Source organism: Triticum urartu, chromosome 2, assembly GCF_003073215.2.
Source record: "Triticum urartu cultivar G1812 chromosome 2, Tu2.1, whole genome shotgun sequence".
NCBI lineage: Eukaryota > Viridiplantae > Streptophyta > Magnoliopsida > Poales > Poaceae > Triticum > Triticum urartu.
Genome location: NC_053023.1, coordinates 536,745,700 through 536,817,788, shown reverse-complemented (window position 1 = coordinate 536,817,788; position 72,089 = coordinate 536,745,700). Strand labels below are relative to the sequence as shown.

At 45.6% G+C, this 72,089-nt stretch overlaps 3 protein-coding genes across 4 annotated transcripts; 1 reads left to right on the top strand and 2 right to left on the bottom strand.

The window, feature by feature from the left end:
* Positions 1-28,954: 28,954 nt before the first annotated feature.
* LOC125538577 (60S ribosomal protein L34) lies at positions 28,955-30,799 on the bottom strand. The gene is made up of 4 exons (XM_048701843.1): positions 30,605-30,799; positions 30,407-30,486; positions 29,380-29,489; positions 28,955-29,309 (listed from the first exon to the last, which is right to left on the bottom strand). Exons 1-4 carry the CDS (start codon positions 30,681-30,683, stop codon positions 29,219-29,221), a joined length of 360 nt encoding a protein of 119 aa, XP_048557800.1. The 5' UTR covers positions 30,684-30,799; the 3' UTR covers positions 28,955-29,218.
* Positions 30,800-40,013: 9,214 nt separating this feature from the next.
* On the bottom strand, positions 40,014-50,958 carry LOC125538576 (protease Do-like 8, chloroplastic). The gene is made up of 13 exons (XM_048701842.1): positions 50,722-50,958; positions 50,376-50,497; positions 50,145-50,227; positions 49,951-50,049; positions 49,690-49,756; positions 49,457-49,532; positions 49,270-49,336; positions 48,270-48,487; positions 47,652-47,719; positions 41,235-41,314; positions 40,665-40,751; positions 40,467-40,574; positions 40,014-40,353 (listed from the first exon to the last, which is right to left on the bottom strand). The coding sequence occupies exons 1-13, from the start codon at positions 50,853-50,855 to the stop codon at positions 40,225-40,227; spliced, it is 1,338 nt and encodes a 445-aa protein (XP_048557799.1). The 5' UTR covers positions 50,856-50,958; the 3' UTR covers positions 40,014-40,224.
* Positions 50,959-56,757: 5,799 nt separating this feature from the next.
* Positions 56,758-61,855, top strand: LOC125538575 (ATP-dependent RNA helicase SUV3L, mitochondrial). 2 transcript variants are annotated; one of them, XR_007296445.1, is made up of 3 exons: positions 56,758-59,019; positions 59,193-59,303; positions 61,153-61,855. XR_007296445.1 is itself a non-coding variant. In XM_048701841.1 (2 exons), the coding sequence occupies exons 1-2, from the start codon at positions 56,888-56,890 to the stop codon at positions 61,202-61,204; spliced, it is 2,184 nt and encodes a 727-aa protein (XP_048557798.1). In that variant the 5' UTR covers positions 56,759-56,887; the 3' UTR covers positions 61,205-61,855. The 2 variants fall into 2 exon arrangements, 1 of the variants encoding a protein (XP_048557798.1); XM_048701841.1 differs by lacking the exon at positions 59,193-59,303 and having other exon boundaries at positions 56,759-59,019.
* The last annotated feature ends 10,234 nt before the right edge of the window (positions 61,856-72,089 follow it).

Here is a 72,089-nt window from a genome sequence, read left to right as displayed (position 1 = left end):
GTTTGGTGCTTATCTTTGCCAAATGGATGGACAAGAATGCCTAAGAACTCCCTCTAGCTATCTATATGTTTCTCATCTCAAACTCTATTCATGCTACATCACAAAGTTTGATCAAGTCGAATTCGGACCCTCAGGGTGAGGAGCACTCAGAGCCAGCGATCCGTCAAGGGCTTAAACTTCCAAAACCTCTTAATGGCTTTTGGTCTGACCGATTCATTCCCTTCGGTCCCACCGAAATTGTTGAGTTGATCTAGGTTTTCACCTCGGTGCAACCAATTAGAACTGTTTGCTCTCACTGAGTTGCAGTAACCACTTGCGATTCTGCATCTTGGTGCCACTGAGTCGTTCCACTCGGTCACACCGATAGTGACTGGGTATATATATGCCGTGGGTTGAAATTTCGAAAATTCTTCAAACACCCAATCGCGCCTACCCAGCTCTGCCCCCCTCCTGGTCTTCGGATCGTCTTCGTCGTCGCCAGCGTCCTCCTGTCACTGGTCTCCGCCGCCGTCAACGGGAATCTCCACCGCCGTAGTCGCCGTAGCGAGTTCGTCGCCAAGTTAGGGTACAGACTCAATCTCTTTGTGCTTTCCTTAACTCTGATTCTTGCACAAAGATCAATGCCAAGTTTCTTGCCATGATTGAGACAAATCTATCCACCGAAATTTTCCTTTAGAATAGATTTGATGCAAAAACTTAGGGTTAGGTTTCCGCCGAACTCATCTCGGACCGGCCGATCTGAAGATTTCGGTCTCACCGATTTGGCTCAGGCCATTCCACATGTACTACTCGGTCTGACCGAAGTGTACGAATGACGAAACGGTGTGACCGAGTTCTCTTTTTCTGTGGAACCCTAGCATCTCGGAGTCATAGAACTGCATTTCGGTCTGACCGAAACTGTATGTTTAGACTCTAAAGTTGCTTCGGTGTCACCGAGTTTGTCATATCGGTAGCTCCGAAATGCTTTCTGCAGGAAACTAAAGTTGAGTTTTTGTCTCAATATTTTTGCAAAATAGTTGTACTTTGTGATGCTCATCCACTCTACCTATACCTATATATTCACAGGGTCTGTTTCAGAGATGTCAGACGGCAGTAAGAACAGGTCAGAGGAGCAGCTGAATCTTAGTGAGGGCACTAGTCCCTCCAACATCAGCTATGATGAAGGTAGCAGAAGCACCCCAAGCAATTTGCCTAAGGCTACAGCTAGGACAAGAAAGAAGAAAACCTCAGAATCTGAAGATGAGGACTTTGTTGTTGATGAGGAAGTAACCTCAAAGAAGAAGGTGCTCAAGAAGGAGCAAGATGCAGCTGCTGCCATCAAGCCTGGTATGCATAAGAAAGCTCCTGCCAAGAGGAAGCCAATGTCAAAAGCCAAAGCCTCCACTCTAGAAACCATGGAACCAAGAGAGGAAGAGGTTGCTGGAGGAAAGAAGGGGAAGGAAAGAGTCAAGAAGACTATGGCCAAAGTCATTGGCAGATCATCTATGATGAGAGAGTCGGATGAAGATGAGGAGGAGGAAGAGCCAGCTGCACCACCTCCAAAGTCTCAGAAGCTCATAGGGGATGCTATCAAGTCTGGGGCTGCTCCATCTAAGCCCAAGACAGCCCCCAAGCCTCCATCTCAAGCATCAAAACCATTTGCACCCAAGAGATCCACTAGGAACATTTCTACTTCTGAGAAGAACAAGGCCCCAGTGCCTGAAGTTCAAGAGGATGAGGAGCAGCAAGTGCTCAGAAAATTGAAGCCCAAGATACCTGACAATAATGATGATCATCCAGTTGCTGAAAATATGAAGCTAAGAAAGGATGCAGGTCTGAGATTGTAGAGAAAAACTGATCCATATGCTATAAGGAGAAGAGCTGTTGTTGATTATCGCTTTCGCACCAAAGAACAGCAAGATTTCTATGAGGCGGTCTTGTTGGACAAGAAGCCAATTGTCTGTGACATGAAATGGGTTGACTGGAAGTACATTGATGACAATGAGAATTACTTCCCATGAGTACATGAAAGCTTCAGAATGAACGGTGTTAACACTTTTGTTGGTCAAAATTTGACAAAATGGAACAATGAAATGATTATGCAGTTCTATTCAACTGCTCATTTCTATCCAGATGGCAAAATAGTCTGGATGATAGAAGGCACAAGGTATCAATCGTCAATTGTTGAATGGGCCAAGTTGATCAATGCCCCCCAGGAAGCTGAAGATGACATAGATGTGTATGTCAAGCCCAGAAAGGATCAACTCTATGGCTCACATGTATAAGCTAATTCCTGATGATGCATTGAAAACTCACAAGTTTGGATCCATCTATTATCTGTTGTCAGGTCTAACCACGATGAACACTATATTGAGTCACACTCTGTTGCCCAAGTCAGGAGATCATAGAATGATTTGTGGTCACTCAATCAACTTGCTTCATATGTTTGATGTGCCAAAGAAGTTCAAAGTGATGAGATTAATAGTTGAATATGAAGAGAACAACAGCTGACCATAAAAGATCATGTGGATATGCCCCTCACATTCAGATGCTAATCAACTCTAAGATGGGGACAGTGACATATCTTCTTGATAAAGAGCATCTTCCCCTGAGGCCAGAATTTGAGGACAACGAGGTTGTCATGGATGCATCACATCCTACATCAGTAGAAGCCCAGGAGAAGAGACAAAAAGCAAAGGCAGCAAAGACTTCAACAATACCAGATGCTTCAGTTGTCAATCTCTAGACCAAGAAAGATCAACTTAGTTATCTTCTTGAGGCAACCGCGAGAATTGAGAAAGGACTAGCCACCCTAACTCGGAATCAAGAGAGTCTTGAGAGGATCTTTGAGACTAAACTTCATGATCTAGATGTGAAGGTCAGCGAGATTCAGACCACTGTTGAGAAGCTACATGAAGGGATTGAAGACAAGAATGATAGATCTACCACTGACACTTTTCAGCGTGTGCCAAGGGCACCGAGGTCTTCAGCAGTGCCAGTAGTCAGTGACACGAGGACTACCATCTCAGCACCTACATCAACTGCCCCAGTCATTCCTCCAGTTGCAACTCGTCCAGCTCCTTAAACATCTTCAGAAGCGTTTGCAAATGATGTCCTCTCCATGCCATCTACGCACCGGAGATCGTTCCTATGGTGTTGTATAGCACTATGCATTTTCGAGCTTTTTGGTAACTTGTTGCCAAAGGGGGAGAAAATGTATAGATCATTAGGCTTCGAGAGAGAGATAGTGTTTTGCCTTTTGTTTGCCTCTCTTGCTACTTTGATCATTTGCTTTGATCGTGTGTGCTTGTTTGATTCCTATGCTACTATATTTGTGCTTGTTTGTGAGATACTTTTGTGGTCATGTGGTTGATCATATTATACTTTAATGTGTGCTTGAATGATGATATCTTAATACTTATGTATGATCAATCATGTTTCCCTTGGTGATGAGTGCATGTTCTTTATATCTTATCATTTTGAGCGCTCCACCAAGATGTATGTGACATGGAAGAGTGACTCATGATCCTAATCGATTGTGCATTTGCATTCAAAAGCAAATTTTAAATAATGCACAAATTTAGGGGAGCTCTTGCTTATCACATACTTCTCAAAGTGGCGATGTATTTCAATTACCAAAAGGGGGGAGACTGAAAGTGCAACTAAGCCTTGGTTGGTTTTGGTAATTCATAACAACATATAGCTCATTGAACTAATATCCTTTCAAGTTAAATATTTCAGAAAGTTCAATGATTGGCATAGCATGGACTAGAGATGTGGACCCCTCAAAATGCTAAGGACAAACATTGGCAAAAGCTCAAGACTCTTCATTTTCATTTTAGTGATCCAAGATCACATTGAGTCCATAGGAAAAGCCGATGCTATTAAAAGGGGATGAGGTGTTGCTTAATGGCCTACTTGCTCAAAGTGCTTAGTGACATGCTCCAAAGCCCTCAACCACTTCCTCATTTACAAATATGTCCAAAACCTAAAGTCAAACTCAGCCCCACCAATTTGATCTATCCGGCGCCACCGAGTTCTTTTGACATAGCCACTGCCAGAAACCCTAGTCAATTCGGTCTCATCGATCGGGATCTTGCTCTCACCGAGATGGCAGTGCAAACTCTCTGTTTCCCTTCGTAATGTTCCGGTCGTACCAAAATGAGCGATCGGTCCCACCGAGTTCGCAATGTAAACCCTCAGTTTCCCTTCGTAATGCTTTGGTCTTACTGAAATGAGCGATCGGTCCCACCGAGTTTGCCTGACCAACTCTCTGTTAACTCATTGCTGAAATCGGTCTCACCGAGTTCCTGCAATCGGTCACACCAAGATGAGGTTTTTCCCTAACCCTAGCACATCAGTCCCACCGAGTTGATCATGTCGGTCCCATCGAGATTCCTAACGATCACATTTTGAACTGAACCGGTCTCACCGAGTTCTCCTATTCGGTCTGACCGAGTTGGGTCAAATGTGTGTAACAGTTGGATTTTGTGTGGAGGCTATATATACCCCTCCACCCCCTTCTCTATTCAAGAGAGAGCCATCAGAACGTGCCTAGACTTCCACTACTCATTTTTTGAGAGAGAACCACCTACTCATGTGTTGAGACCAAGACATTCCAATCCAGCCACAAGAATCTTGATCTCTAGCCTTCCCCAAGTTGCTTTCCACTCAAATCATCTTTCCACCATATCCAAATCTGTGAGAGAGAGTTGAGTGTTGGGGAGACTATCATTTGAAGCACAAGAGCAAGGAGTTCATCATCTACACACCATCTATTACCTTCTGGAGAGTGGTGTCTCCTAGATTGGTTAGGTGTCACTTGGGAGCCTCCAACAAGATTGTGGAGTTGAACCAAGGAGTTTGTAAGGGCAAGGAGATGGCCTACTTCATGAAGATCTACCCGAGTGAGGAAAGTCCTTTGTGGGCTATGTCCATGGTGGGTGTCGATGTCAAAACCGGCCGATCTCAGGTAGGGGGTCCCGAACTGTGCATATGAAGATCGAAGGAAATAGGAGACAAGGGTGACACGATGTTTACCTAGGTTCGGGCCCTCTTAATGGAGGTAAAACCCTATGTCCTGCTTGATTGTATTTGTTGAGTATAGGGGTTTCAAGAGTTGATCTACCTCAAGATCGTAATGGCTAAACCCTAGATGTCTAGCCTATATGATTTGTGATAGCCTCTACGAACTAAACCCTTCGGTTTATATAGACACCGGAGGGGCCTAGGGTTGTACAGAGTCGATTTACAAAGAAAGGAAACTACACATCCGGATGCCAAGCTTGCCATCCACGCAAAGGAGAGTCCCATCTGGACACAGGGGAAGGCCTTCTATCTTGTATCTTCACGACCCATCATTCTAGTCCATGCTACACAGCCCGGACACCCGAGGACCCCATAATCCAGGACTCCCTCAGTAGCCCCAGAACTTGCCTTCAATGCCGACGTAGTCTTTGGCGCATGTCTTCGGCTTTGCAAGGCAGGTTCTTCATTATAATCCGGATTGTCGATAATCCGGCGACAACCTCAACGTCTTTTACAATTCCCCCTGATGGCACTTCAATTTTCACGCGCAGGATGAATATGAACGGTCCATGTATTTTTTCAAATAAACCCTTCACCACGCTCGGGCGGCGCCTATATAAAGGGATATGGATCTCCCAAGGCCATCTCGCACTGCGCAGAAGGAAAAAACGGCCAAGTCTAGCCACAAAACAAAAGCCCTCATCATGGCCAGCGCCCCAGGCTCCTCTTCGCGCCCCCACGACCCTCAAGAGGGCGATTGGCAGAGTTGCTCCGTGCCTCATCTTCAACTAAGTTGGCTCCAAACACAGGGCTACCTCCCTCTCGCAGATCTAGTTCCTGTTCGAGCGGGATTATATTCAATCGGCAACGACGCGATAGTTGAGAATTTCCCCAATCCCAATAAGGAGGAGAGGGTGTGCTTCGTCCCTTTTCTGTTACGGGGCCTGGGATTTCCAATCCATCCCTTCCTCCGGGGGCTATCAAAATTTTACGGCATCCAACTGCATAACCTCACCCCAGGTTCGATTCTCCACATCTCAGGCTTTGTTGCCCTCTGTGAGTTATTCCTAGTCATCGAGCCCCATTTTGGATTATGGAGGAAATTCTTCGGCCTCGTTCCCCGCCATAAGGGGGGTTCCATATTTGAAGTGGGTGGTGCCGAAGTATGGCATATTGCTGGATCCGGATACCCTATAGGAACTCCTAAAGAAGCATACCAGTCAGGCGCAGTCTCCCTGAATTTTCCAGGGCTCCCCTAAAGAAGCGCCTCAACTGGCGTCCCCGAAGTCCCAAAGAAGAGTACAATGTGGAGATACAGAGGTTGGTCAGCAAGGTCAGGCTGTTGGCCCACTCTGGACTCTCAATAGTTGAAGTCATGGCGATCGCAATAAAGAGGTGTGTGCAGCCTCTTCAATCCAGAGTAACTCCTTTATGGTGTTACAACGGAGAAGACGACGCGTCCCATTACAGACGGCAAGGCCCGGATACCCTAGCCAAATTGGCCTCCATTTTGGTCGATCTATACAAGGGCGAAAAAGAAGATTTTCTCTGGTTAAACTGTCGGGAGGCCTATTCCATGTACACCCCTATTGAATGGGTAAGATCTCGATTCAGTTGTGCTTATTTTATTGCATGACAGACACTAATCGAATGTACTTTTTTTTGCCACCAACTAGTCATGGAGGAGGATGATCGAGGACGTCCACTGTCCTGCTCCTCAGCCGGAGGATCAGACTCGCGATAAAGATGTTGGTTTTTGCGAGGATCCAGATATATATATATATAGAGAGAGAGAGAGAGAGAATTTGACGATGGGGTATTCTATCAGGTGATCCTTGACGGTTCGTAGGTGGCCATCATCGCCGACTACCCTCGCCTTTACCCATTCTGCATTGTGAGTATCCAGAGGCTTCTTAAGAAGAGGTCCCCATCTGTACCCTTATCCATTGTACTAATCTGGATCTTTAACAGGATCGACACTCCAGGGACCGTGCCTCCTCGAGGTGCCCCCCACACAAGGCCGTTGTTCAAAACGGAAAGGGACCGGGAGTACCATGGAGACTTCATAGTCTTCCAAGAGGTATGTGTACTTAATGCATGCCTAGGCATGAGTCTGGATTATTAAGAGTCTCCCCCTTTTTTATTTTTAGGAGGAGTACACGGCAAACGGTGGGAAAATCCCAATTAGCCAAATGCCCACTAATCCGGTGTCGAACTCGCTGGATTGGACGCAAGCAAATGTCGCACCTGTTCTGCCTCCTAAAGAGGATTCAGATGACGTGTCGGTCACGAATTCTGAAGTGGAGAGCGTGATGAATCACCGTCACTTGAAGGAAGCTATGCGTGCTCCGGCCTTGTCCGAACAAGAATTCACCGCACTGAGTTCGACGGATGCTTATATCCGAGCCGCTCAAGATGGCCTTGCCAGAGCTATACATCTGTTCTTAATGAAAATACACGTAAAGTTTGACACAATTTTGCATGGTCGTATGCCAGTAGCCCCAGAGACTTGAAGCAGTTGGCCCAACTGATCTAAGGGTCGTTATATCATCAGGTACTCACGGAGAAAATAACAGATTCTCCAAGGAGCTTGAAGAATATCGGACCAAGCTAACTGTTGTCGCCGCCGAACTAGAAAATTTGAAGAATTCTAAGAAGGCACCTGATGGTAAGCACAACAGTGTCCGGAAAATACGATTATGCGCCAATAATGATTTTTAAATATGCATTGTTTTGTTTTCAGCGGCAAGATCGATAGAGCAGTTGGAGGTGAGGCTAAGGGCTGCTCGGGCGGACAAACAACATGTTGAAGGGCAAGAAGCCGTTGTTCGACGTGTATTAACATGGACCATTAATGAGAAGAACAAATTACAGGATGCAAACATCAAGCAAGCCAAAGAGCTAAAGGACGTAAGAGCCCAACTATTGGATGCCTTGAAGGAGAACAGAAAACTGAAAGGCGGCATATTCAGTATGTCCTTTATCCTGACTTTCATACGGTCCCCTGATGGAAAATTTTACTAAATTGTTCCTATAGGTTAGCTAACCGGGCGGCCCGAGGGAGAAGCGTCTGGATTTCAAGGCGACCTACTGCAAGAGCTATGCCAAGTGCACGAGCAAGCTCAGAAAGCCATGAGGAACATGGCTAAGGCTTTGTGGCCATCTGATTCTTCTCCAGAAATTATGGAGGAGCTCATGAATTTATTCAAGGGAGCTCTATGCTCAAAATAATAATAAGCTTCTATTGAGAGAAGCCCCCAGTTGTGGTGGGGTGTGTACATTTACGAATGTATACCCCGCAAGTGTGTGGCTTGCCAAAACACATGTTAGAAATCGTATAAAACGAGAAAAAGGAAAAAATGAAAGGAGAAAAATGAACGAACAAAGGTATATGTCCGGACTTAGGCGTAGAATCTTCGGAGCCGAGAAGTGTTCCATGGGTTCGGCTCTAAGCGATTATCCGATGCATTGTGAAGGCGATAGGCTCCTCCAATGAGAACCTCATCTATAATGAAGGGACCCTCCCATTTGGGTTTGAGCTTGTCCTTTTTCTTCTCTAGTAGGCGTAGAACGAGCTCACCAACATTATAAATCTTTGTCTGCGCTTCTCTGCTTTGATATCTCCGAGCCTGTTGTTGATAAAATGCGGAACGTGCCTTCGCAACATCGCGCTCCTCCTCCAGGCCGTCTAGATCGTCATGTCGATCGAGCTCGGCTTCTCTCTCTTCATACATGCGCACTCGAGGTGAGTCATGAATAATGTTTCAAGGCACGATAACTGATGTCTACTACACAACCTTCTTCTTGTAGACGTTGTTGGGCCTCCAAGTGCAGAGGTTTGTAGGATAGTAGCAAATTTCCCTCAAGTGGATGACCTAAGGTTTATCAATCCGTAGGAGGCGTAGGATGAAGATGGTCTCTCTCAAACAACCCTGCAACCAAATAACAAAGAGTCTCTTGTGTCCCCAACACACCCAATACAATGGTAAATTGTATAGGTGCACTAGTTCGGCGAAGAGATGGTGATACAAGTGCAATATGGATAGTAGATAATGGTTTTTGTAATCTGAAAATATAAAAACAGCAAGGTAACTAATGATAAGTGAGCGTAAACGGTATTGCAATGCTAGGAAACAAGGCCTAGGGTTCATACTTTCACTAGTGCAAGTTCTCTCAACAATAATAACATAACTGGATCACATAACTATCCCTCAACATGCAACAAAGAGTCACTCCAAAGTCACTAATAGCGGAGAACAAACGAAGAGATTATGGTAGGGTACGAAACCACCTCAAAGTTATTCTTTCCAATCAATCCGCTGGGTTATTCCTATAAGTGTCACAAACAGCCCTAGAGTTCGTACTAGAATAACACCTTAAGACACAAATCAACCAAAACCCTAATGTCACCTAGATACTCCAATGTCACCTCAAGTATCTGTGGGTATGACTATACGATATGCATCACACAGTTTCAGATTCATCTATTCAACCAACACATAGAACCTCAAAGAGTTCCCCAAAGATTCTACCGGAGAGTCAAGACAAAAACATGTGCCAACCCCTATGCATAGATTCCCAAGGTCACGGAACCCACAAGTTGATCACCAAAACATACATCAAGTACATCAATAGAATACCCCATTGTCACCACGGGTATCCCACGCAAGACATACATCAACTGTTCTCAAATCCTTAAAGACTCAATCCGATAAGATAACTTTAAAGGGAAAAACTCAATCCACTACATGAGAGTAGAGGGGAGAAACATCATAAGATCCAACTATAATAGCAAAGCTCGCGATACATCAAGATCGTATCACCTCAAGAACACGAGAGAGAGATCAAACACATAGCTACTGGTACATACCCTCAGCCCCGAGGGAGAACTACTCCCTCCTCGTCATGGAGAGCGCCGGATGATGAAGATGGCCGCCGGAGAGGGATTCCCCCTCCGGCAGGGTGCCAGAACGGGTCTAGATTGGCTTTCGGTGGCTATGGAGGCTTCTGGCGGCGGAACTCCTGATCTATTGTCGTCTCCGATAGTTTTAGGGTATATGGATATATATATAGGCGGAAGAAATACATCAGGGGAGCCACGAGGGGCCCACGAGGGTGGAGGGCGTGCCCAGGGGGGTGGGTGCGCCCCCTGCCTCGTGCTATCCTCGTTGATCCCTTGATGTGCACTCCAAGTCTCCTATATTGCTTTCTTTCCAAAAATAACTTTTCCGAAGGTTTCATTCTGTTTGGACTCCGTTTGATATTCCTTTTCTGCGAAACACTGAAACAAGGGGAAAACAGAAACTGGCACTGGGCTCTAGGTTAATAGGTTAGTCCCAAAAATCATATAAAATAGCATATAAATGCATATAAAACATCCCATGTTGATAATATAATAGCATGGAACAATCAAAAATTATAGATACGTTGGAGACATATCAGCATCCCTAAGCTTAATTCCTGCTCGTCCTCGAGTAGGTAAATGATAAAAACAGAATTTTTGATGTGGAATGCTACCTAACATATTTATCCATGTAATCTTCTTTATTGTGGCAGGAATATTCAGATCCATAAGATTCAATACAAAAGTTTAATATTGACATAAAAACAATAATACTTCAAGCATACTAACTAAGCAATCATGTCTTCTCAAAATAACATGGCCAAAGAAAGTTCATCCCTACAAAATCATATAGTTTGGTCATGCTCCATTTTCGTCACACAAGAATGCTCTCATCATGCACAACCCCGATGACAAGCCAAGAAATTGTTTCATACTTTAGTAATCTCAAACTTTTTTCAACTTTCACGCAATACATGAGCGTGAGCCATGGATATAGCACTATGGGTGGAATAGAATATAATGAGGGGGTTATGTGGAGAAGACAAAAAGGAGAAAGTCTCACATCGACGCGGCTAATCAATGGGCTACGGAGATGCCCATCAATTGATGTCAATGCAAGGAGTAGGGATTGCCATGCAACGGATGCACTAGAGCTATAAATGTATGAAAACTCAACAAAAGAAACTAAGTGGGTGTGCATCCAACTTGCTTGCTCACGAAGACCTAGGGCACTTGAGGAGGCCCATTGTTGGAATATACAAGCCAAGTTCTATAATGAAAAATTCACACTAGTATATGGAAGTGACAAAACAAGAGACTCTCTATCATAAAGATCATGGTGCTACTTTGAAGCACAAGTGTGGTAAAAAAGGATAGTAGCATTGTCCCTTTTATTTTTTATTTTTTTTATTTGGCCCCCTTTTTTGGCCTTTTTTTATTTGGCCTTTATTTTTCTTTTATTTTTTTGGCCTTTTTTGGACAATGCTCTATTAATGATGATCATCACACTTCTATTTATTTACAACTCAAAGATTACAACTCGATACTAGAACAAAGTATGACTCTATATGAATGCCTCCGGCGGTGTACCGGGATAGCAATGAATCAAGAGTGACATGTATGAAAAATTATGAATGGTGGCTTTGCCACAAATACGATGTCAACTACATGATCATGCAAAGCAATATGACAATGATGATGCGTGTCATAATAAACGGAACGGTGGAAAGTTGCAAGGCAATATATCTCGGAATGGCTATGGAAATGCCATAATAGGTAGGTATGGTGGCTGTTTTGAGGAAGATATAAGGAGGTTTATGTGTGAAAGAGCATATAATATCACGGGGTTTGGATGCACCGGCGAAGTTTGCACCAACTCTCAATGTGAGAAAGGGCAATGCACGGTACCGAAGAGGCTAGCAATGATGGAAGGGTAAGAGTGCGTATAATCCATGGACTCAACATTAGTCATAAAGAAATCACATACTTATTGCAAAAATCTACAAGTCATCAAAAACCAAGTATTACGCGCATGCTCCTAGGGGGATAGATTGGTAGGAAAGACCATCGCTCGTCCCCGACCGCCACTCATAAGGAAGACAATCAAATAACACCTCATGTTTCAAATTTGTTACACAATGTTTACCATATGTGCATGCTATGGGACTTGCAAACTTCAACACAAGTATTCCTCAAATTCACAACTACTCGACTAGCACAACTTTGATATAACTATCTCCATATCTCAAAACAATCATCAAGTATCAAACTTCTCTTAGTATTCAATGCACTTATATGAAAGTTTTTATTATATCCCTCTTGGATGCCCATCATATTAGGACTAAATTCATAACCAAAACACATTACCATGCTGATTAGAACTCTCAAAATAATATAAGTGATGCATGAGAGTTCATCTATTTCTATAAAATAAAACCACCACCGTGCTCTAAAAGGATATAAGTGAAGCACTTGAGCAACAACAAACTACTCCGAAGGATATAAGTGAAGATCAATGAGTAGTCGAGTAATTATGCAACTATGTGAAGACTCTCTAACATTTAAGAATTTCAGATCTTCGTATTTTATTCAAACAGCAAGCAAAACTAAATAAAATAAAATGACGCTCCAAGCAAAACACATATCATGTGGTAAATAAAAATATAGCTCCAAGTAAAGTTACCGATGAACGAAGACGAAAGAGGGGATGCCTTCCGGAGCATCCCCAAGCTTAGGATCTTGGCTGTCCTTGAATATTACCTTGGGGTGCCCTGGGAATCCCCAAGCTTAGGCTCTTGCCACTCCTTATTCCATAGTCCATCGAATCTTTACCCGAAATTTGAAAACTTCACAACACAAAACTTAACAGAAAACTCGTAAGCTCCGTTAGTATAAGAAAATAAATCACCACTTAGGTACTGTTTTGAACTCATTCTAAATTAATATTGGTGTAATATCTACTGTATTCCAACTTATATATGGTTCATACCCTCCGATACTACTCATAGATTCATCAAAATAAGCAAACAACACATAGAAAACAGAATCTGTCAAAAACAGAACAGTCTGTAGTAATCTGGATCAAACGTATACTTATGGAACTCATAAAATTCTCAAATAAATTGGTGGACCTGAGAAATTTATATATTAATCAACTGCAAAAAGAATTAACTAAATAGCACTCTCCAATAAAAAATGGCAGCAAATCTCGTGAGCGCTAAAGTTTCTGTTTTTTTACAGCATGATCGCAAAGACTTCACCCAAGTCTTCCCAAAGGTTCTACTTGGCACAAACACTAATTAAAACATAAAACCACATCTAAACAGAGGCTAGATGAATTATTTATTACTAAACAGGAGCAAAAATTAAAGAACAAGAATAGGATTGGGTTGCCTCCCAACAAGCGCTATCGTTTAACGCCCCTAGCTGGGCATGATGATTTCAATGATGCTCACATAAAGGATAAGAATTGAAACATAAAGAGAGCATCATGAAGAATATGACTATCACATTTAAGTCTAACCCACTTCCTATGCATAGGGATTTTGTGAGCAAACAACTTATGGAAATAAGAATCAACTTGCATAGGAAGGTAAAACAAGCATAACTTCAAAACTTTAAGCACATAGAGAGGAAACTTGATATTATTGCAATTCCTACAAGCATATATTCCTCCCTCATAATAATTTTCAGTAGCATCATGAATGAATTCAACAATATAACCAGCACCTAAAGCATTCTTTTCATGATCTACAAGCATAGAATTTTTATTACTCTCCACATAAGCAAAATTCTTCTCATTCGGAATAGTGGGAGTATCATAAGAGACTCGAATACTATAAATTGTTTACACATTAAGAGAGTGATGTTCAGAAAAGGGGTAATCATAATCATGACAAGTTTTATAAAGATAATCACTACTTTTATAGCATAAGTATCATCACAATAATCATCATAGGTAGGAGGCATGCTGTCATCATTATAAATTTGCATATCAAAACTTGGGAGACTAAAAATATCATTTTCATTAAATGTAGCATCCCCAAGCTTGGGACAAACATTAATTGCAGCAAATATATTCTCAAAAACATCATCTTCATCAAACATAGCATCCCCAAGCTTGGGCCTTTTCATATCATAAGCATAATCACTCTCATCATTAATAGTATGGATAGCACCAATAGTATAGCAATTATCATATTCTTCCAAGCAAGTGCCAAAAAGATTTTCAAGATCATAAGAAGTATCATTATCTTCCACAATTATATTTTCATGAGGCACAATAGTAATAGGATCAGCATTATTTGGGGGAGATATCTTTTTACCTCTCTTCCTTTTTCTTTTCTTATTCTTCACCACATCATGTGTGGGTTCAATCCTCTTTTTGGAGCTCCTTATTAATGAGATTAGTTGAATAGGAGGCTCCTCCTCGTTACCTGATTCAACATAAGAAATAATAGGAGGGTATTGGGAAGTCTCTTCCCTTTCATTAGTATTCTCTTCATCTTCTATTTGTTTTCTTTTCTTTATGTAGTTGGCAATATAAGGATTTTCAATACAATTCACCGCACAATACATATAAATTTCCTCTAGATCAAAGCCAAGAAGTTTATCACAGGCAAATACTGGAAGATAGTTAGTTATACGTTTCATTTCTTCGTAACCCATAAGCAAACTAAGTTCATTATGATGTGCAAGAGAAATCAAGTCATCACAATTTTTGGAAACGATTAGATCATGAAACAATTTGCATCGGATGGTTAAATGACCACGTTCATTGCAAAGCTCACAAGTATGGCCAAGAAAATTTAAATTTTCAGCACAAACATCTAGCCTTTCTTGCAACAATTTAGTTTCTAAGTACGTATGCCTCTTGCAAAATCTATCTTCCCTAATTGGTGTGTACTTGCAAACCCAATGCACTCCACAAAAATTGACATGTTTATAGGAGACATTTTCATCATAACTAATGCAATAATCATTAGTACTATGGATATTCAAGGAATTCATACTAACAACATTGCAATCATGCTCATCATTCAAAGATTTAGTGCCAAACATTTTAATGCATTCTTCTTCTAACACTTTGGCGCAATTTTCCTTTCCATCATACTCACGAAATATATTAAAAAGATGAAGCGTATGAGGCAAACTTAATTCCATATTTTTTGTAATTTTCTTTTATAAACTAAACTAGTGATAAAATAAGAAACTAGAAGACTCGATTGCAAGATCTAAAGATATACTTTCAAGCACTCACCTCCCTGGCAACGGCGCCAGAAAAGAGTTTGATGTCTACTACACAACCTTCTTCTTGTAGACGTTGTTGGGCCTCCACGTGCAGAGGTTTGTAGGACAGTAGAAAATTTCCCTCAAGTGGATGACCTAAGGTTTATCAATCCGTAGGAGGCGTAGGATGAAGATGGTCTCTCTCAAACAACCCTGCAACCAAATAACAAAGAGTCTCTTGTGTCCCCAACACACCCAATGCAATGGTAAATTGTATAGGTGCACTAGTTCGGCAAAGAGATGGTGATACAAGTGCAATATGGATAGTAGATAATGGTTTTTGTAATCTGAAAATATAAAAACAGCAAGGTAACTAATGATAAAAGTGAGTGTAAACGGTATTGCAATGCTAGGAAACAAGGCCTAGGGTTCATACTTTCACTAGTGCAAGTTCTCTCAACAATAATAACATAATTGGATCACATAACTATCCCTCGACATGCAACAAAGAGTCACTCTAAAGTCACTAATAGCGAAGAACAAACGAAGAGATTATGGTAGGGTACGAAACCACCTCAAAGTTATTCTTTCCAATCAATCTGCTGGGTTATTCCTATAAGTGTCACAAACATCCCTAGAGTTCGTACTAGAATAACACCTTAAGACACAAATCAACCAAAACCCTAATGTCACCTAGATACTCCAATTTCACCTCAAGTATCCGTGGGTATGATTATATGATATGCATCACACAATCTCAGATTTATCTATTTAACCAACACATAGAACCTCAAAGAGTGCACCAAAGATTCTACCGGAGAGTCAAGACGAAAACGTGTGCCAACCCCTATGCATAGATTCCCAAGGTCACGGAACCCGCAAGTTGATCACCAAAACATACATCAAGTACATCAATAGAATACCCCATTGTCACCATGGGTATCCCACGCAAGACATACATCAAGTGTTCTCAAATCCTTAAAGACTCAATCCGATAAGATAACTTCAAAGGGAAAGACTCAATCCATTACAAGAGAGTAGAGGGGGAGAAACATCATAAGATCCAACTATAATAGCAAAGCTTGCGATACATCAAGATCGTATCACCTCAAGAACACGAGAGAGAGATCAAACACATAGCTACTGGTACATACCCTCAGCCCCGAGGGAGAACTACTCCCTCCTCGTCATGGAGAGCGCCGGGATGATGAAGATGGCCACCGGAGAGGCATTCCCCCTCCGGCAGGGTGCCGGAACGGGTCTAGATTGGCTTTCGGTGGCTACGGAGGCTTCTGGCGGTGGAACTCCCGATCTATTGTCATCTCCGTTAGTTTTAGGGTATATGGATATATATAGGCGGAAGAAATACATCAAGGGAGCCACGAGGGGCCCACGAGGGTGGAGGGCGCGCCCAGGGGGTGGGCGCGCCCCCTGCCTCGTGCTCTCCTCGTTGATCCCCTGACGTGCACTCCAAGTCTCCTGTATTGCTTTCTTTCCAAAAATAACTTTTCTGAAGGTTTCATTCCATTTGGACTCCGTTTGATATTCCTTTTCTGCGAAACACTGAAACAAGGGAAAAACAGAAACTAGCACTGGGCTCTAGGTTAATAGGTTAGTCCCAAAAATCATATAAAATAGCATATAAATGCATATAAAACATCCAAGGTTGATAATATAATAGCATGGAACAATCAAAAATTATAGATACGTTGGAGACGTATCAACAACCTCTATGACGTACACCATAAAGAAGGGTGTGTATCCAGTCGTGTGATTGGGCATGGTCCGCAGCCCCAGAGTACGGAATCGAGTTCCTCAACCCAGTGCTTATCTGATTCCCGTAGGGAGCGCACTAGTCTGGGTTTGATGCCGCTCATTATCAGGCCATTAGCCCGTTTGACCTGACCGTTTGTTTGAGGGTGATAAACGAAGGCGTAGTCGAGCTTAATGCCCAGATTAGCACACCAAGTTTCCACCTCGTCGGCTGTAAAGTTAGAACCATTGTCAATAATGATGTTGTGCGGGATGCCATAACGGTGTACAACACCGGATATAAAATCAATCATCGGTCCGGCTTCGGCCGTTTTTACTGGTTTGGCCTCTATCCACTTGGTGAATTTATCCACCATAACCAGCAGATACTTTTTCTTATGGCTTCCCCCTTTAAGGGGTCCGACCATGTCTAGCCCCCAGACCGCGAAATGACAGGTAATGGGGATTGTTCTGACAGCAATGGGCGGCAAATGGCTTTGATTGGCAAAAGGCTGGCATCCGAGACAGCGCTGTACATGTTGGAAATATGCCCTAGAGGCAATAATAAAATGGTTATTATTATATTTCTTTGTTCATGATAATTGTCTATTGTTCATGCTATAATTGTGTTATCCGGAAATCGTAATACATGTGTGAACACATAGACCACAACACGTCCCTAGTGAGCCTCTAGTTGACTAGCTCGTTGATCAAAAGATAGTCATGGTTTCCTGACTATGGACATTGGATGTCATTGATAACGGGATCACATCATTAGGAGAATGATGTGATGGACAAGACCCAATCCTAAGCTTAGCTCAAAGATCGTGTAGTTCGTTTGCTGTAGCTTTTCTGAGTGTCAAGTATCATTTCCTTAGACCATGAGATTGTGCAACTCCCGGATATCGTAGGAGTGCCTTGGGTGTGCCAAACATCACAACATAACTGGGTGACTATAAAGGTACATTACAGGTATCTCCGAAAGTGTTTGTTGGGTTGGCACGAATCGAGACTGGGATTTGTCACTCCGTATGACGGAGAGGTATCTCTGGGCCCACTCGGTAATGCATCATCACAATGAGCTCAAAGTGATCAAGTGGTTGATCACGGGATCATGCATTACGGTATGAGTAAAGTGACTTGCCGGTAACGAGACTGAACGAGGTATTGGGATACCGACGATCGAGTCTCGGGCAAGTAACGTACCGATTGACAAAGGGAATTGTATACGTAATTGATTAAGTCCTCGACATCATGGTTCATCCGATGAGATCATCGAGGAGCATGTGGGAGCCAACATGGGTATCCAGATCCCGTTGTTGGTTATTGATCGGAGAGCCGTCTCGGTCATGTCTACGTGTCTCCCGAACCCGTAGGGTCTACACACTTAAGGTTCGGTGACACTAGGGTTGTAGAGATATGAGTATGTAGTAACCAGAAAGTTGTTCGGAGTCCCGGATGAGATCTCGGACGTCATGAGGAGTTCTGTAATGGTCCGGATGTGAAGAATTATATATAGGAAGTGCAGTTTCGGCCATCGGGAGAGTTTCGGGGGTCACCGGTATTATACCGGGACCACCGGAAGGGTCCCGGGGGTCCACCGGGTGGGGCCACCCATCCCGGAGGGCCCCATGGGCTGAAGTGGGGAGGGGAACCAGCCCATAGTGGGCTGGTGTGCCCCCCCTTGGGCCCCCCATGCGCCTAGGGTTGGGAACCCTAGGGGAGGGGGCGCCTCCACTTGCCTTGGGGGGTACTCCACCCCCTTGGCCGCCGCCCCCCTAGGAGATCCCATCTCCTATGGCCGGCGCACCCCCCTAGGGGGGCCTATATAAAGGGGGGAGGGAGGGCAGCACACACCTCAAGTCTTGGCGCCTCCCTCTCCACTGCTACACCTCTCCCTCTCGCAGAAGCTCGGCGAAGCCCTGCTGCGATCACTGCTGCATCCACCACCACGCCGTCGTGCTGCTGGATCTTCATCAACCTCTCCTTCCCCCTTGCTGGATCAAGAAGGAGGAGACGTCATCCGCTCCGTACGTGTGTTGAACGCGGAGGTGTCGTCCTTTCGGCACTTGGTCATCGGTGATTTGGATCACGGCGAGTACGACTCCATCATCCCCGTTCTCTTGAACGCTTCCGCTCGCGATCTACAAGGGTATGTAGATGCACTCTCCTCTCGTTGCTAGTTGACTCCATAGATTGATCTTGGTGAAACGTAGGAAAAAATTTTGTTTTCTGCAACGTTCCCCAACAGTGGCATCATGAGCTAGGTCTATGCGTAGTTACTATGCACGAGTAGAACACAAAGTAGTTGTGGGCATCGATATTGTCAATTTGCTTGCCGTTACTAGTCTTATCTTGATTCGGCGGCATCGTGGGATGAAGCGGCCCGGACCAACCTTACACGTACGCTTACGTGAGACCGGTTCCACCGACTGACATGCACTAGTTGCATAAGGTGGCTGGCGGGTGTCTGTCTCTCCCACTTTAGTCGGATTGGATTCGATGAACAGGGTCCTTGTGAAGGGTAAATAGAAATTGGCAATTCACGTTGTGGTTTTGGCGTAGGTAAGAAAACGTTCTTGCTAGAACCCTATTGCAGCCACGTAAAACTTGCAACAAAAATTAGAGGACGTCTAACTTGTTTTTTGCAGCAAGTGTCATGTGATGTGATATGGCCAAAGTTGTGATGAATGATGAATGATATATATGTGATGTATGAGATCATGTTCTTGTAATAGGAATCACGACTTGCATGTCGATTAGTATGACAACCGGCAGGAGCCATAGGAGTTGTCTTTATTTTTTGTATGACATGCGTGTCATTGAGAAACGCCATGTAAATTACTTTACTTTATTGCTAAACGTGTTAGCCATAGTAGTAGAAGTAATAGTTGGCGAGCAACTTCATGGAGACATGATGATGGAGATCATGATGATGGAGATCATGATGATGGAGATCATGGTGTCATGTCGGTGACAAGATGATCATGGAGCCCCAAGATGGAGATCAAAGGAGCTATATGATATTGGCCATATCATGTCATTATTATTTGATTGCATGTGATGTTTATCATGTTTTTGCATCTTGTTTACTTAGAACGATGGTAGTAAATAAGATGATCCCTCATAATAATTTCAAGAAAGTGTTCCCCCTAACTGTGCGCTGTTGCGACAGTTCATTGTTTCGAAGCACCACGTGATGATCGGGTGTGATAGATTCCAACGTTCACATACAACGGGTGTAAGACAGATTTACACATGCAAACACTTAGGTTGACTGGACGAGCTTAGCATGTACAGACATGGCCTCGGAACACAGAAGACCGAAAGGTCGAGCGTGAGTTATAGAAGATACGATCAACATGAAGATGTTCACCGATGTTGACTAGTCCGTCTCACGTGATGATCGAACACGGCCTAGTTGACTCGGATCATGTTATACTTAGATGACTGGAGGGATGTCTATCTAAGTGGGAGTTCATTGAATAATTTGATTAGATGAACTTAATTATCATGAACTTAGTCTAAAATCTTTACAATATGTCTTGTAGATCAAATGGCCAACGTTGTCCTCAACTTCAACGCGTTCCTAGAGAAAACCAAGCTAAAAGACGATGGCAGCAACTATACGGACTGGGTCCGGAACCTGCGGATCATCCTCATAGCTGCCAAGAAAGATTATGTCCTACGAGCACCGCTAGGTGAAGCACCTGCTTTCCCTGCAGAACAAGACTTTATGAACGCTTGGCAGACACGTGCTGATGATTACTCCCTCGTTCAGTGCGGCATGCTTTACAGCTTAGAACTGGGGCTCCAAAAGCGTTTTGAGCGACACGGAGCATATGAGATGTTCGAAGAGCTAAAAATGGTTTTCCAAGATCATGCCCGGGTCGAGAGATATGAAGTCTCCGACAAGTTCTTCAGCTGTAAGATGGAGGATAATAGTTCTGTCAGTGAGCACATACTCAAAATGTCTGGGTTGCATAACCGCTTGACTCAGCTGGGAGTTAATCTCCCGGATGACGCGGTCATTGACAGAATCCTTCAGTCACTTCCACCGAGCTACAAGAGCTTTGTGATGAACTTCAATATGCAGGGGATGGAAAAGACCATTCCTGAAGTATTTGCAATGCTGAAATCGGCAGAGGTAGAAGTCAAAAAGGAACATCAAGTGTTGATGGTGAATAAAACCACTAAGTTCAAGAAAGGCAAGGGTAAGAAGAACTTCAAGAAGGACGGCAAGGGAGTTGCGGCGCCCGGTAAGCAAGCTGCCGGGAAGAAGCCAAAGAATGGACCCAAGCCCGAGACTGAGTGTTTTTATTGCAAGGGAAGTGGTCGCTGGAAGCAGAACTGCCCCAAATACTTAGCGGACAAGAAGGCCGGCATCACGAAAGGTATATGTGATATACATGTAATTGATGTGTACCTTACCAGTACTCGTAGTAGCTCCTGGGTATTTGATACCGGTGCGCTTGCTCACATTTGTAACTCAAAGCAGGAGCTGCGGAATAAGCGGAGACTGGCGAAGGACGAGGTGACGATGCGCGTCGGGAATGGTTCCAAGGTCGATGTGATCGCCGTCGGCACGCTACCTCTACATTTACCTACGGGATTAGTTTTAAACCTCAATAATTGTTATTTAGTGCCAGCTTTGAGCATGAACATTGTATCAGGATCTCGTTTAATTCGAGATGGCTACTCATTTATATCCGAGAATAATGGTTGTTCTATTTATATGAGAGATATGTTTTATGGTCATGCTCCGATGGTGAATGGTTTATTCTTAATGAATCTCGAGCGTAATGTTACACATATTCATAGTGCGAATACCAAAAGATGTAAAGTTGATAATGATAGTCCCACATACTTGTGGCACTGCCGCCATGGTCACATAGGTGTCAAACGCATGAAGAAGCTCCATGCATATGGACTTTTGGAGTCTCTTGATTACGAATCATTTGACACGTGCGAACCATGCCTCATGGGTAAAATGACCAAGACTCCGTTCTCAGGAACAATGGACCGAGCAACCAACTTATTGGAAATCATACATACTGATGTGTGCGGTCCAATGAGTGTTGAGGCTCGCGGTGGCTATCGTTATGTTCTCACCCTCACTGATGACTTGAGTAGATATGGGTATGTCTACTTAATGAAACACAAGTCTGAGACCTTTGAAAAGTTCAAGGAATTTCAGAGTGAGGTTGAGAATCAACGTGACAGGAAAATCAAGTTCTTGCGATCAGATCGTGGGGGAGAATACTTGAGTCATGAATTTGGAACACACTTAAGAAAATGTGGAATAGTTTCACAACTCACGCCGCCTGGAACACCTCAGCGTAATGGTGTGTCCGAACGTCGTAATCGTACTCTATTAGATATGGTGCGATCTATGATGTCTCTTACCGATTTACCGCTATCATTTTGGGGCTATGCTTTAGAGACTGCCGCATTCACTTTAAATATGGCTCCGTCAAAATCCGTTGAGACAACACCGTATGAATTATGGTTTGGGAAGAAACCTAAGCTGTCGTTTCTAAAAGTTTGGGGATGCGATGCTTATGTCAAGAAACTTCAACCTGAAAAGCTCGAACCCAAGTCGGAAAAATGCGTCTTCATAGGATACCCTAAAGAAACTATTGGGTATACCTTCTACCTCAGATCCGAAGGCAAGATCTTTGTTGCCAAGAATGGATCCTTTCTAGAGAAAGAGTTTCTCTCGAAGGAAGTAAGTGGGAGGAAAGTAGAACTCGATGAAGTATTACCTCTTGAACCGGAAAGTGGCGCAACACAGGAAAATGTTCCTGAGGTGCCTGCACCGACTAGAGAGGAAGTTAATGATGATGATCATGAAACTTCAGATCAAGTTGCTACTGAACTTCGTAGGTCCACAAGGACACATTCCGCACCAGAGTGGTACGGCAACCCTGTCTTGGAAATCATGTTGTTAGACAATGGTGAACCTTCGAACTATGAAGAAGCGATGGCGTTCCCGGATTCCAACAAATGGCTGGAAGCCATGAAATCCAAGATAGGATCCATGTATGAAAACGAAGTATGGACTTTGACTGACTTGCCCGTTGATCGGCGAGCCATAGAAAATAAATGGATCTTTAAGAAGAAGACAGACGCGGATGGTAATGTGACCATCTATAAAGCTCGGCTTGTCGCTAAGTGTTATCGACAAGTTCAAGGGGTTGACTACGATGAGACTTTCTCACCTGTAGCGAAGCTGAAGTCCGTCCGAATCATGTTAGCAATTGCCGCATTCTATGATTATGAGATATGGCAAATGGACGTCAAAACGGCATTCCTTAATGGTTTCCTTAAGGAAGAATTGTATATGATGCAGCCGGAAGGTTTTGTCGATCCTAAGAATGCTAACAAGGTGTGCAAGCTCCAACGCTCGATTTATGGGCTGGTGCAAGCATCTCGGAGTTGGAACATTCACTTTGATGAGATGATCAAAGCGTTTGGGTTTATGCAGACTTATGGAGAAGCCTGCGTTTACAGGAAAGTGAGTGGGAGCTCTGTAGCATTTCTCATATTATATGTAGATGACATACTTTTGATGGGAAATGATATAGAACTTTTGGACAGCATTAAGGCCTACTTGAATAAGAGTTTTTCAATGAAGGACCTTGGAGAAGCTGCTTATATATTAGGCATCAAGATCTATAGAGATAGATCAAGACGCCTCATTGGTCTTTCACAGAGCACGTACCTTGACAAGATGTTGGAGAAGTTCAAAATGGATCAGTCAAAGAAGGGGTTCTTGCCTGTATTGCAAGGTACGAGATTGAGCACGGCTCAAAGCCCGACCACGGCAGAAGATAGAGAAAAGATGAGTGTCGTCCCCTATGCCTCAGCCATAGGGTCTATCATGTATGCTATGATGTGTACCAGACCTGATGTAAACCTTGCCATAAGTTTGGTAGGAAGGTACCAAAGTAATCCCGGCATGGAACACTGGACAGCGGCCAAGAATATCCTGAAGTACCTAAAAAGGACTAAGGACATGTTTCTCGTTTATGGAGGTGACGAAGAGCTTGTCGTAAAGGGTTACGTCGATGCTAGCTTCGACACAGATCTGGATGACTCTAAGTCACAAACCGGATACGTGTATATTTTGAATGGTGGGGCAGTAAGCTAGTGCAGTTGCAAGCAAAGCGTTGTGGTGGGATCTACATGTGAAGCGGAGTACATGGCAGCCTCGGAGGCAGCACACGAAGCAGTCTGGGTGAAGGAATTCATTACCGACCTAGGAGTCATACCCAATGCGTCGGGGCCGATGACTCTCTTCTGTGACAACACTGGAGCTATTGCCCTTGCCAAGGAGCCCAGGTTTCACAGGAAGACCAGGCATATCAAGCATCGCTTCAACTCCATTCGTGTAAGTGTTCAAGATGGAGACATAGAAATTTGTAAAGTACATACGGACCTGAATGTAGCAGATCCGTTGACTAAACCTCTCCCTAGAGCAAAACATGATCAACACCAGAATTCCATGGGTGTTCGATTCATCACAATGTAACTAGAATATTGAATCTAGTGCAAGTGGGAGACTCTTGGAAATATGCCCTAGAGGCAATAATAAAATGGTTATTATTATATTTCTTTGTTCATGATAATTGTCTATTGTTCATGCTATAATTGTGTTATCCGGAAATCGTAATACATGTGTGAACACATAGACCACAACACGTCCCTAGTGAGCCTCTAGTTGACTAGCTCGTTGATCAAAAGATAGTCATGGTTTCCTGACTATGGACATTGGATGTCATTGATAACGGATCACATCATTAGGAGAATGATGTGATGGACAAGACCCAATCCTAAGCTTAGCTCAAAGATTGTGTAGTTCGTTTGCTGTAGCTTTTCTGAGTGTCAAGTATCATTTCCTTAGACCATGAGATTGTGCAACTCCCGGATACCGTAGGAGTGCCTTGGGTGTGCCAAACGTCACAACGTAACTGGGTGACTATAAAGGTACATTACAGGTATCTCCGAAAGTGTCTGTTGGGTTGGCACGAATCGAGACTGGGATTTGTCACTCCGTATGACGGAGAGGTATCTCTGGGCCCACTCGGTAATGCATCATCACAATGAGCTCAAAGTGATCAAGTGGTTGATCACGGGATCATGCATTACGGTACGAGTAAAGTGACTTGCCGGTAACGAGACTGAACGAGGTATTGGGATACCGACGATCGAGTCTCGGGCAAGTAACGTACCGATTGACAAAGGGAATTGTATACGGGATTGATTAAGTCCTCGACATCGTGGTTCATCCGATGAGATCATCGAGGAGCATGTGGGAGCCAACATGGGTATCCAGATCCCGCTGTTGGTTATTGACCGGAGAGCCGTCTCGGTCATGTCTACGTGTCTCCCGAACCCGTAGGGTCTACACACTTAAGGTTCGGTGACGCTAGGGTTGTAGAGATATGAGTATGCAGTAACCCGAAAGTTGTTCGGAGTCCCGGATGAGATCCCGGACGTCACGAGGAGTTCCGGAATGGTCCGGAGGTGAAGAATTATATATAGGAAGTGCAGTTTCGGCCATCGGGAGAGTTTCGGGGGTCACCGGTATTGTACCGGGACCACCGGAAGGGTTCCGGGGGTCCACTGGGTGGGGCCACCCATCCCGGAGGGCCCCATGGGCTGAAGTGGGGAGGGGAACCAGCCCATAGTGGGCTGGTGCGCCCCCCCCCCCTTGGGCCCCCCATGCGCCTAGGGTTGGGAACCCTAGGGGAGGGGGCGCCTCCACTTGCCTTGGGGGGTACTCCACCCCCTTGGCCGCCGCCCCCCTAGGAGATCCCATCTCCTAGGGCCGGCGCACCCCCCTAGGGGGGCCTATATAAAGGGGGGAGGGAGGGCAGCACACACCTCAAGTCTTGGCGCCTCCCTCTCCCCTGCTACACCTCTCCCTCTCGCAGAAGCTCGGCGAAGCCCTGCTGCGATCACTGCTGCATCCACCACTACGCCGTCGTGCTGCTGGATCTTCATCAACCTCTCCTTCCCCCTTGCTGGATCAAGAAGGAGGAGACGTCATCCGCTCCGTACGTGTGTTGAACGCGGAGGTGCTGTCCTTTCGGCACTTGGTCATCGGTGATTTGGATCACGGCGAGTACGACTCCATCATCCCCGTTCTCTTGAACGCTTCCGCTCGCGATCTACAAGGGTATGTAGATGCACTCTCCTCGTTGCTAGTTGACTCCATAGATTGATCTTGGTGAAACATAGGAAAAAATTTTGTTTTCTGCAACGTTCCCCAACAGTACAAGGGCTTGTGCGTCCGCTCGGGCTGTGGGCCAGAAGAAGCCTGTACGAAAGGCTTTACTTACTAGGGCTCGGGCTGCGGCGTGATGACCACCGAGGCGAGCATGTATTTTGGCCAAGAGCTACGCCCCTCCTCTTCGGAGATACATCTTTGAAGGACTCCGGTGGTGCTTTTCTTGTAGAGCTCTCCCTCGTGGACTTTATAAGCCTTAGAGCGTCGGACTATGCGATGGACCTCGTTCTGATCGTTAGAGAGCTCCTGCCTATTAAGGTAGGCCAAGAAGGGTCCGGCCTATTAAGGAAGGTGTAGGCTCGGTGCTCGAGCCCCCGATGGTATCCGAATCATGTTCGGCGTCCGGGGGTATGATCAGCGCCGGACTATTATTTCCGCTCTCGTCCTGCCATACCATGGATGGTTTGAAAAGCTTCTCCAAAAAGGTGTTAGGCAGGACGGGGTCACGTTTAGCTCCCAGACGAGCAAGGATGTCCACTTCCTGATGACTATCTTGAGCCACATGATGAAACTCGAGCCCCTCAAATCGAGCGGATATTCTAAGTATGGCATTGCGGTAAGCTACCATCTTTGGATCCTTTGCGTCGAATTCTCCATTTATTTGGGATATCGCGAGGTTCGAATTCCCACGAAGTTCGAGGCGTTGTATGCCCACAGAAACGGCCATCCGGAGTCCATGCAGGAGCGCTTCATATTCGACTGCATTATTAGAATCCGTATACATGAGTTGTAATACATAACGGACTGTGTCCCCTGCATGGGATATTAGGATGACACCAGCCCCCGGTCCGGCTAACATTTTGGAGCCGTCGAAGTACATCACCCAGTTGGAGTATGTGTTATACTCTTTAGGGAGTTCGGCTTCTGTCCATTCGGCGACGAAGTCAGCCAACACCTGAGATTTAATAGCTCGGCGTGGCTTGTATGTTATTTCGAATGCTAAGAGCTTTATAGCCCATTTGGCAATATGGTCGGTGGCATCTCAGTTGTTTGTGATATTATTGAGTGGTACTTCAGAGGCCACCGTGATCGACCACTCTTGAATATGAATATGATGTTAGTTTACATGTTAGTTTACATGTTAAATATTTCAAATGCTATTTAGGGTGAAACCTTAATCAATAGCGCACGATCCATCTTCTTTCGTACCGACACTGACCCGGATTGCAATGAACACCTCATCAAAGCAAAATTGGAGAAGAGAGAAATCGTCGATAACTGTGCATGTACGCATCGGCAAAATTTTGCATAAAAACAGATTTCTCATCTTATGCCAAGAGAAAGAGACACCTCAACAAGACATATTGTAGGTCTTAGTCATGGTATTGGGTTAGGGCTGTGCGATATTTTCTCCTCCAGTTGCAACGCACGGGCTCATTTGCTAGTAAGGCTAATACATGCCACCGACTATCAAAAATTGGCATGTTCTAAATACTAGAGCTATGGAGAAAGTTCACCCACAACTGTCCTTACCCTTGCCTTTGTCGTCTTCGTCGCACAAGTAGCGACCAAAGACGTCGAGTCAGATCTACTCACTGTCGGAGTTGTCTAATCCATCGTCGGCCTCCTCCTCTTTGGAGCAGTCTGGCGAGGGCACATACCGCCAAAGTTTGCTCCTTTTTCTGAGGGCACGCACCATCCAGACTTGCTGCTTGACGAGGATGCGGGCCTGGAGGGGCATCCTCGGTTCTGTCCGACGCGGCATGCGACTCTACCTCCGTTGTTTGCCGCACCCTCTCCCTCACTTGGCGGGCATACAAGTCCTAGGCGCATCCATGAGCGGGCCATCTACTAGCATTGGCCTTCTACTCAGAGATCGACGTCATGGGGACGAGGCTCCACGACAGGGGTTGCGTCGCCATCCTGGAGCCGCCCGGTTGGGCATGGCGATCCGCCACGGTCCCGTGCCTCGAGCTACCGGCGTGGGCGGATTCCCGCTGTAGCAACTCGGTCCGCGGTGCTCGGGCGAATTCCTCTTGAGAGCGGCGGAGAGCCAGGCGGATGGCCAGCTCCTGTGGGGACGAGGTCCCAGTCGATGAACTCGGAGTTGTCGGAATCATATCCGATGCTCGCCATGTCGAGGCCAGAGATCGCCGCAGAGGAGTTGGGGGAGGACAGACCGGTGCGGACTTGAAGTGAAGTGGAGTGGCAAGTGGCTAGGGTTACGTCTGGATGCGGATAGCATGGAGGATATTTGTTGGGTCAGGGTGGACCAACATGAGCCGGATCTGACATGGCAAACACGTCTAGGCCTCTCCCACAATCGTCTCAGATATGGGCTGGGTATAAATGGTGTCGGCCAACCCGTATGAGAGGTATGGCTAGGGATATGGGCTGGGTATAAATGGTGTCGGCCAACCCGTATATATAAGACCCGCATGAGAGGTATGGCTGGGTGACGAGTCACTGACCAGGCCGTCGGTGCAGGGCAATATAAAAGATCCGGCTGTAGCTCTAACCTGTGCACTTCCGAGTGGCCAGAGGACTTGGAAGCACTTGAGGTCTATATAGATGTCACGTGTGCTACGACCATGTTGCATGATACCAACTGTATCTCTCAAGCAGTTTCATCAATTGCTATTGCCATCGTACGATCACAGCACGCGAAGGAGAAAACGTGCCGTGAGCACACCCGGGACCTGCAAGAGACTTTCGCCGACACCCTAAATAGTTGCGTAGCTCAGCTCTGTTTCATGACAAATATAGGGGTAACTCGATGGACCAGCCACACAAACAAACAATCGTGTGTTGCCGTGCAAGCAGATGAAATCAGTTGTAGGTTTTGAATACCAAATTAGCTACAACGCTGCATCAAGAATCTTCAAATATTGCCAGAAAATACTGCAGCTTGCAGTAGAAATCCACGAACAATACTGCAAAGGGTATCCAAAACTGTAATATAACCAAGTACTCAGGTCAAACCGTCAAACACAAAGTAATAGCATACGGGTAATGAGATCCAGATCCACCCTCGGAACAAGAAAATGGACGGAAATCTCTAGCTTAATTCAGTAACCACAGGCTTAGCATACGGCGCAGGCTTGACTGAACACTCATCACCATCTGTCCTCCAAAAAAAAGCCTCGGCCATTTCACTTTGATGGCTGCTTCTCCTTGGTCTTCTGGATCTTCAAAACCTTCTTCACAATCTTTTGCTCTTCGACAAGGAAAGCACGGATGATCCTGTAACAAACATGTTAGATAACAGACGATAGAGAACGCTAACCCAGCAGTTACTACAAGATGCACTAACCTCTCCCTAACAGCCTGACCAGATAGAACACCACCATAAGGACGGTTCACTGTTCTCCTGTTCCTGGATAATCTGGATCTTTTGTACTCAGTAGGCCTTAGATGAGGTATCTACAACAAGTCAAACAAATATTGTTACAACTTACAATGTCAAACCACTGATATTATACAACATGAAGCAAACTTAACCATCCGTCAATAGATTGAACAAATATTTTCTAATGATCCTATATCCATGTAAATTAAATAAACTTAAAAGGGAGACTAAATAAACATACAATGGAAATTTCATCCACAAAACAGTAGTTTTATTTAAACTCCCAACCAGCAAGTCTACTTGTTCTTTTACTCGTTTTATTTTAAACTCACTTAGTCCACTAGTAAATCATGGACAGTAATAAACCATAATATCAAAGGCCCTTAAACATGAAAATCAACCAACTAGCCTTAGTCATACAATCTACAGTTTTTAGGCATTACAGCCCAGATTGTTTATGCTCGCCTGCAATGGTGATAAATTGCAACTATGTCCAATGTTGCAATTAAGTTCTTCATTTATAATAGCAATCTTCCCAGCAAAATTTTCAACGTCCCCGCTCACCCTACAAAGCACAGATGGTTGCAATAGCACCACTGTTGTATGTAACCAGTTTTGCATTCGAACTAACCTATTAATAATTAATGCAGTAAAATTACTGAACTCCAGTAGCAAACGCTGCAACAACAAATACATAGAACATGTACAGCTAATGAAGCCTAAATAGATCATTACCAGAAATGATGTTAAACATCACCAATGTGTATACACGCAACATCAAAAAGACACTACAGTTAACAAAATAAAACTGCTAACATCACGCCAGAAGCATACCATCAAACAGCTATGGCATATATAAAAGACCACGGAGGTCAGAAATGAAAATTGGGCAACTCATATATCGCCAAAAGTGCTGCAAACGAAGATGAAACTACAATAGGGCAACTCGATCCACCCCAATGGTTCGGGAAGGGGTCACACAGTCGCTTACCCCCTGGATCTTCTTGCCTGTGACCGGACATTTGGGTCCGCTCGCCCTCTTCTTGGTGTACTGGTACACAAGCCTCCCTCCTGCACCAATCACACAGCACGCATCATCGCACACGAGTTCACCGCAAGTACTGCCCAAGAACTCGAATCGCAGCCTGGGAATCTGCCAGAAAGCACCCGTGGAGAACGCAGATCTCACCTGGGGTTTTGACGACCCTGGTCTGGTTGGACTTGGTGGCGTAGCTGTGCCGCTTCCGGTACGTCAGGCGCTGCACCATGGCGTCGACCTCGCTGTCGCTCGCTTCTCTCTGCGGGGGGCTGGGGCGGCGGCGGCGGTGGCTAAAACCCTGGACGAGCAAAAAATTGTGGGATGGTTCGGGGAGCGCATAAAAGGGAGGGTGCGGGATACCTGACCTACATCGGACGGCTTCCGAGGCCTCGATGTAACGGGAACGGTTAGGATGGCTTGTAGAGATGGAACTGACTTTTCTCCTTGACGATCGTCCTTTTTTTCTCAACCCCATTTTCTACGGGGATCCTAGCTTTTGTTCGTTAGAAAAGCAACATTAATAAAATATCCATTGATAGGCTTGTATATGATGTTATTCCTTCTTTTATTTAATCAATAAACCTATCCATGATGGTCTTTCCTCAAAAAAAAAAAATCCATTGATAGGCTTGTATATGAAGTGGATCCACAGTTAACCCTATTTGAAGAAAGGTATAAAAAATATTTTATCCGGCAAAGGTCAAAAATTTATACGGTGTACACTACATGAAACACTACCATGTCGTGTCACACTCACAAACAAACATATGAGAATCTAGTCCACTTATCCTACTTGTTTGACTGGAAGATATGAAGCACATGTTACTCCTCTATGATAAAGCAAAGGAGGTTTGAAAAAGGTTGAGGATGAATGATATTATTGATAAAGGCTGTGTGGTTGATCGTGCGGGAGAGCCGGTATTGGAATACTTACTTCTTCTATCAGACCAGGAATTGCGGATCATGGGTCATCAAAATGTGCATGAAATGATTGGTATGTCAGCTTGGTATCTATGATGGGAAAGATGAAAATTGATGCACACAAAGACAACTCAAAATGTGTAACGGATCTCTATGGGGATACTAGCTCTTACGACAAACTTTTTTACTCCCTCATCTCCAAAGGCCTCTGTAAACATGGGGGTGGTCTTACCTTCCGGTGGGCTTTGTGAAACTTAATGTTGATGCTTTTTTTGACCATGACCTACTCACGGGCATGATGAGGGCAGTGCTTAGAGTTGACAAAGACAAATTTATTGTTGGGGTAATGGAAAGATAGACTACTGCATGGACGTCTTGATGGCTGAAACCTTGGCACTCGAATTCGGTTTATCCCTGGTATAAAGGTAGGGATTTAAACACCTTATTATTAACTGGGACAATCTGGACGTGATTGATACCATGAAGGATGGAGGAAGGTCGGCGGGTGCGAGGGCGGCTATTTTCGGTGTTTGTTTTCACTATGCTTGTGATTTTATATTAGTAGGTTCGAACAATGTAAGAGAGAAGCAAATAAAGTTGCTCATGAGCTCACTAAATTAGCTAGATTTTTGTGACTTCTGGTTGGTTTGAGGAACCATTAAATGAAAGCGTAACAATCCTCATAAATGATGTATGGGTTATTTCTGATGAACAAAACTTTGGGTTTATTTTTAAAGAAAGTGGATCCACAATGTTAGAAGACCTTTTTTGGACCCACACGATCATAGAAGACTTTGTTGCACAGTGATGTACCACCATAGTTGATACACCTTGTAACGCCCTCGATGCGGCTATAGCTTCCACGTGTCGAGGCACGACTTAGAGGCATAACCGCATTGAAAGCAATGTCGTAAGTTAGGCAATCTTCATAACATCCCATGTAATATAGATAATAAAAGGGGAGATACATAGTTGGCTTACACTCGCCACGTCAATCAAAGTACATGAATAGCATTACAACATTCAAACACTCATGGCCCGACTACGGCGCCAAAATAAAAGATAAACCCAACATGCGACACGGTCCCGATCACCCCAACTGGGCACCACTACTGATTATCAGGGAAAGACACGTAGTATCGGCGTGAGTCCTCGTCGAACTCCCACTTGATCTCAAGCGCGTCATCTGGAGCGGAATCATAAGGCCCTTCATCTGGTTTGGAAGTAATCTGTGAGCCACAGGGACTCAGCAATCTCACACCCTCGCGATCAAGACTATTCAAGCTTATAGGTAAGGCAAGGTAAAGTATGTGGAGCTGCAGCAAGCGACTAGCATATATGGTGGCTATCCTATTCGCAAAAGAGAGCGAGAAGAGGAGGCAAAGCGCGAGCGAGTAACTAGAGGGCATACTGCGGCAAGCATTACTCCAACACCGTGTTCACTTCCCGGACTCCGCTGAGAAGAGACCATCACGGCAACTCACACAGTTGATTCATTTAAAATAAGTTAAGGTTCAAGTTATCTACAACCGGACATTAACAAATTCCCATCTGCCCATAACCACGGGCACGGCTTTTGAAAGTTCAAATCCCTGCAAGGGAGTCCCAACTTAGCCCATGACAAGCTCTCACGGTCAATGAAGGAATAGACCTCCTCCCGAGACATTCCGATCAGACTCGGTATCCCGGTTCTTCAAGACACTTCGACAGGTTAAAACAAAACCAGCAACACCGCCTGAATGTGCCGACAAATCCCGATAGGAGCTGCACATATCTCGTTCTCAGGGCACACTCAGATGAGCCAGACGTCGGGTAGGCCAGCCCAGAGTTTCCCCTGGTAGCCCCGGACATCGCTCGGTTGGACCAACACTCAGAGGAGCACTGGCCCGGGGGGGCTAAAATAAGATGACCCTCAGGCTCCGGAAACCCAAGGGAAAAAGAGGCTAGGTGGCAATTGGTAAAACCAAAGTTGGGCATTGCTGAAAAAGCTTTAATCAAGGTGAACTATCAAGGGGTTCCCATTATAACCCAACCGCATAAGGAACGCAAAATCCGGGAACATAACACCGATATGACGGAAACTAGGGCGGCAAGAGTGGAACAAAACACTAGGCGAGAGGCCGAGCCTTCCACCCTTTACCAAGTATATAGATGCATAAAGATAACATGGCAATATAATGATATCCCAACAAGTAAATAATGTTCCAACAAGGAACGGTCTCCAATCTTCACCTGCAACTAGCAACGCTATAAGAGGGGCTGAGCAAAGCGGTAACATAGCCAATCAACGGTTTGCTAGGACATGGTGGGTTAGAGGTTTGACATGGCAATTTGGGAGGTATGATAAGCAAGTGGTAGGCATCGTAGCATAGGCATATCAAAAGAGAGAGCATCTAGCATAGCAAAGATAGTAGTGATTTCGAGGGTATGATCATCTTGCCTGCAAAGTTGTCAGAGTTGACTGGATCCTCAATAGCAAACTCAAAGGGCTCCTCGTTAGCGAACTTGTCTCCCGGCTCTACCCAAACAAGACAAACAAGCAACAAGGACACAATCAACCACGTGCAAAGCTCAAACAGTATGATGCAAACATGGTATGCTATGCGGGATGCGACATGTGATGCATATGCAAGATTTGACAAGGAATGAACGAACCTGGCCTCAACATGTAAATCCAAGTGTGCCACTGGAAAGGTGAGATGAAATCGCTTGAAAACGATATAAAGAACACCGGAATCGGAGTTACCGTTTGGAAATGGCAAGCAATTCAAATATGACACCGGTCTGCGATTTACAGCAAGTAGCCATCTAAATGCAACAAGGTGAACATGCTACAGCACTCAATCATGGCAACAAAATACATGACAGGGATCCATTCATGATGCTTAACAAAAGACTAGCACTGAGCTACGGCCAATTCATCCATTAACAGGTTCAAACAAGCATGGCAAAAATGCATTTAGCAAACAGATTTCAGACTTAGTGAAATTAACACTTGTCTAGAATTTCAGATCAGATAGCACTCTTTGGAGTATGAAAACTATATGCTACGGGATCTGAACATGGCAAAGTAAAGCATGGCATGGAGCTACTCAAAGAGCTTAACAAAAGTCCCTTAGTGACCTTGAGCCAAAAGGGATCAGAAAATACAATTCCAAGCATGTGAACATGGCAAAAAAACATAATCAGTTCTCAGACTTAGTGAAAACTGGAGCATGCTGAAACAGATATCAAGTAGGCATGTTTACGAGCTCGATGCACTCACTATAGAGCATGTCATGACAATCTAAGCATACACCCATCAAGAATACACAAAAAACAAGCTAGACATGGCAAGAACAATAACATAGCATGCACGGATCAACTACAACATCCTCGGCAAAATTGCTAAGAAGTAGAGAATCTGCCCAGATTCACGAAATGGCAAAAGTAGAGCTCGATTGACTCAAGTTAGGGTGCTCCATAATTGCAAACAAAGACATGGATGGATAAAGCACTATAAGATTAACAAAACATCCTTAATGATCATCCTCAAAAGAGGCACAAATCACTAGAAAACAACATGAACATATGGCATAATGAGATAAACAGTCCAAGGACTTAGTGGAAATGCTAAGTACCTGAAATCAGCATTAACGAATGCACCACTTTGCAAGCTTGTGCTAGTCACCACACACATCACAAAAATACATGGGTTGCACCTCTGGATAGATGGCAAAACATATAACAAAACACATGTAGAGCTCAGGGGCATATCATGCACACATTAAACATGGCAAAAATGACAAATATCTAATTGGGGCAGCAGATCTGGCAATTATCTCAAATAGCATTCTTCTAACAGCATTTAGTGCATCAAGATGAACTCAAATGAAAATGATGCAATGAGATGACATGATGTGCTCTCTGAGACGAACATTTTGATATGCTATATGCCCAAAACGGAGCTATGGATGCAAAGTTACGATGCGATGAACATAGCCAAAATATTAGGGTTTCGGGCAAAAAGTCAACCCGAGACGAATCTCAGATCTAGATCCGGCCGGCACGCTTTACGAGGATCGCCAGAAATCACGCCGGATACGGAGGAGGCCGGCCGGTGAGGGAGGTTGAGGAGGAGGCGCGGGCCGGGGTGGCCGCGGGCGTCGCCGGCGGGAGCGGCGCCGGAGCGAGGCGCCGGTGTCGAAGGCGGACGCGGTGGCGCGGCGGCGCCGGCCGGCGAGAGCGGGCTCGGCCGCGGGGAAGAAGGCACGGGGCGCGCGGGAAGCCACGGGCCCGGCGCGGCGAAGGAGAGGGCCCGCCTTGGGCCGCGGCGGGCCGCGGCGGGCGCGGGACGGGGATGTGGGCGCGCCCGGCCACGTGGCGGCGGCTTGTTGGTCGGCGGCGGTGGGGGACGTGTCCGGCCCGATTCGGACACGTCCGGCGGCGAGGGGAGCTGATTTTAGGGTTTCGGGGGAGAAGGAGATCCGGATTTCGGAGGGGGTCTTTATATAGAGGTAGAGGGAGCTAGGAGTGTCCCAATGAGGTGCGGTTTTCGGCCACGCGATCGTGATCGAACGCTCTAGATGATGGAGAGGGTTTAGGTGGGTTTTGGGCCAAATTGGAGGGGTGTTGGGCTGCAACACACACGAGGCCTTTTCGGTCCCTCGGTTAACCGTTGGGGCATCAAACGAAGTCCGAATGATACGAAACTTGACAGGCGGTCTACCGGTAGTAAACCAAGGCCGCTTGGCAAGTCTCGGTCCAATCCGGAAATGTTTAATCCCCACACATGAAAGAAAGGTAGAATTGACCACCGGAGGAGAACGGAGCGCCGGAATGCAAAACGGACAACGGGGAAAATGCTCGAATGCATGAAACGAACACGTATGCAAATGCAATGCACATGATGATATGATATGAGATGCATGACAACGACAACACACACGAAGACAAAAACCCGAACCCGAGAAAATAAAATAACTTAAGGCCGGAAACGGCAAGAGTTGGAGTACATATTGGGTAAATCATATGCGGGATGTTACACACCTACACGGTGACATGAAATTGTCTTGAATATGTAAGAGAACAGGTATACTTAACCTTTAAAAAAACAAGTATACTCTACTATTTGCACTATTTCACACGTTACTATATATATCACATTGGTAAAGAACACACAATAACTACATGTTCCTATAAACTCTAAGCTCCCAGAAAATGGAAGCTTCCGGTGCATCCAGGCTCACTCGGTGCTCGTGGCCCCGCGGGATGCGTTGTTGCTAGGTGGCCCCTTCATTGGCCATTTATTTTTTCCTCATTTTGTATGTGGGTTTCGTCACCCTCGCATGAACTCAAATACTATACCGCGTATTCCGGACATCTCTCCTTCTACTTTTGAGCGCCTCCATGCTAGGGTTTGAGACCTCCATCCCAACTTTGGCCCGCACCACAACTTCCCTCCATAACCACTCATCATTGCCTCTTGTTCCCCCATCCAAATATGTGACCCACCAGAATTTTGCTCGTACATTACATATGCGCTAACTGGGGAGGGGATGATGCCTAGTGGCTCTTCTCGGTCTATTGCGTGAACATTTTTTTAAGACGATTAGGGTGTTGCTAACTATGCTAGTTCTTTCAAAGGTAGCAAGAAGTTCCTTTTAAAAAATGGCAGCAAGAAGTTATGCTCAGTTTGTTAGGTTCTTGTGGTGGAATCATCCCACTGATCAGTGTCTACGGGCAAGGTTAATGTATGTGTGTATTTGCGGGGGGGGGGGGGGGGTTATGAATCAAAAAGATTTTTTTTGTGCAAAATCGATCTTCAGGCTCTATGTCTCAGTGTCTTCGGTGGATGTTTGTGTAAGTGTGCTATTGGTGTTGAGTGAATCTGGTATATATCTCTGTTTTTAGGGAGAACGTTAGGACGTGTACATTTTCATATTGCATGCCTTCATAGTCGTTCAATCCCATCACTGCTAGCATATTTGGAGTGTCCAACCTTTTGCAACACAAAACGCTCACACAAGACATGTTTTCTTGTAATCGTGCAACATTTTCCTATGCGCCTAATAAACATCATGAAAGAAAGTCACGGCACCAAAACAGGCGCATGTGACAGTAAAAAATATGTATGCAGCAAATGGGAATTTGTTGCAACAAAAGAGTTGAAAAAGGATTCACAACATATGTTATATCCTCTGCAATCAACGTTCCAACACAAAAAGAATATTATACACACTGATGCAAAAAAATATCTTTGCAATTTTAACACAATCCTTTGCGATCGATACCCAAAATCATTCTAACACGTCACTGGTGTGCATGTGTCAAGACCATATATATAAGTTTGTGACATGTTAAAACAATGAACAACTTCTGTAATTTCAAAAATCCAACTCGCTAATCTTCAACCATGGTGGGATATCAACATCTTCGTGTTTGACTTGTTGATGAAGAATTTGCCTTGTTGGAGGTGTTCCTCCCTAAATTTGGCGAGGTTTGTTGAAAGCGAAGTGGCTACCCGAACGAGCGGTGTGGTAATAACTGTAAGGGCGTGTACAATGATTGATAAGATAGTTTTATTTTAAATTTTTGCATGTAATTTAGAGATGACAAGAAAATATGTATACAATGGGTCATCTCTTAGCCTTATCTTCAATAACTAGACATTCCTAAAAACGTGGTGACACATATTATGCTAAGAGATCATCTCTTGTCTTATCTTAAATAAGAGAAGACAAACCTTTTTTTAAGAGTTCCCTCTCCTTCACCTCATCGTTTATCCTATGTGACACTTCTAAGATAGCATCATTATACATGCCCTAAATACTAGTAGCAGGCAGCGCCGCCAAGCGTGCTCGTCTTCGGCCCATCGGCTAAGCTGTTGATTGTCAGTGACGAGCAGGCAGCCAAGAACTACGGATGCAACCCTCGACGGCACACGCCCCTGTTCGCGTGGCACCAGCGGTGAACCGGGCTAGGTGCCACCCTCGTGTGCGCGCCCCTTGAAGTGAAGTGATCTGGTCGCCGACCACTCACCATGAGGCATTTCGTCGTGCAAATCTCAGCTCGGGAACTGAACGAATCTTAAAAAGTACGTACTGTAAAACTGAGTTACGTACGTATCCGGAAGGACAATGCTCGATTCAGATTCAAGTCATAAGTAGTAGGTACACATGCGCCCATCCTTTCATCGGCATCTATGTACATGTATTTCTATGACAAAACCGGTTGAACCCCGGAAGGAATGGAACGACTCAAACCTCAAGAGAGGGGAAAGAAAAAGCGCCAAAAGAAGAAGAAGAAGAAAACGAGAGGCAAAGGGAAACAGAGAGAGTTGGCTGGCCCTTCTAGTCTGGCCCTCATTTGGTCCGCCCAATCCTCAGCATTTGTTGTGTATGGGATCGGAGCCTCTCCGGACTCGCCGCTTGCTCATCCGGTCCGCGTCGAACACCGTCGGAGGCGGAGAAGGGCCGGCCGCCGCGACGGGCTTCCCGGAGGCATCGAAGCTGGCGACGGGGGCGCCATTGCCGCCAGCCTCGACGAGTCTCCGCGGTTGCTCGGCACCGCGGCTGCTCGTTGAGGCGAGAAGGACCCCCGGGCTCCTGGCCGCGAGGACCCCCGGCCGACCGGTGGCGGCCGAGAGGGCGACGAGGACAAGGATCGCCAGTGCAAGGCTGGGGACTCTCATCATGGTGTCCTAGCTAGTGTGTGAGTTGTGACACCCAGGGTGGCTTAGCTTCGCCTGGCTGGCGGCGCACAAGTTTTATGGGGGGTAGTGGAGGAAGCTTGGAGCCTTGGACCATGTTATTGCGTGTCTTTGTTGTTGTAGATATAGGAGAGCATCCCCGTAGGGTCACATCTGAAACAGCGACGGGTGACGGGTAAGATCTCGGTCCAAAGGCATAAACTAAAGCTCAAAGAGAGGGAGATACGATGTGCACTGGACACACACACACACCCAACAAGGCAACATATGGCTTTACACATCTAAACCCCGTATACAGCCTGCTAAAATCTAGTGGGGGCGAATCGGGTACCGAGGTATCTTCCTTAATGCAGGGTTTTCCGCAGTAATCCACATCACAGAAAAGAGAAAGGCAAGCGAGCGTGACCGTGACCACGAAAGAAAGAAAAAGCAGAGGTTTTGTGTTCAGGGCGCTGCTAAATTTGGTCCTGCCAGGTGGAAAACAAAAATGCTCTCTACTGAGTAGTACTACTAGCCTTGGAGCATGGGAGCTGTAGAGTGGAGGCCATCTTCTCGTCTTTTGTTGTTTTTCCTTTGGATCGCAGATCATAGGGCCCGTGCTTTCGCCTTTGTGTACTTTGGAAGCTTCTCTGTGAAGCAAGGAGGAGGAGGAGGAGCACGGCTCCCCATGTGTGCCAGAAACCAGAGAGGCATCCCCTGCTTTGGCTTGCTGTGCGGCTAGCCGAAGCTCCCGTTGGCCGCCGCTTTATGTTCCCTCCACTCTTCTTTGGCCGCGCTGCTGCCGCCTTGGATTGAGTGGGGCCAGTCCAAAACACAAAGCCCCCGTTCAAAGATCCAAAGCGTCACGCTGTTGCCGCTGGTAGCGACATTTCATTGCCCTTTCGCTTTCTCTTTCCCAAATCCCCCGGTTTAACTTAAAGCGCGCCCCCAAAGAGCGCCATTTCCGTGTGAAATGGTAACATTCCTCATTCATCCACCACGCATGCGCTTGCCCGTTCCGTGGGTTTTTGTTCGGTTACAGACTAGCACATGGCACCATCTTGGTACTAATAACACACAAGGTTTCAAGGAAAACTTCCGACTGATCAAAATCCACGAGGAGGCCATCAGGTTACATTGCACAACTGGGAACGGGAACAAACTCCAGGGGCACAGTACATCAAACGCTTGCGTCTTCCAGCGACAGGGCTATCGGAATTGTCTCAGTGCCTCTTCTGATCGTCAGGGTCACCGTGTCTCCGACCCCGTAGTCGTCTAGAACCCTCAGGAGGTCAGATTTGCCCTTAATCTGCTCCAGAAACGATCATGCGAGTGAGAGGGGGCGAAAGGGTAATAAGCCTGTCTAAATCATATAAACTCTTTAAACATCTAATGAATGCAACTTGATCAGCAAGCACTCACCGGTTTGCCATCCACTGCAACAATGACGTCACCCAGGATAATATTGCCGGCAAAACCCCTGCCTGTAGGAACTAGACCTGCTTTTTCCACGGCGCTGCCCGGGGGAACCTGCAGTGAAGCACAAGTTATGGTGTCAGGGGTTATTTCTGTTTCGGTTTGGCCAACGGAGCAGAGATAGGTAGCAACAGTTCGGCTTACCTTCAGTATAAGAGCACCATCACGGACGTTAAGCTGATACGCAATCGGATCTGGTGCGAATTCCACATTCAGCCCAGCACGTCGAACCTTGAATAAATGGTAAGCATAACTTAGACCAAGATAAAGTACAGAAACTCTTTAAAAAAAGTACAGAAACAAAATACGAGTGTCAGCAACGAACAAATAACCAAATGATCAAATAAGTTTTTTTTTCAATTCATTGCATGAGAATCATTTCTCTGAAAAATGTTTTTCTACTATTTGTAGGACCAAAAAGGCTAAACATTTTCCTCCTAGTACAACAACTTTGTATAAAATATCTGGGATTGTTTAATGCATTTATTCACAATCATGCCTGGACAACTGAAACATAGACAAGTATAGGCGAGCATGGGAACAAGGGAAAAGATTACTGATAAATAACTCTCAACTTCAGGGTGATGTTTGTTGCATGAATGTTATACTTCTCTAAACATATCATCACCATAAGACGACGGATGATTCTAAGGGAATGGTTTTCGAAAAGATATTAAGTTCATGATGTGGCTTTAAGATGTCAAAGCAGCATACCTTTCCAGACTGAATCAACTGAGGAACTATTTTGAGTATAGTTGATGATTGGATAGCAAAACCAACACCGGCGGACGTTCCTGCAACATTAAAGAAACAATGGCATCTCAGACTAAATTAGAAGACCGGTAGAAATGGATAAATGGATGTAGTTCAATCTGAGATATGCACTGCCAAAGTCAACAAAATGAAGTCAATTCATTGGCGGATATTGGGCTTGAGAATAAGTACCCAACAGTAGATATATCAGTTGATTACTACTCGAACAGTTGCTAATAAAAACACCTGGCCTCTAGGATGATGTAACCAACAGTAGATATATCAGTCGATTACTAGCGAAAATACATTCCAATTAGAAGAACAACTTTTTATGGGGTACACTTTCTCTTTGTGGTATTCCACCTCTTGCTTGCTTCTGGTCCAAAGATGAAATCCTTAGTAATAATTGGTTGTATTTGCCCTTTTTGGGAATAATAGCCTCCTCTACTGAAGGAGAGGACAGCTACTAATAAAAACACCTAGCCTCCAGCATATAGCAAGTTGGATGAATGTGTTATGACCGGCCAGGTCTATGGCCGCCGGGGGCCCACTGGGCAGGCTTAAGGCCCAAGTTATCTTAGTTTATTTTCAGATTATGATTATATATACAAGTTGTAAGACTATTTTGAGGATTAAGCAATAAGACTATTCTATTGTCCGGCTCCCAGAGGAGCCGGAACCCTAAACCCTAGCCTCTCCCTCTCCTGCGCCGCCGCCACCCAGCCGCAAGGACGGCGCCTCGCCGCCGGCCGCCGCGTTCTAGCCCACGCCCCGCTCCCTCCTTTCCCTACCACCTACGACCTAGAGGAGCCCGAACCCTAGCTCCTAACACCTTGGTATCAGACAGCTCTGGTTTGACCATGTCATCCTCACCACCATCGCCGTCGCTGCCCGTGACCACCGCCGCCGCGTCAGCGGCCCTCGCCACGGGATCGCTGGTCCTCCCGTCCGCGTCGCTGGACCTCATCCCCGGCGCGTCACCCGGCCAGCCGCCGGCTCCCATCACCACTACGCCGCCGTCGCCATCAACTCTACCGGCCCACTACACCCCGGAGGCCATGGCGGGGGTCCTCAACGACTTGGTCGTCGCGGTCCAGGGCATCCGGCTCTTCCTGGCCAGCCCATACGGACCGCCACAGCCGCCCCCGCCGCCTGCGCCCTCCGGGCCGCCGACGCTCCCGTGGTACTCGGTGCCGGCCGCACTCGCTGGCGGCTACCCGGCACTACAACAGCCGGCCGCTCCAGCGCCGGCCTGGCCACACTGGCCCGCGCCAGCACCCGCGGCATCGGCCGCGTCAGCCCCAACCCCGTGGCCGGTCTGGTCTGCCCCGGCCCCCTCCGCGCCGGCTGCGCCGGCCCCCACGCCGTCTCCACCGCCTACCGCCAGCCTGAGTCAGGGCCCTTCCGGGGGGCTTCCGATCCAGCAGGTGCGGTTTCCACCGTCGCCCTCTCCGATTCCGGCTTGGCTCACCGGAACGTCGCCACCGCCGGTCTACACGGAGGCCGGCGAACCGCCGGTGCCCACGCTACAGTTCGGCGCGCCGTCCTCGGCCCTTCGCATCGACGAACCGGTGGGCACTGGCGCATCGCCCCCGACACCACCTCGCTTTGCCCAGATCGACTTTGCCACGTATGATGGCTCGGAGGACCCTCTTAACTGGTTAAACCAGTGTGATCAGTTCTTCCGGGGGCAGCGCACACCCGCGTCCGAGCGCACTTGGCTCGCGTCATACCACCTCCGGGGTGCCGCCCAGACATGGTACTACGCCCTCGAGCAGGACGAGGGCGGCATGCCCCCCTGGGATCGTTTCCGCGAGCTGTGTCTCCTTCGCTTCGGTCCACCACGGCGCGGCAGCCGCTTGTCCGAGCTGGGCCGCCTACCCTTCACCTCCACGGTCCAGGATTTCGCCAACCGCTTCCAGGCTCTGGCGTGTCACGCACCGGGGGTGACAGCACTACAGCGGGCTGAGCTCTTCGTCGGCGGCCTTCCCGACCACATCCGCGTGGACGTCGAGATGAAGGGACCCCGGGACCTGCAGACGGCCATGTACTACGATCGGGCGTTCGAGCAGCGCGCCCAGGCCTTAACATGGCCCGCACCACCTCGGGGGAGCCGAGTGCCTCCACGACCACCGCCGGCCGCACCAGCTTCTGCAGCCGCCTCACCGACGGCCACTCCGGCCGCAACGCGGCCCTTCCGGCGCCTCTCGCAGGCCGAACAGCTCGAGCGCCGCCGCCTGGGGCTGTGCTTTAACTGTGATGCGCCCTATGCCCCGGGCCATGTCTGCCCGCGCCTCTTCTACTTGGAGACAGTCGACGAGACCGAGGACGCTGCCACCGACGATGGACTCGACGACCCAGCCGCCGCCGAGGTCGCGCAGGCACCCGCGCCCGCGCCGGCTACGGCCCTTGTCGTCTCCCTCCACGCGTTGGCCGGCATCCGCAATGAGCGGACTATGCTTATTCCGGTCACGATCCACAGCGAGACTCTGGTGGCTCTCTTAGACACGGGCTCTACACATAACTTCCTTCCGGAGGCTACTATGCGGCGCCTTGCCCTACAGCCGACGGGGAGGGGAGGGGGGAGCAGCTGCGGGTCACCGTCGCTAATGGCGACCGCCTCCGATGCCATGGGCTCGCTCGGGACGTTCCCATTACTATTGGCGACGAGCACTTCACCATCACATGTGCCGGCATCGACTTGGGCTGCTTCGACTTCATCCTCGACGTCGACTTTTTGCGGACTCTCGGTCCCATCCTTTGGGACTTCGACGTCCTGACGATGACTTTCTAGCGCCTCGGCCGCCGCATCCGGTGGGAGGGCATTGGCAGCACCCCGGCGTCGCCCCCACTCCAGCTAGCCGCGGCCACCACGGAGGCCGAGCATCCGCTGCTGGATCACCTCCTGCAGCAGCACGGTGATCTTTTTGCGGAACCCCAGGGCCTTCCGCCGGCCCGGGTCTACGACCACCGTATTCATCTCCTGTCGGGCTCGGCTCCGGTGGCAGTACGGCCCTACCGGTACCCTCAGTTGCAGAAGGATGAGTTGGAGCGGCAGTGCGCCATCATGCTTGCCGCGGGCATTATCCGTATCTCTACATCACCCTTTACGGCGCCGGTCCTCCTCGTACGTAAGTCGGACGGCACTTGGCGCTTCTGCATCGACTACCGCGCCCTTAATGCTCTCACACTTAAGGATAAGTTTCCTATTCCGGTGGTCGATGAACTCCTGGATGAGCTACATGGTGCGCGCTTCTTCACCAAACTGGACCTCCGGTCGGGGTATCATCAGGTGCGCATGCATCCCGACGACATCGCCAAGACGGCGTTCCGGACCCATCACGGCCACTTCGAGTTCTTGGTGATGCCCTTTGGCCTCGCCAACGCCCCGGCAACATTTCAGGCCTTGATGAACGATGTCCTCCGGCCCTACTTACGTCGGTTTGTGCTCGTTTTCTTTGATGACATTCTTATCTACAGCGCCTCTTGGGCAGAGCACCTCCAGCATGTGGCCATCGTCTTCAACGAGCTTCGGGCGCATCATCTTCATCTTAAGCGCTCGAAGTGCTCGTTCGGGACACCTTCGGTCGCTTACCTCGGCCACGTCATCTCGGCCGAGGGTGTGGCCATGGACGCCGACAAGGTGGCGGCCGTCGCCGCCTGGCCCATTCCGCAGTCTCCGCGGGCTCTTCGCGGCTTCCTTGGTCTTGCCGGGTACTACCGGAAGTTCATCCGGGAGTTTGGCCTTATCGCGGCCCCGCTCACGCGTCTCCTCCGCCGCGACGCCTTCTCTTGGGATACGGAGGCCACTTCAGACGTTCGAGGCCCTCAAGGGGGCCCTCACGACGGGGACCCGTACTGCAGATGCCGGATTTCGACCTCCCCTTCACTTCGACTGCGACGCTTCCGGTGCGGGGTTTGGTGCGGTCCTCCAGGGCGATGGACCCCTCGCTTTCTTCAGCCGCCCCTTTGCCTGCACGCCATCTTAAAGTTGGCGGCGTATGAGCGTGAGCTCATTGGGTTGGTGCAGGCAGTACGCCATTGGCGGCCCTATCTTTGGGGCCGTTCCTTCCGGATCCGCACGGACCACTACAGCCTCAAGTTCATGCTGGATCAGAGGCTCTCGACGGTTCCCCAGCACCAGTGGATCAGTAAACTCTTTGGCTTTGATTTCACCGTCGAGTACCGGCCGGGTCGCCTCAACACCGTCGCCGACCCTGTCTCGGCGTGACGCCGATGTGGACGATGGTGCGGCGGAAGGGGCTGCCTTCTGCATCATCACCGGGCCCTCTTTCGCCCTCTACACCGACATTCGTCGGGCGAACGCTGCCGCGGCCGATGCCCTCCTCCTGCAGCAGCAGCTGGCGGCGGGCGAGCTAGAGGAGCCGTGGCGTCTAGCCGACGGCCTGCTTCTCCACGGGCGCCGCGTCTTCGTTCCGGCCCACGACGCGCCACGCCACCACGCTGATCGTGCCTTGGTCCGCGACTGGGTACGGTCTTGTGTGACGTGCCAGCGCAACAAAACGGAGACACTGCGGCCAGCTGGTAGGCTTCAGCCCTTGGAGGTCCCATCTCAGGTTTGGGCGGACATCTCCATGGACTTCATCGAGGGCCTTCCCAAGGTGGGCGGCAAATCCGTCATTCTCACGGTGGTCGACCGCTTCTCCAAGTATGCTCATTTCATCGCCCTTGGCCATCCATATTCAGCGGCATCTGTCGCACGGGCCTTCTTCGATGGCATTGTCCGTCTCCATGGGTTCCCTTCTTCGATCGTCAGTGATCGAGATCCTGTGTTCACGGGTCATGTATGGCGCGACCTCTTCCAACTGGAAGGCGTGAAGCTCCGCCTGAGTACCGCCTTCCACCCTCAGACAGACGGCCAGTCTGAGATCGTTAACAAGGTGATTGCCATGTATTTGCGTTGTGTTACAGGTGATCGCCCTCGCGCATGGGTGGACTGGCTCTCGTGGGCGGAGTACTGCTACAACACCTCTTACCACTCCGCCCTCCGTGCTACGCCCTTTGAGGTGGTGTATGGCCGGCCGCCCCGCCGATTCTGCCGGTTGATCCAGCCTCGGCGTGGGACCGAGGCAGCCGGGGCTCTTTTGAGGAGCCGTGATGAGATGCTCGTGGAGGTCCAGCAACAACTCCTCCAGGCCCAGCAGTTGGCCAAACGATACTATGATGGCCACCATCGCGAGGCGGAGTTCGCGGTGGGTGATTGGGTCTGGTTGCGTCTACTTCATCGCTCTAACGCAGTCATTGGACCCCCGCGAGGAAGAAGCTCGGTCCTCGCTATGCCGGTCCCTTTGCTATCCTGGAACGCATTGGCAAAGTGGAGTACCGTCTTCAGCTTCCGGCAGGTGCCCGGATCCATGATGTCTTCCATGTCGGGCTGCTCAAGCCTTTCGCGGCGATCCACCCGCGGCACCACCGGCGCTTCCGCCGACTCGCGGACGGGCGTCTCCTTCCTGCACCGGAGAAGGCGCTGAAGGCTCAGCTGCGCGAGGGCTCCTGGTACGTGTTGATTCGGTGGGCTGGACTACCAGAGGAGGACGCTACTTGGGAGCAACGCGAGGAGTTCCGCCAGCACTACCCCGACTTTCAGCTTGAGGACGAGCTGTTTGCGCAGGCGGGGAGAGATGTTATGACCGGCCAGGTCTATGGCCGCGGGGGCCCCACCGGGCAGGCTTAAGGCCCAAGTTATCTTAGTTTATTTTCAGATTATGATTATATATACAAGTTGTAAGACTATTTTGAGGATTAAGCAATAAGACTATTCTATTGCCCGGCTCCCAGAGGAGCCGGAACCCTAAACCCTAGCCTCTCCCTCTCCTGCGCCGCCGCCACCCAGCCGCAAGGACGGCGCCTCGCCGCCGGCCGCCGCGTTCTAGCCCACGCCCCGCTCCCTCCTTTCCCTACCACCTACGACCTAGAGGAGCCCGAACCCTAGCTCCTAACAGAATGCTATGTGAAAACAAAATAAAAATGAATTCTAGTCATGATATTGCCCACTGATCACCTCATCACAAACAAAAGTCATCCAAAACATGCCATCACCGGTAACAGTCAGTACAATGAGCAGAGTAACTTATAAAATGACACTGAATACAGCAAGTAGGTGAGATAAACACCAGTTAAGAACTTAAGATCATGATAGTTGACAGTGATTGTGATTTTACTAATTTTAGATTTAGATATACTCTTTTAAATGGTAACAGGCATAGTGACCGAGATATAGCTCAGCTATAGAAAGCAGAAAAATCTGCAAACGTCTCAAACAAAATCAAATTACAACTAGTTTATGGATTGATAGACCCAATCGTGATCTCACAATGCACTTTTGAATAGTAGATATCAAAATGGAAGTAACCTAACCTGTCTGTGTAAAAATTGCTGTGTTGATACCAATCATGTGCCCTTTCGAATCTAGCAAAGGACCACCACTGCATCGAGATTCATCAGGCTATATGGTTAGTAAAATCCTTTGTAAAACATTCTGGATGATATGTGCTAAGTTCCAGACTATTATGCTATATGATCAGTATGCCAACTACCATAGCAGGAATTTAACTCCAAGTTTATGTGTCCCGTCTTATGAACTCTGATACTGATCACTTACAAAAGAACAACATTTAATACTAGTTTTGTCTGTGTACCAATATAGACCTTTCATGTTTTGCAATTTTTTGTTTAGTAATGTGGTATTGAATAAGAATATAAACACCATAATTGTCAAGTTAGGTGAAACCAGTAACACGTATGCCTAGGAATGTCTAACTGTAAGTGACAGATGATGAAATATAAAGATTTGCCAATCCTCAAAGCAGTATCACTAGCAGTAGTTTCTACTTTCTACACAAGTTCTGAAATCAGAAATGTCCAGGCCTCCCCTGAAATTTTCAGTTCAAAAAAGTTCTGGAATTTGAAATGCAAAATTTGCTATGAATTGCTCCTGATTATACGAAATTTGGTGATTATACCATCTCCACAGACCTGTTCCCAGGGTTAATAGCTGCATCTGTTTGAATCCCACCTCCAATTGTCACTCCAGCTTGACTAAATATATCTCGATTTAAACCACTGATAACACCAACAGTCAGAGTATGGTCAAAACCAAAAGGATTTCCAATTGCTAAGCATTGCTGACCAACTTTTAGAGCTGAGGACTGCCCCACAATAATTGGCTTCAAGATATCTGAAGGGGCGTCCACCTATCACATATGTACATGCCAATATATGAGATTCACAAAGAGAAAATGCTCAGTGGGATGTTTTATGAAGCGAACTATAGAAACAATTTAAGCAACATACATAACTATGATTAACTAAAGATGAACTCGTATCAATAAACTGGCACTGGACATGCTCCAGAACTGGTTTGTGACTGCCTTCTTTTGTACTAACAAGATTAAACATTCTAGCCCTTGCAATGCATGTCCATGAACCAGATGGGGATAGGGTGAGCACAATGTTAGCAGGTTAACATAATCATCTTGGCGCTCTAAAATACCATGGTGACATTCCCAATATAGATGAAACGACAAGACATACAGAACGGCGTGTAATCTCAATCTCCAATATGACTCCGCAATCCTTTGGTCTCATAAGTCAACTCTCATTTTTATATCCATTTCACTGGAATCACGTCATGTCACTCATAACTAAAGAAACAAGATAAACTAGTTGCATGCTATCTATTTAGCATCCAACGGGCAACAGGAAATCGAGGAACAGAAAACAAAACTAATTGACAAGGAGTCATGGTGAAAGTATAAATCATTAAGTGATTTAAGTCTCTACTGACCAACCCCAGTCACTCCCATTTTGAAGTTTGTTCGCTCTCTTTTTTAGCTTTATGTGGCATGAGTATAAATAAATTTCATTAAATAGTTAATTTCAGAATACGGAGGGAGTAGTTCTCTATATAAGAGCATCAGCATTTTTAGTTAAACCATACCCTTGTTCAGAACAGTTAGTCAGAAGAAACTTTTACCTTAAGGACAGCAAGATCTTTAGCGCGGTCTGCACCAATCAATATTCCTTCGAAATTTTTCTGTATCCTTTCAAGCAGATATAGGAGAGTATTTACTGTTAATTGGCACGCATATACAAGGAATAGTAATGCCCCAACAAATTTCATGGAAAATTATACTACCAAGTGCAGTTATATAAGAACTTACCCTTCGGCAGCAAGAATGTTGACACGTGCGACAACTTCACCAAGCTTTGGATTTTTCGAAAGAGCATTGCCAACCACTATAATCATACCAACATCGTGAACACATGCATATATCAAAAGTAAATTCAGTGTACTGTGTACAAGGGAAAAGAGTTGCACTGTAAAGTAGGCATGAGAGGAGTAGGTTGTGTTGTTCATATATGGTAGACATATATAACCATGTGATTGACATACCATGATAATTTGTAACAATATGACCAGACTCATCCCAAACAACTCCAGAACCATTTCCTTCTGGGATCTACAATGAATGTTAAAAACTTTCTTTCAAACAAGAGCTTCTCACATCTTTTGAAATTTTGTGTCATCTAGAAAGTACATAAGCAAAAGATATCCAAGAATAAATCAGCAATTATTAGCCTTCTAGTGTTTCTAGGAGCATACCCAGACACCCTTGGTCTAAACTTACAATATTCAAGCATGCGTGCAGTTTACCTCAACAACCCCTGTTACATTGAGCTGGGGGCGCAGTGTCGCATCAAAAATGTTGACCACTGAGTAAGTATTTGTTTCAAAAAGCTCTGCGATCCGTTTCTGTTGCACAGGCAGCAAAATTCAAAGAAATGTAAATATGTTGTGAGAACAAGTAAATAGGGTAAGGTTGATTCAACAGAGTACTGAGTAGCGACCTCGGTTGGAAACAATGGACCAGATGGAAATATCTTTGGAGTAACATCCTCAATTTTGACGGTTGGATCGCCCAAAGCAAGTGCTGTGATAATAATAAGAACATACCAAGTTATAGAAAGTTCACAGACACAATAAACCGACACTGTTACAGGAGTAAAATAATCCGGTACATGAAAAGACATGGGATTAATTTCTATTAACACCTAATTACCATGTCACCTAGTCCGAACCTGATAAGTACCTTGAAGAATGTAAGCAAAGGCAAAAGGCCGAAAATGCAAGAATCTTCCTCTTTGACGCAAACAGCAGTGTTTTGCTTGAGATTTCAGAAAGTTCACATGTTTCCCTTAACCTGGACGAAAATTCACACACATATTAGCAGTTGCGTTGTTTATTAGAAGTTCAGCTCAAGTATACTGTTTGTTAGAAGCTACAGACAGTGATAATTTTCCGGGAAAAAAACTCTGAGTTATGATACGGAATATGGATGGAATTATCTAATCTGACTGCATGATTGTGCTCTTGACAACAGCGTAGTCCGAAAATTTGCAGAAATGCAGCGAGAGGTGCGCTCACCTCGGAGGCGTTCCTTCCACGTTGCGGTCTGCGGAGGCGATGCAGTCGACAACCACTCTCCGGCGGCCGAAGCGCCTTCCAGGAGCACGAGCTGCGGCCGCTGCAGCGGGCGCGGCGCAGGCGAGGCAGTGCATCCGATAAATGGGGGGAGTCTGTAGTCCGGGCCAAGCGTGTGGCGTGGTAGAGTTCAGACCATGGTGATATGTGGGGAATTTGCGGTTGGAGAAAGGACGACGTTTCACATTCAAGTCCACGGCGTATGTTGTTATTGCATATCTGGAGGCATCACACAAGGTCAGCTAAATTCTAAGTTTATCTCTCTTTATTTCTTACGAAAAGGATCAAATCTGTTATAAACTTCACCGGAAGCACAAAGCATCTTAAACATAATAAAAATTACATCAAGATTTCGAGATCACCAAGCGACCACTATTGTCGTCAGAACAAGCCCCTGACGCGCCGATGTCGTCACTTTCCTACCAGAGTCGGCTTGACCTTGTCAATGACAACGGGAATTCTAAATTTTTCTCGGTTCCATACTTCCATATTTATACTTGCGAGATAGTTACACTTTGGATTCCCCCGAAATAAGGTTACAATTTGAAGCACATTCTTTTTTTTTCTTTTTGTCATTTGTTTTGGCGCTCTCGCCGCTGCCGCCCTTCGCTTTGTTCTATCATGCCTTGATTCTCACTCACTCATGTTTGACCATATAGGGCATGTATTTACTTATATGTCTCTAACAATGGAATGATTGATGTTTCTTAATCCAGCATAACAGCATCATATCTCACCTCATACCACCCTTGCTTCTTACTTCCACGTGCCCTGACTAGAAGGGCCAGGGTTTGCGAACATTAACCGATGACTCGAATCCGTCCACTACGCGGATACACATCATCAACGAATACAAGACAAGTATGTCACCATATGTGTTAGGTTCAGTCGCATTTGAGGAGCACCAGGTAGTCTATACCGACTCGGATTCCTTGTAACCCTAGCCTTGTCCACCTATATAATACGGGCTATGACATATGATCGTTATATTTTCATAGCCAGCTTAGGTCCAATATCATTGTAAAACCAAACATGCTTGCACAAAACCCTAACTTTATACGAGGCAACCATCAATGCAAGTCACAAAGGTAAGTAGAGTATTACCTCCCTCAGAGGGCATGGGCCTAGGCATATCTTCATCTCGTGTGTATCCCTCTAAATTCTTCGTGCGTACATCACCCCATGTTCATTATTGCCATAAAAAGACAAACATAGTGTGGTCAGGCTAGACCTACATTACATTGAATATGCGCCAGAGAAAGACATGATGTGGCGAGCAATTATATATAAGTGTGAGCTTCATGCCATTTTGACAAACAAGTGGAACCAATATAGCAGGACCATGTCAATCTACTGAAAACATGATTCAAAGTGAAATTGATGGTCTATAATGTGGTTCAAAGTTTTACAGAAGCTAAATATGATTTAAGTGTCACCGTGTCATAGGTACATGGTTCATGCTGAAATGAACTCTTAAATTCATTTCATACATCACTAGATTACTTGTAACGGTGTTTGTGAGGAAATTTCACTCTGCTTGTCATGATCCAAGATTCTTTTTTTACTCACATTGTGTTCTTTAAGTGAATCGTTAAACATATCCCCCCAACTATGGCCTGATAAAATTGTCAAAAGAAATTGTACAAAAAAAGTATACAATAATAACACACACACACACCATAATTTTTAAGAATAAACTTAAAAGCCTTTGAACCATAACAAGAAAACAAAATATAGTTGAGGAAGTGGATTTGCAGCGGCACCGCCTTGGATTCAAGTCTCACCGTGTGATTTTGACACTTACTCCCTCCGTCCGGGTTTATTAGGCCCGAAGACAAGATCGACAGGACCAGGAAACCTAGTAACTGGCCTTGATTAAGGTGAAAATTCCCAGTGTTTAATTGTGACGTACGTTTCGATAGCCATGTAATTTAATGCACACTCTAAGTAATCCAGCCAGCAGCCCAGAGTTCACGCGCATGCTGATTCATGGTCGCTAGCATGGCCAATCTGAAGACTAGGAGAAGCGCATGCGTCTGTTTAGGTCGCTGCATGCAATGTGCTACTCCCTCCGTTCCCAAATATTTGTTTTTCTAAAGATTTCAACAAATGATTACATACGGAGCAAAATGAGTGAATCTATAGTCTAAAATATGTCTACATGCATCCGTATGTTGTGTCCATTTAAAATGCCTAGAAAGACAAGTATTTGGGAACGGAGGGAGTAGTTAATTTCTCTCGGTCCTCTGGAACTGAATGAGTTTGATTCCAAGAAAATTAATTAGAAGGGCCTTATAAATTGGGACGTACTATTGTGGCTGAGAGGCCTAATAAACCCGGACAGAGGGAGTAATGCGTAACTTAAATGTTTATCATAAAAAAAATGTTTGCAAAAAATTACATTTTTAATGAATCCAAAAATGAATAATTTTTATTTCTAAAAAATAATGCCAAATAAGGAAACCAGGAATAAAAGTGATATTTTGCCCTTTTACTATTTTCAGGTTTGGTATCTAAAACTGTTTTACTTTTAGATATCACGATTTATTCATTTTTGAAATTTTTAGATGTCTTGCTATAATTAGTAGATTTGTTTTTTCAGGGTAGACCGGTAGATGCTTTAGTTTTGAGCAAGTTATTTTTAGGGTAAATCAATCATCACATTCTCCGCGCAGTCAGCGCCCCGCGACGTGGGTTGAATTTATATTGTGTTTGAACTTTGAAATCAAATCTCTAGCCTTGTGGCAACGCGTGAAGTATCTCTAGTAAAAGTTACATTTTGCCCTTTTACAGTTTTTTCAGGTTTGGTACCCAAAATAGTTTTACTCTTAGATATCACTAGTAAGCATGCACGTGCAACACACGTCTCAAACGTAAAACAGGTGAATTCACATAATATAAAAAAAATAAATGTTTTTAAAAATATAAATCAAATGGATACATAATGTTTGATGTCGCTCAAATTGTATTTTCAAAAGCAAGACAAAATAGTGGTTATGTTGCTGCATAGAGTAATAGCAGGAAAATATTCTCATTTAAATAAAATCAGCAATTATTTATTAATGCAGTAATATAGGCATGTAGTATAGTCTTCTCTTCAAGTGTAGCCAGGAAAAAAAAAGTATAAACTGCCTTACGGTGCAATCATATTGTTCAAGATGCTTAATTCTCGAATCTTATTTTATTCTACTAATCTGCATAGCAAAATATATATTTGTATTAATTTGGATCAAATTATATATATTTTTTGGTTGTGTGGACTGCCAAAAGTATATAGCTACCTACTATGGATAATAGGAAATAGAAGATGATATGTGACTACAATGACTTCTATATGAAATAAAGATGATTTACAAGAACTAATTGAAATGTAAAAAGGCTAAAAGAAATCCAATAATTATCATGATAGAAAATATTTATCTGGTTTTGTATGTGTTTATGCGTTGGCAACCATACTAACTTACAATGATGTAAGACGCTTTGTACGTATAGAAACTGAAATGAGTTATGAAGAAAAATAAAGATCGAAGGAAAAGTATTCTAGAGTATTTGTCAAGCTTAACCTTATCAAGCTTTCAGGTCAGCTTCTAAATTACAAAAAAAATGATGAATCCTCAAATAAGAAAGAGCCAATAATTTGGAACATGCTACAAAACTGATGAAGATAGAAAGCATTCATCCTCTTTTTCCTTGTCGTAAGGAGTAGCTTCAGCATACATTTGTAACAGTGTAATACCTGATCCGAAAAAAGTTGTTCATTATTATTATTGGAGGAAAGAGGTGCGCAGACAAAGAAAGAGAGGCGGTGCAAATAAGGCCTTAAACAACATGTCTTCAAGTTTGATGATTGCAGATATGTTGGATCATTCGAAACTGTACAAGTATATAAGAATAAATATATATGCCAAAATAGCGAAAGGTATTTGGTTTCTCTGTCATGAAACAAAATAAATCCGACTGAGTACAATTTATATGATTTCTCTGTACCAATATACGGCAGCTGTATTAGGACAGATCATTTGAAGGATCTATTTATTGGAACTCAGCCGGATTAGTTTCTTCATTGGATCCTTCTGTATGGTAAAATTCTCTTTATTGGAACGCAGTAGAGATTGTATAACTTTACAGAACAGCGAGACATATTCTCTAACAACAGTTACGGAGTCATGTGACCCGTTTTAGATGTATAGAATCATGTAACTGAAATAGTAGTACATCTTCAATATCTTGCCTCCTACTGAATCTTACATAATTTACTGGATTGCTATGCAATTATGTTAAAGTGACGCGTGTAAAGTTTTCTCTAAGAATGAATCATATATTATGATTTCCAATCTATCCCTGGAGATAGTGCCTAGGCAGGTACAACCCACCTTAATTCCAGGTAAAGCAACGTCATACGTAAAACACACACTGATCAAATAGCACAAATAAGGCAATTCTAATCAAGGGGATGGCGTTACCTCTTGATACGGTCCAGTTTAATGCATATGGTGGTACGAAGTAAAGCCCAAGGAAGCCGACATGAACATGAGAAGTAATTATGGGAAATAGACTCTGCATTTTGACTTCTTTAGTATCCCTCTTGATTCTACTTTGTAAGACAAGATTGTTGCATTTTTATGTACGTGCCATATATAATTACACATTTTCAGTAATAATCCCAAATCTATAATTCTAGATTGCTTGAAGCCCCGCGATTCTTATAATATGTAATGCACGTGCACCCACTGAACAGACACTTTGTCGACGTGGGTGCTGCGAGCGGAGCTGAAGTCAACGCGGATGCCGATGGTTGCCGGAGAGCATGCCCTGAACGTGTATGGAGTCGTCGCAGTAGCGGCAGAAGAGCGGCTTGCCTCCAGGCAGAAGACATGGCGATAGCACGTGTGTTCCCGGAGGAAGACGAAGCTCCTCGCACTTCCCCCATCGTGGTTAGCGTGCATGATGGCGGCAGGCGGCTCGCGATTAGCTTCCTAATAGGATGGATGCGTCCGAGATAAGTTTTTTAATAGGATGGATTTGTCCGAGATTAGTTTCCTAATAGGATGAATGCACTCTAATTTAGTTTCCTAGAATAGGATGCACACGTGATTATTAGTTTCCTAATTGCTCAGGCGTGGAGTTTTATATTTTCCTCCATGGTGGAGTACGGTCAGTAAATGTAAATTGCTAAGTGCACACAGAAAATGGTTTAGGTTAAGGCTAACCGTTAGATTGATTTTAGTGGGCCTAATCATGCAGTGATATTGGATTTGTGTATGCTTTGTGGGGTGTGCTTAAAGAAGTTCTTGTTTGATTGTTTAATAGTAGTATAGATAGGATGCACACGTGATTATTAGTTTCCTAATTGCTCAGGTGTGGAGTTTCATATTTTCCTCCACGGCGGAGTACAATCAGTAAATGTAAATTGCTAAGTGCACATAAAAAATGATTTAGGTTAAGGCTAACCGTTAGATTGATTTTAGTGGGCCTAATCGTGCGGTGATATTGGATTTATGTACGTTTTGTGGGGTGTGCTTAAAGAAGTTCTTGTTTGATTGTTTAATAGTAGTATAGATATAGATAATTGCTCAGGCGTGGAGTTTCATATTTTCCTCCACGGTGGAGTACGGTCAGTCAATGTAAATTGCTAAGTGCACGCAGAAAATGGTTTAGGTTAAGGCTAACCGTTAGATTGATTTTAGTGAGCCTAATCGTGCAGTGATACTGAATTTGTGTACGCTTGATGGGGTGTGTTTAAAGAAGTTCTTGTTTGATTGTTTAATAGTAGTATAGAAGTATAGATATAGAAGTATAGATGATTTTATTTATTTTTTACTTTTTAGATGTCTTGCTATAATCAGTTGATTCGTTTTTAGGGTAAATGTTTTCTTTCCGAGCAAGTTATTATTTTAGGGTTAACAATCGTCACATTCTCCACGCAGTCAGCGCCCCGCGAGGCCGCGACGTGGTCCGTTTGAGCCACCTATCTCCCCGCCGTCCGCTCGTAGCCCACTTTGGCCCAGGATCCCGACAAGGGCCGCCCGTCTGTCGCGCGCCGCCTCCCCTCTTCCCCTCTTCCACCCCATGCCGCCGGCCGCCGCCGTCTCGTAACCCAAACGGACCCATGGCCGCCGCCATCGCTGCCTCGCTTATCCGCCGCACCACCTCATCGCCGTACCGCCGACTTCTCCTCCCCACCTTCTCGCACCTCCACCGCCCTGCCCCCCAATCTCCATCCCCATGGCCCCCATCCCAACATCGCTTCCTCTCGTCTGACGCAACCGACGACCCTGATCGGAAGCTGCCTCCGCTGGACCCGAAGCAACTGTGGCGCGAGCTCTCCACCGCCGAGCCTGCGACGGGCTCGTCGCGCCTCCCCAAGGCCACGTGGGACGACGTGGTGGCCCTCACCCGCCGCTTCGCCAAGGATCCCGCCATTGCCGACCAGGCCCTCGCGCTCTACATCCCCTCCTCAGAGTTTCCCACGTATGCTCGGCACTTCCGCCACTTCATCCCTGCGCGCCTCTCCCAAGAATCCGCCGAGCGGCTCCTTTCTCTCCCGGGCGAGGGCGCGCACGCCCTCCTCCTCCCGGCCTTCGCCGAGTACTGCCTCAACTACCATGCGGATCAGTTGAGGCAGAACAAGTCCGTCATGGCTGCGGCCGACCTCACGGCGCCGCACACCTGGTACCCCTTCGCCCGCGCCATGCGCCGGCGGGTGGTGTACCATTGCGGGCCCACCAACAGCGGCAAGACGCACAACGCACTCGCACGCTTCAGCGCCGCCAAGTCCGGTGTGTACTGCAGCCCGCTCCGGCTCCTCGCCATGGAGGTATTCGACAAGGTCAATGCACTCGGTGTCTACTGCACCCTCCGCACTGGCCAAGAGATAAAGGAAGTTCCCTTCTCCAACCATGTTGCTTGCACTATTGAGATGCTGTCCACGGAGGAGCTCTACGAAGTCGCCGTGGTTGATGAGATACAGATGATGGCTGACCCTGTCAGGGGCTATGCGTGGTCACGTGCTGTTCTTGGGATCAAGGCAGATGAGATACATCTCTGTGGTGACCCTAGTGTGCTCAAGATTGTTCGTAAGGTCTGCGCAGATACTGGAGATGATTTGGAGGTGCATCAGTATGAGCGGTTCAAGCCACTTGTTGTCGAGGCCAAGTCGCTACTTGGAGACCTCAAGAATGTTCGCTCTGGTGATTGCGTTGTTGCCTTCTCACGCAGAGAGATATTTGAGGTGAAGCTGGCAATTGAGAAGTTTACGAAGCACAAGTGTTGCGTCATATATGGAGCTTTGCCACCGGAGACAAGGCGCCAGCAAGCAACATTGTTCAACGAACAGGATAATGAGTATGATGTTCTTGTAGCGAGTGATGCGGTCGGTATGGGTCTGAACCTTAACATTAGGAGGGTTGTGTTCTATAGCTTGTCCAAGTACAACGGGGACAAGATGGTACCTGTTGCTGCTTCACAGGTAAAGCAGATAGCTGGGCGTGCTGGTCGGAGGGGAAGTGTTTATCCAGATGGACTCACAACCACTTTCTTGTTGGATGATTTGGATTATTTAATTCAGTGCCTGCAACAGCCGTTTGAGGAGGCACAAAAAATCGGTCTTTTTCCTTGCTTCGAACAAGTGGAAATGTTTGCCAGTCAGTTCCCCAACCTCACTTTCACTGACTTGTTGGATAAGTTCCGTGACAATTGCCGCATCGACAAGACATACTTCATGTGCCAGCAGGATAGTATCAAGAAGGTTGCTAATATGCTCGAGAGGGTCCAGGGTCTCTCCCTCAAGGATCGCTACAATTTTTGTTTCGCGCCAGTTAATATAAGGGATCCGAAAGCCATGTACCATCTTCTGAGATTTGCTACTCATTATAGCCAGAGCCGTCGTGTTAGCATTGCGATGGGAATGCCGAAGGGTTCGGCAAGGAATGACACTGAACTGCTGGATCTCGAGACGAAGCACCAAGTCCTGTCGATGTATTTGTGGCTGTCACACCATTTTGAGGAAGATAACTTTCCTCATGTGCAGAAAGCTGAGGAAATGGCAACGAATATTGCTGATTTGCTTGGCAAGTCACTTGCCAAGGCATCCTGGAAGCCTGAATCAAGACAACAAGCAAAGCAGAGGCGAGAAGAAATAGAGAGTGACAGCAATGCTGAACAGGCGTCAGATAATGATGCAAAGAATGTTTCCAAAGTTGGTTATGAAAGGACGAGGTCGCTTCCTAAAACATTTCCAAGGTAATATAGCTCTAGCCCACATCTTTTCACACATATGGTGATCGTTCGTGGAGATAATTTTTTTTCTTGTCATGTAGTAGATGTCATTTTTATTTGCTTTTCTTGTATCAAAAAAACTTGTCTTTCTGATAAATAGAGGCTAATAATGAAGAATCCCATGCCACCTAATGCAGTTAAGTTATACTATGGAATTTATTCGGCTTCACTTTGGGTCAGAAGAAACATGAGAGAACACTATGCTTTAATTCCATACAACAGCTGGCAACTGAGTTTGTGAACTCTAGGTATTCCCGTTCTTCATTTGTTCAAGTAACTACAATCCCAATGCCAACTTATAATAATTCAAGTAATCCTAAACTCAACTTCCAGTTGGCAAAATCAATCTCTTCAAAATGGATTTGAGATAATAGTTTTAAGTTGAATTTATATTGCTTAAAACGTTAAATTGTTCCTGATTTGTGTATCTAATAGTAAACTATCAAATATTACCTGAAGTTCCGAACATGTAAATCTTGGGTTGTTTCTTAGCTAACTTTCTTGTTCGCTGGCATATCACCTCATCCTGATCCTGGTATCCTATTTAGCTGGATATTATTCTAGTTAGCTTTGTGATTTGCTTGGAGCATGTATTTCTTGAACATTTTTATGATCCTTTCATTTGAAGTTGATTTGGGCATCTTGGCAAAAAGAAAAGTGTTTGGGGCTGTTTGGTTCCCAGCCACAGTTTGCCAAGCCAAAATTTGGCAGCCACAGTTTAGTTGGCATGTGTTTGGTTTTTGCCACACTTTGGCTTGCCACACTTTATTGCCCATATGGCCCATTTGTCATAGAGACAATTTTTTTGCCAACTTTTGCCAAAGTTTGGCGTCCAATTTCACAGCCACACTTGTGTGGCTTGCCATACTTGTGTGGCTAGCCACACTTTGGCTTGGCCACACTAGTATCCAACCAAACAGACCCAAATTATTTCTTCAAATACATGAGTTTGCCAGAATTATGTTACCAATAATCAGGAGTTCATTTTGGTAAAATGTGCCTTTTTGAGGAAGGACTGTTATCATAGAAGGATTTGTGTGGACCTGTAGAATAAAAAAACTTCAGAACACCAGAAGAGATACGCAAATCACTGTCATTACAAAATTACCAGAGCAAATAAGGTGTAGATTTTCATGAACCTATAACCTTATGTGTTTTCGGACTTAGTTTGGAGTGGGAATGGGAATGGTAATTGTGTGTTATGTCTGTGAGTACCTACCTGAAACAGCTGCAGCATTTAAGTTCAGACTGAAAATCTCATGCTTGTGTACATGTTGCCGAACCCCAAGTTGCTCTGACACTAAATATGCAGAGTATGACAGTGAATCTGTAGGAAGGTGCCAGATGATATACTCCCTCCGTCCCAAAATTCTTGTCTGAGATTTATCTAAATACGGATGTATCTAATACTAAAATGTGACTTGATACATCCGTATTTAGACAAATCTAAGACAAGAATTTTGGGACGGAAGGAGTATTATCATCTGGCAAGAAGCTGTTCACCACCAGAAAATATTCATCTCCAGTGTATGGTGTATATGTTAAATTAAGGGCATTTAACATATTGATATTCTGTTTTGGCTAACATCTATTGCTTTTGGCAATGTCATGTTGAACAAAATAGTTGTTCGTCAATTTCTTCCATAGCTAAGTATCGGCCGTAAGTTTTGAGTCAACTGATGGAACATATGGCTTAATATTTTTATTCTTGTTTTTGTTTCCGTACAAGGTTACATGCCCATTATGCATTTTTTGCTGTTAGGCAAACTAAATTTCAGAATATTTTTCTCGGTATGATTTATGTGACGCTATCTTTGTTTATATGTTTTCCTCATTTCGAGAATTGAGTTACCGAGCCATATAGTCCAGATTTGATATACTGCAGCATGGCTTTTCATCTTGGATGAGTGCTTCTGAAGATTATATTCAGTTACATTGCCTGATCTTTTGAGTTACACAGAAATTTTCAAACAATTCCTAAAAGTGTACTTTCTGGTACAATAGTTGATTTGGGCATGTTTGAAAAGTTTACATAGCAAAACATATTTAACTAAGATAATTCTGGATGTACTTATGATGTATTGTTTCCTCCTGAAGGACAAGACATGGTCAGCCCAGCCATAATTCTTCTTTGAACCTTCTGGCCTGATTGTGGGGTTGGCTATACCCAATTGAATGCTAGAGAAGAACCTGTTGAGCCAAGCTGCGACGCCTCTTCAACCCCCAAATCTGGTGCTTACATGTCACATCTATTGCTATTCTTCCAGTTTTGGTGTATGCCAGCTATGTTGTGCTGGCATGTTGCGCTGAAGCCAGCCAGAGGTGCGCCATGACATTTGCATCAACTGGCGGCTATTTTATTGGCACCAGAAGAGATAGCTGCTGAGTAATGATGTTGTGCAATGCTAGATTGCATGCTGAATAAGGATCTTTAAGTTATCAGAAACAAACTGGTTTTTTGCTGACATGCTACACCAGTATGCGGGTAATAAGCAAACGTGGAGATTTTCAAGGTTTTCATAGATCATTCCTAAGATGTCTTAGATAATTTAGTGTGATTGTCAAACTTGACTGTAATATGTAGAGAGGATAGCAGAGATGTATTATATGCCACTTTCGGGATGTTCTCGCGTTGGTGCAACTGCAGATAGGAGCTTTCTGGTTCCCCGATCGGATGTCAGATGCTAAGTAGACAAAATGTGTAACTTATTTCCACAGTGGCTGCCGTGCGTCGATGTTGGAATCATTTATCTCGATTTGGGATACGAATGACACTGGATCCAGATCTATCTTGCTTGTAGATGAGCCCTGTTAGGGTATGAGCATTCTGATCCGTCCAGTCTTGACTGAGATAATAGTACTGCGGAGTACGGAGCCATCTGGGATGAAGGAATTTACATGCGTTTTGAAGGATTCTCGTGGAAAAATATTTTTGTGTCTTGCATTAACACCCTTCAAATTTCTGCACTGCACGTCTATATGAAGAAATCTAGTGTCAGGGGTGTGTTTGTTTAGGCTGCAACTTCTCCCGCTGCTAGCTGCGGTTGAAAGGTTGGAGATGAGGTGCTATCGTTTAGTAGTCATGCTGTAGCAGCTACGGCTGAAGCTGAAATATACTGAAATGACAATAACACCCTCTGTTGTTTTGTAGATTAGGTTTAAGAGTTGGTGTTAAAGCAAATGAGTTTTGTCTGTCGTAGAACTGAAAAATACATGACATTTCAATCAATTCTTTTTTCTCCTTTTCCTGTGTTTCAAAGAGCCTTCTATTCGGTGAATGCACTCTAGCGAGGGAGTGTTCTTCTATTGCCCCCTGCTCCTGCTTTTAACATCTACGAGCTGTCACGCCAGCCCACGGCTTGTCCTCCACTCTTGGAGCCCCTGTCGTCCATAGTAACATTTAACGTGTGAGGCTACGACCGTTGTCGCCAAAGTTAACAATGCTAGAGACTACAAAAAAATGTAAAAATGCTAGAGGTTACAAATCCAAGGGGACGGAGAGAAACCAGTAGGCACAGACATTAGTATGGAAGGCACTCCGGAACCAGATTTCGTTGCTTGGAGTTACACGAAAAATGATATGTTTTCGGTTCGGACTGCTTGTTTTGTGGAATGAGACAATCGGTATGGAAGTAAACAAAGACATTTCAATGGGATGGGACGAACCACAATTAACCCTATTTGAAGCAAGGTATGGAAATTATCTTGTTCGACAAAGGTCAAGATATTTATCTACGCTACATGGCACACTTTCATGTCGTGTTACGCTCGCAAACAGACATGAAAATTTTGCCCATTTGTCCTACTTACTCTGCTGGTTCAAAAGATACAAAGCACATGCTATTTCTCTGTAATAAAGCAAAGGTGGTTTGGAAAAGGCCGGGGATGGATGTCATTATTGATAAAGCCCGTGAGGTTGATCTTGCTAGAGAGGTGGTGTTGGAGTGTTTACCTCTTCTACCAGACCAAGAATTGTGGATTACAGGACAATGTGTGTGAAATGATTGCTATCTTAGCCTGGTATCTATGATGGGAAATACGAAAATTGGTGCATAATGAGATAGCTCATAACGTGTATCAGATCTGTGTGGGGATACTAGCCCTTATGGCAAACTTCGTTACCACCTCGTCTCCAAAGGCCACTATGAAGGGGGGGGGCTTGCCCTCCAATGGGCTTTGTGAAACTTAATGTGTTGATGCTTCACCATGACTTGCTTAGGGGTATAATGGGGGTAGTCCTTACATGCGACAAAGGCAGATTTATCGCTGAGGGGAATGGGAAGATAGACTACTGCGCGGATATCTTGTGATGGCTGAAGCCTTGGCTCCCAAATTCAGCTTATCACTGGCGCAGTGGCCGGGATGTATTCGTCTTATTATTAATTCGGATAATCTGGAGGTGATTGGGATCATGAAGGATGGAGGACGGTCGACAGATGCGGGGGCGGCAATCTTCAGTGATTTGTTTTCATTATGTGTGTGATTTCATTATTACTAGGTTCAAACATTGTAATAGAGAAGCAAATAAAGTGGCTCACGAGCTAGCTAGGTTTGATGAATCTTTAAATGAAATTGTAACGATCCTCACAAATGATGTATTGGTTATTTCTAATGAATAAAGTTTCCAAATTTATTTTTAAAAAAAGTAGGCATGGACATGTTTTGATCTTAGAGCATCTCCAACAGATGAGCAAAAATAGCAACAATGCCCAAAAAACTGTCATTTGGGTCACTTTGGGCAAGAAAAACGTCTCCAGTAGATACCCTACATCTATATGGTGCCTAAATTTTTTAACATCATGCTCAAACTTTTGCGATAAGCGTCACCTCTAGTTGCTGCCGCAAAACCAAACCGCCCGCTGAAACTTCCCACCGTCGAATCGCCTTCCACCCACGACCGTTGCCGACCATAGATTTCACATGGAAGGCACGTTCGATGCGACCCCGATGCTGGCGGCCTCCCCGTCGGACCTGTAGCCCTCCCTCTAGTGGTTTCCGCATGTGGTGGCACCAAGCCGAAGGTTGTCCGCCACCAAGGGCTTGTGACACCATGAACTGCAGTCGATAGGGATGCGCGTATGGACCACACAGTCGCCGCCAAGGCTCCCCTGCAATTGAAGAAGGCCGTTGCGGGGTCCATTGACCATGGATGTTGCCTGCACGAAGAAGAAGGTTGCCTCGACGCCATTGGTCCCTTCCATGGGGCAGTGGCTCCCTCGGCACCACCTAGGGCCTCTTACCCGTCCTTCCCTCTACCGCACGAGTATGAGCCGACGTCTCCTGCTGCCGCCGCCAGCGTCCCCAACGTGTTTGGTGAAATGATCAGGAGGTAAAAAGATCATTTCTCTGCTTTTTTATTCTTTGTCATGGCATTTTACATTGTGTATACAATGGTAATGTAACATGTGTGTATTTTCTTCAATTTTTTTGAATATTTACTGTGAGGCAAAGCCCCACAGCCCTTTATTAAAAAGAAATAACTGTACAAAAGTACATAAGGAATATATACAAGAGCTAAGAAACTAGACTAGAAAACTAAAGAACTAGAGTACATCAACCTACCTGGACTAATTAGACTAAAGAGTTTATCCAAGCTTTAAGCTTGATGCTACTATCCTCCTTAAGCCTATGAGATAGAAGTGTGAGATCATGTACAAAGTTAGACCTCCAAGCAGCAAAAGTAGCTCTCTCCCCTCTAAAAGTTCTTCCATTCCTGAGGATCCAAATGTTCCAGGCAGCTGTCAACATAACTTCAAAGAAGAAAGTATGTCTGAAACTTGATCTAGCATGTTGGATACATTGCAACATTTCTGGCCCTCTTGACCAATCGATAGAAAGATAGTTCCAGACCCTCCGACTGAAATTGCAGTTGAAGAACAAATGCAGCCTATCATCATATGAGAATTCCTGACAGATAACACAAAGATTATCATCCAAAGGGGGTCTCCAGTGCCTGCAGATCAGGAGGTCCTTGGTGTTAAGCCTGTCAAAGAAAAGTAATCAACCAAAGACTTTGATCTTCAATGTGCATCTGCTTTTCCACAACCATTTACACGGTTGAATTGTAGGCAAATGTGAGTGCATTAAGGTGTAGAAACTCTTGGCTGAGAATGCACCAGATTTTCCCGGCCAGACCCAGACATCCGGTATGTTAGTGTTCCTGTCCAAAGCCATTATCCAATCCTCTAGCACCTGCAACTCCTGAGCAGCCTCATGAGACAATGGCAAGAAAAACGTTAAAAAGATATCCTATGATACGAGGAATTCATGCACTGAAACCTTGTCATTGTTAACAAAGGAGAATAACCTTGGCAGTATCCAACATAAAGGTCTAGAAGATCCACCAATATGCCAAGCATCAGTCCAGAACAGAGCAGAGTCACCCATGTTTATGTGCACTGAGGCAATATGTGTGTACGCATCATGGAGCTTGAGGATATTTGATGAACTTTTTTGTAATACACTTGTATTGCATCTCAAGATTTTGTCTCTCGATAAATTCCCTCTCAAGAATATGAAACACAAGAAGGGAACCTTCTTGACATGGAAGAGGAGGGCTTTCTTGATGCAACCCCAAAGGGGATAAGTGCAAACTACACTATCAAAGAAGACAAGATGTTGTGTCAAGCATGGAAGAAAATTGATCTTGATCCGGTCATTGGTGTTGAGCTACCAATGTAAACTTATTGGAATCGTTTGTATGAGTACTTAAAGGCACACAACAGTAAGGACATCTATTAATCACAAGTTTCGCTCCGACATTAATGTCAAACTACATCGTCGGAGTGTCAAATGTGGCAACCTTGTTTGGCAAAAGTTGACCATATGAACCAAGTGGTACAAATGTCGATGATAAGGTGATTTTTTTTGTTTGCATTCGTCAGTTATTTATTCATATCTTGTATAGATTGATGGACAACTTATTCCACACTTGTGGTATGTAGCTCAACATTGCTAGTGAATTGATTAAGGGTCACGAAACCACACACATAAAGAAAGGCAATGCATTCAATTTGCACCATTGTTATGCGGAGATTGGAAATGATGAGAAGTGGAAGAACCCCGAGTACAATGGAATGCCTGAGAGGAAGCCCAAGAGCTTAGTTTAAGACGCAACACAAGTTGACACCGATGATGATGCATCAAGTAGAGAGGATGGAAAAAGACGGCCCGACCCTTACTCGATTGCTCCTAAGAAGAGGCTCAATGGAAGAAAGAACGACAAAGAGAAGAAGAAGTAGGGAGGAGACAATAACGTGAAAGAATCATTGGACAACATCATGGCAACAAGGAAGGAGATGACAGAAGAAAGTAAGAACTCCATGGCCAAAGAAACGACAGAGGGAGGGAGACCGCGGAAAGGAGGACGACGATCAAGAGGAAGAAGGCCGAGGTTGAGGTTATGATGCAAAGCATCCCAAAGGTCATCCCATGGACCTACCTACTATTGGGGAACGTTGCAGAAAACAAAAAAAATTCCTACGGTTTCACCAAGATCCATCTATGAGTTCATCTAGCAATGAGTGATCAGATTGCATCTATATACCTTTGTAGATCACGCGCGTAAGCGTTCAAAGAACGGGGATGAGGAAGACGTACTCGACGTGATCCAAATCACCGGAGATCCTAGCGCCGAACGGACGGCACCTCCGTGTTCAACACACGTACGTCTCCTTCTTCTTGATCCAGCAAGAGGGAAGGAGAGGTTGAGGAAGATGGCTCCAGCAGCAGCACGACGGCGTGGTGGTGATGGAGCTGCAGTACTCCGTCAGGGCTTCGCCAAGCGTTATGGAGGAGGAGGGGTGTTGGAGAGGGAGAAGGAGGCAACCAAAGGCGTGGATGAAAAGCCCTCCTTCCCCCACTATATATAGGAGGGCCAAGGGGGGGGGGAGCGCCGGCCCTAGGAGATCCAATCTCCTAGGGGGGGCGGCGGCCAAGGGAGGTTTCCCTCCCCCCCAAGGCACCTAGGGGTGCCTTCCCCCATTGGGACTCTTCCCTCTTGAAACCCTAGGCGCATGGGCCTCTTGGGGCTGGTGCCCTTGGCCCATGTAGGCCAAGGCGCACCCCATACAGCCCATGTGCCCCCCCGGGACAGGTGGCCCCACCTGGTGGACCCCCGGGACCCTTCCGGTGGTCCCGGTACAATACCGATGACCCCAAAACTTGTCCCGATGCCCGAAACAGGACTTCCCATATATAAATCTTTACCTCCGGATCATTCCGGAACTCCTCGTGACGTCCGAGATCTCATCCGGGACTCCGAACAACATTCTGGTTACTGCATATACATATCCCTACAACCCTAGCGTCACCGAACCTTAAGTGTGTAGACCCTACGAGTTCGGGAGACATGTAGACATGACCGAGATTGCTCTCCGGTCAATAACCAACAGCGGGATCTGGATACCCATGTTGGCTCCCACATGCTCCTCGATGATCTCATCGGATGAACCACGATGTCGAGGATTCAAGCAACCCCGTATACAATTCCCTTTGTCAATCGATATGTTACTTGCCCGAGATTCGATCGTCGGTATCCCAATACCTTGTTCAATCTCGTTACCGGCAAGTCACTTTACTCATACCGCAATGCATGATCCCGTGACCAGACACTTGGTCACTTTGAGCTCATTATGATGATGCATTACCGAGTGGGCCCAGTGATACCTCTCCGTCATACGGAGTGACAAATCCCAGTCTTGATCCATGTCAACCCAACAGACACTTTCGGAGATACCCGTAGTATACCTTTATAGTCACCCAGTTACGTTGTGACGTTTGGTATACCCAAAGCACTCCTACGGTATCCGGGAGTTACACGATCTCATGGTCTAAGGAAAAGATACTTGACATTGGAAAAACTCTAGCAAACGAACTATACGATCTTGTGCTATGTTTAGGATTAGGTCTTGTCCATCACACCATTCTCCTAATGATGTGATCTCGTTATCAATGACATCCAATGTCCATAGTCAGGAAACCATGACTATCTGTTGATCAACGAGCTAGTCAACTAGAGGCTTACTAGGGACATGTTGGTGTCTGTTATTCACACATGTATTACGATTTCCGGATAACACAATTATAGCATGAATAAAGACAATTATCATGAACAAAGAAATATAATAATAATGCTTTTATTATTGCCTCTAGGGCATATTTCCAACAGTCTCCCACTTGCACTAGAGTCAATAATCTAGTTACATTGTGATGAATCGAACACCCATGGAATTCTGGTGTTGATCATGTTTTGCTCTAGGGAGAGGTTTAGTCAACGGATCCGCTACATTCAGGTCCGTATGTACTTTACAAATCTCTATGTCTCCATCTTGAACATTTTCACGAATGGAGTTGAAGCGACGCTTGATGTGCCTTGTCTTCTTGTGAAACCTGGGCTCCTTGGCAAGAGCAATAGCTCCAGTGTTGTCACAGAAGAGCTTGATCGGCCCCGACGCATTGGGTATGACTCCTAGGTCGGTGATGAACTCCTTCACCCAAATTGCTTCATGCGCTGCCTCCGAGGCTGCCATGTACTCCGCTTCACATGTAGATCCCGCCACGACGCTCTGCTTGCAACTGCACCAGTTTACTGCCCCACCATTCAAAATATACACGTATCCGGTCTGTGACTTAGAGTCATCCAGATCTGTGTCGAAGCTAGCATCGACGTAACCCTTTACGACGAGCTCTTCGTCACCTCCATAAACGAGAAACATTTCCTTAGTCCTTTTCAGGTACTTCAGGATATTCTTGACCGCTGTCCAGTGTTCCTTGCCGGGATTACTTTGGTACCTTCCTACCAAACTTACGGCAAGGTTTACATCAGGTCTGGTACACAGCATGGCATACATAATAGAACCTATGGCTGAGGCATAGGGGATGACGCTCATCTCTTCTATATCTTCTGCCGTGGTCGGACATTGAGCTGAGCTCAATTTCATACCTTGCAACACAGGCAAGAACCCCTTCTTAGATTGATCCATATTGAACTTCTTCAATATCTTATCAAGGTATGTGCTTTGTGAAAGACCTATGAGGCGTCTTGATCTATCTCTATAGATCTTGATGCCTAATATATAAGCAGCTTCTCCAAGGTCCTTCATTGAAAAACTCTTATTCAAGTAGGCCTTGATGCTGTCCAAGAGTTCTATATCATTTCCCATCAAAAGTATGTCATCTACATATAATATGAGAAATGCTACAGAGCTCCCACTCACTTTCTTGTAAACGCAGGCTTTTCCATAAGTCTGCGTAAACCCAAACGCTTTGATCATCTCATCAAAACGAATGTTCCAACTCCGAGATGCTTGCACCAGCCCATAAATCGAGCGTTGGAGCTTGCACACCTTGTTAGCATTCTTAGGATCGACAAAACCTTCCGGCTGCATCATATACAATTCTTCCTTAATGAAACCATTAAGGAATGCCGTTTTGACGTCCATTTGCCATATTTCATAATCGTAGAATGCAGCAATTGCTAACATGATTCAGACGGACTTCAGCTTCGCTACCGGTGAGAAAGTCTCATCGTAGTCAACCCCTTGAACTTGTCGATAACCCTTAGCGACAAGCCGAGCTTTATAGATGGTCACATTACCATCCGCGTCTGTCTTCTTCTTAAAGATCCATTTATTTTCTATGGCTCGCCGCTCAACGGGCCAGTCAGTCAAAGTCCATACTTCGTTTTCATACATGGATCCTATCTCGGATTTCATGGCTTCTAGCCATTTGTCGGAATCCGGGCCCGCCATCGCTTCTTCATAGTTTGAAGGTTCACTGTTGTCTAACAACATGATTTCCAAGACAGGGTTGCCGTACCACTCTGGTGCGGAACGTGTCCTTGTGGACCTTCGAATTTCAGTAGGAGCTTGATCAGAAGTATCTTGATCATCATCAATAACTTCCTCTCTAGTTGGTGCAGGCACCTCAGGAACATTTTCTTGAGTTGTGCCATTTTCCGGTTCAAGAGGTAACACTTCATCAAGTTCTACTTTCCTCCCACTTACTTCTCTCGAGAGAAACTCTTTCTCTAGAAAGAATCCTTTCTTGGCAACAAAGATCTTGCCTTCGGATCTGAGGTAGAAGGTATACCCAACAGTTTCTTTAGGGTATCCTATGAAGACGCATTTTTCCGACTTGGGTTCGAGCTTTTCAGGTTGAAGTTTCTTGACATAAGCATCGCATCCCCAAACTTTCAGAAACGATAGCTTAGGTTTCTTCCCAAACCATAATTCAAACGGTGTCGTCTCAAAGGATTTTGACGGAGCCCTATTTAAAGTGAATGCGGCAGTCTCTAAAGCATAGCCCCAAAAAGATAGCGGTAAATCGGTAAGAGACATCATAGATCGTACCATATCTAATAGAGTGCGATTACGACGTTTGGACACACCATTACGCTGAGGTGTTCCAGGCGGCGTGAGTTGTGAAACTATTCCACATTTTCTTAAGTGTGAGCCAAATTCGTGACTCAAGTATTCTCCTCCACGATCTGATCGTAGAAACTTGATTTTCCTGTCACGTTGATTCTCAACCTCACTCTGAAATTCCTTGAACTTTTCAAAGGTTTCAGACTTGTGTTTCATTAAGTAGATATACCCATATCTACTTAAATCATCAGTGAGGGTGAGAACATAACGATAGCCACCGCGAGCCTCAACACTCATTGGACCGCACACATCAGTATGTATGATTTCCAATAAGTTGGTTGCTCGCTCCATTGTTCCTGAGAACGGAGTCTTGGTCATCTTACCCATGAGGCATGGTTCGCACGTGTCAAATGATTCGTAATCAAGAGACTCTAAAAGTCCATCTGCATGGAGCTTCTTCATGCGTTTGACACCTATGTGACCAAGGCGGCAGTGCCACAAGTATGTGGGACTATCATTATCAACTTTACATCTTTTGGTACTCAAACTATGAATATGTGTAGCATTATGCTCGAGATTCATTAAGAATAAACCATTCACCATAGGAGCATGACCATAAAACATATCTCTCATATAAATAGAACAACCATTATTCTCGGATTTAAATGAGTAGTCATCTCGAATTAAACGAGATCCCGATACAATGTTCATGCTCAAAGCTGGCACTAAATAACAATTATTAAGGTTTAAAACTAATCCCGAAGGTAAATATAGAGGTAGCGTGCCGACGGCGATCACATTGACCTTGGAACCATTCCCGACGCGCATCGTCACCTCGTCCTTTGCCAGTCTCCGCTTATTCCGCAGCCCCTGCTTTGAGTTACAAATGTGAGCAACTGCACCGGTATCAAATACCCAGGAGCTACTACGGGTACTAGTAAGGTACACATCAATTACATGTATATCATATATACCTTTTGTTTTGCCGGCCTTCTTGTCCGCTAAGTATTTGGGGCAGTTCCGCTTCCAGTGACCACTTCCCTTGCAATAAAAGCACCCAGTCTCGGGCTTGGGTCCATTCTTTGGCTTCTTCCCGGCAGCTTTCTTGCCAGGCGCGGCAACTTCCTTGCCGTCCTTCTTGGAGTTCCTTTTACCCTTGCCCTTCTTGAACTTAGTGGTTTTATTTACCATCAACACTTGATGTTCCTTCTTGACTTCTACCTCTGCTGATTTCAGCATTGCAAATACTTCAGGAATGGTCTTTTCCATCCCCTGCATATTGAAGTTCATCACAAAGCTCTTGTAGCTTGGTGGAAGCGACTGGAGGATTCTGTCAATGACCGCATCATCCGGGAGATTAACTCCCAGCTGAGTCAAGCGGTTATGTAACCCAGACATAGTGAGTATGTGCTCACTGACAGAACTATTTTCCTCCATCTTACAGCTGAAGAATTTGTCGGAGACTTCATATCTCTCGACCCGGGCATGAGCTTGGAAAACCATTTTCAGCTCTTCGAACATCTCATATGCTCCATGTCTCTCAAAACGCTTTTGGAGCCCCGGCTCTAAGCTGTAAAGCATGCCGCACTGAACGAGGGAGTAGTCATCAGCATGTGTCTGCCAAGCGTTCATAACGTCTTGGTTCTGTGGGACGGGTGGATCACCTAG

What these genes read in the sequence shown, in the direction of transcription:
- LOC125538577 (XM_048701843.1), bottom strand. Translation starts at nt 30,683, where the DNA reads ATGGTGCAGCGCCTGACGTACCGGAAGCGGCACAGCTACGCCACCAAG. An exon ending in CAGGGTCGTCAAAACCCCAG is followed by an intron (nt 30,487 to 30,604) that starts GTGAGATCTGCG and finishes TGATTGGTGCAG; the next exon opens with GAGGGAGGCTTGTGTACCAG. An exon ending in CAGGCAAGAAGATCCAGGGG is followed by an intron (nt 29,490 to 30,406) that starts GTAAGCGACTGT and finishes GACTTGTTGTAG; the next exon opens with ATACCTCATCTAAGGCCTAC.
- LOC125538576 (XM_048701842.1), bottom strand. Translation starts at nt 50,855, where the DNA reads ATGCACTGCCTCGCCTGCGCCGCGCCCGCTGCAGCGGCCGCAGCTCGT. An exon ending in ATGGTGCTCTTATACTGAAG is followed by an intron (nt 40,575 to 40,664) that starts GTAAGCCGAACT and finishes GCTTCACTGCAG; the next exon opens with GTTCCCCCGGGCAGCGCCGT. An exon ending in TTGCAGTGGATGGCAAACCG is followed by an intron (nt 40,354 to 40,466) that starts GTGAGTGCTTGC and finishes TTTCTGGAGCAG; the next exon opens with ATTAAGGGCAAATCTGACCT.
- LOC125538575 (XM_048701841.1), top strand. Translation starts at nt 56,888, where the DNA reads ATGGCCGCCGCCATCGCTGCCTCGCTTATCCGCCGCACCACCTCATCG. An exon ending in CTTCCTAAAACATTTCCAAG is followed by an intron (nt 59,020 to 61,152) that starts GTAATATAGCTC and finishes TTCCTCCTGAAG; the next exon opens with GACAAGACATGGTCAGCCCA.